The following is a 72,089-nucleotide window of genomic DNA, read 5'->3' as shown; positions in this document are numbered from 1 at the left end:
CTGATGATTAATAGCTGTATTAGTTAGTGTTCTGTAGAGAAACCAAACCCACAGAATTATAGTGTGTGTGGGTGTGTGTATTTAAAGGAATTGGCTCCTGTGATTATGGGGACCAACAAGTCTGAAATCTGTAAACATCTGGCCTATTGGAAACTCAGGCAGGAGTTGGGATTGAGTCATGAGGCAGAATTTCTTCTCTGAAATCTCAGTTTTTGCTCTTAAAGCCTTCAACTGATTGGATTAGATCGATCACATTATTAAAGGGTCGTCTCCCTTTCTTAAAATCAACTGACTGTAGGTGTTAAGCACGTCTATAAAATACCTTCACAGCAACACCTAGATTGGCACTTGATTAAATCACTGGGTACTACAACCTAGCCAAACTGCCATAGAGAAAGAACCACCACAGAAGCTAATGGAATTAATTTCTCCTTATTACCATTTTTTCTCTATTACCTTTCCAAAACCTTTGAATGAAAAGACAAAATGGCATGGTCATAAGGGGAGGTTGCTACTTTTGAAAAGCTGCTACACTTAAACGGTTGTTAAAATGAAATTACTTCCCTTAAAGAATGAATTTTTACTCGCTTTTTGTTTAACAAACTGGTTTGGGCAGAAGTGAAAAATAGAGAGGAGTAAATGCTCTGAAAATGGAATGACTAATGTAAGAGACACCATTGCAGAAAGAAAGAAGAGTATGTATGTTTCTAACAAGTTCAAAAAACAGAAGCTTTAAAAGAGCAATTATTCAAATGAAGGACCTGAACTGGTTAGTGATGTGAATTACAGGACATATACCCTGTTTTTTTCCTAATGTATATTTTTTTCTTATTGGGGCAGTAGAGATTTGGGAATATTTAGTTAAACCAAACAAATTCTTGAGAAATATATGAGTTTGTTTCACTTTCTAAATAAGAACTTCTAATTCCTACATTGCACAGATGGAATTCCTTACACCTGCTCTGCGTTATTATGATGGTTTAATTCAACTAGCACTCTGCATATGTGCATGCTGCAGCATTCACCAGTGCAATGTCTCTGAGACAGATATTGTGAGCTTTCGTCAGCATCTCCCAGACAGTAGATTGATTTATTGTTAGAACACTGGTAAGAGAATATTTCTGATACTATCATAACCAACAACAAAAAAACAGACAGCAAACTACCAATTCTCCTTTCACCTGCATTGCAACCCCATTCTGCCCAACTTTCTTTCCTCTTACTCTTCTTCCTTTCATAACTCCTATGCTGCAACCACATAGTTGGCTATTAACAGGCATGACAGTTAACATCTATAGACCCTTTTTATAAAAAGAACTGTGGGCCTAGGTTAGATGACTCCTTCTGAAAAGCCTTCTAGAACCAAGAGTTTATCATCTAAGGAATCTGCTGAATTCTCAGCAGTCTATATAACTTCAAAAGTGCCTTATTGCTCTAATTTTCCTAAGCAATGTCAGCATGATTGTGTCCATCAGACATTTTAAATATTTCCTTCCTGAATGGTAGCCTTCAAAATAAGTTATATTTGTATCAATGGAGAGGGAGGATTGATGAAATTGCATATATAATAATATTCACATTGCGTTTGATATTCTTCCATATTGGTCTCCTCAGATCACAAATTAAGAGAGGTCAAAAAATCATTAAATAGTTGAAAGGCCAAAAACAATGACCAATAAACAAACAAATAATCAATAAACATCCTCATTAGTAATGAAAAAGAATCAAGTTAAAGAGCAATAATCAGATACTATATTCTTTCCATCTCTCTATACATATTGTTCAATACTTCAAGGGTATGTTGAGACCTTCACACTCATAAATAGCTAGTCAGAGTGTAAATTTAAAAATCCTTTACAGAATGTAATTTTGTAATCTCAATTACCAAATTACAATCCTTAAAATATTCCTATCTTTTGAAGAATTCATTTTCATAACAATTCATTTTTAGTAGTCTAGTCTAAGGGAGCAATCATAGATGTTAACAAATATTTATATACAAAGATTTTCATTGCAGCATTATGTGTAATTTGTCAAATATTGAAATTGTCCTAAATGTCAATAATAAGTTAACATTAACAAATACAATAATATAAAGGGAACCCTCCTACACTGTTGTTGGGAATATAAATTGGTACAGCTACTATAGAGAACAGTATGGAGGTTCCTTAAAAAACTAAAAATAGAGCCAGCATATGACCCAGCAATCCCACTCCTGGGCATATACCTGAAGAAAACCATAATTCTAAAAGATACATGCACCCCAATGTTCATTGCAGCCTATTTACAATAGCTAGGACATGGAAGCAACCTAAATGTCCATCAACAGAGGAATGGATAAAGAAGATGTGGTACATATATACACTGGAATATTACTCAGTCATAAAAAAGAACAAAACAATGCCATTTGCAGCAACATGGATGGACTTAGAGATTGTCATATTGAGTGAAGTTAGTCAGACACAGAAAGACAAATATCATATGATATCGTTTATATGTGGAATCTAAAAAATGGTACAAGTGAACTTATTTACAAAAGAGAAGTAGAGTCATAGAAGTAGAAAACAAACTTATGGTTACCAGGGGATGGGGGGGGGAGAGGAGGGATAAATTGGGAGATTGGGATTGACATATACACACTACTATATATAAAATAGATAGCTAGTAAGAATCTGCTGTATAGATCAGGGAACTCTATTCAATACTCTGTAATGGCCTATATGGTAAAAGAATCTAAAAGAAAGAGTGTATATATGTATATGTATAACTGATTCACTTTGCTGTACACCTGAAACTAACACAACATTGTAAATCAACTATACTCCAATAAAAATTTTTTACAAATTACTATAAAAAAACCAGTGATATATGATGAAACATTATATAAACATCAAAAATACCTTTTTTAAAGTTTTTAAAAATATTGAGAAATGATCATACTATTATATAAAAAGATGATATAAATATATATTGACAGAAATTATTAACCAAATTATATTTGACAAACTAAACAAATATTTCCTAATGTTTCTCATGTCTCTTCTGTCTTAGTCTTTCCTTTGTTATATGGGCAAATGTCATTTGGAAAAGAAAAGGCTATGAGACAGGGGACTAGAATGAAAGAAGTTAAAAATAGCCTTTCTGATCGCCAGAGAAGGGGCCCATGGTTAAAATAGTTGCTATTATTCCCAACATGCCAGATCTTAGGCTTTAACCAAGCACCGGACTTTCTAATCCTGCACAGAGAAGAAAGAAACCAATGTAAAAGCATTATGTTAAGTGGTTTTGCATCAATTATATATAGATATATAAGATATATAATATATAAGATAAGATATATAGTATATATAATAAATACACATATGTATATTACAACTATACATGTATATCTAAGGTTGTAAAAAATAACTAAGGGGTTTTAGTTTCTTTGATCATTATTTTCCTTTATCCTTAACATTTTTGTTTGCTAATAATGATATTTACTTTTACTCTTAATAAACTATGTACATGTGTGTGTGTATATATATATATATACACATACATATATATGTATATAAAATCTATACTACCCTTCTCTCCAGGGATAGAAAGTATACCTGTCTAAGAGATAGCAGGCTTGTGCCGTAGAGGTGGTCTTTGTTAAGGATGTGTGAAACCCTGAAATTACTGGGCAAATAAAATAGGTTATAATTTAAAATTTATGTATATTTAAACTTAGATCTCAAATACTAAATTTAATAAAAATTTACATAGCTGTCACAATCTAGTTAATAAAAGGAAGAAACATACCTGTTCATTTTGATCAATATTTTACAAAACAATATTAAAAATCCTTCAATCCCTAAGGTAACATAGGCAAGTCTTGATAATGGTTAGGTTGTTTATATTTTGTTCCCATTAAGCTTTAGAAGGTGAATGTCATTGCCGTCTTCCATGCTTTGCCTGTGTTCTTAGCCTCTCAGTCACAAGCTGTCCCACCAGGATGCCCAAATTATGTATTCCCACCATCCAATCCTAAAGTCCAAGTCAATATATACCTGTTATATGTCCACTTGGGGCTCTGTTCTATATACATCTGACAAGTTATGGTTATGATGGACCATAATTATGTTTCTTCAACCATGCCCGAGATGCATCACATAGAGCCCTATATCCCAGTTTACCCAGTTCACACCTGTTACCCAGGATAATTTTGAATGGAATCCATTTGCTTCTAAAGGCTGTCCATATTTGGATGATAAATTATATGGTCACCTTAATCATAACAGAAAAGGACTATTTGAATAAAGAGATAGCCAGTGCTTATTATCAAAGACCTGTCAGTAGAGATAATTATCAGGGAGTAAGAAAGGTGTGGTCAGTAACATAATGTAAGCAGCTATATTAATTAGCCTTCATGTAGAACTAGTCCTGATATGACTTAGTGTCAGAAATTGAATTGCTCTGTGCATCATGATGATTTACTCATCCTATTTTTGTCACTGATTAAAGTAACTTTTTGAACCTTGATTTCCTCATCTGTAACCAAGACTAATATCTCCCATACTAACTACCCAGAATGGATTGTGTAATTTAGTAAATTATTTATCTTAAGTTCATTGGAAGAGAAAATATGCAACATTATTTTACAAAGATTCGCCTCTTAGGGTCACATCTACTCTGGTTACTTCTATTTTTAATTAATGCATCTCATTCTTTGTACTTTCATGAAGCATTATGATTTATCCTGTATCTTCCTAAGAAGGCTGATTTCCTTCTAACCAAAGGGGTTAAGTTTGATTTTTTTTTTAAAACTTCCCATGAAATTATTCATTTCATTTTCAAATATAATCTTTTAGATTTTAATACTAAATATTAATTGAAGAAGGTGTAGATGTTCTTTCTACAAGCTATGCATTCAGTAAATGGGATAATATAGCATCACAAATGAACATTTAAAACCAACAGATGTCCTTATGCCAGCATCTAGCTCCTCCAAATGCAACGGATGAGGCCAGGGAGTAGATGGAAACAGACATGATTCTTACTTATCTCAAAGGTGTAATTTAGAAAATGTAGAAAAACCATTATTCTAAAGAAAAATACACATGAAGAAATTCTAAAAGGATTATATAATAGTAATATTCTTTTTAGTTTTTTTAAAAGAATTATTCAACATGCTCCAGCTCCTCTCCACATCTCAGATTATTTCTTTGCTTATTTACTTGGATAAAGTTACATTTGGGATTTTTAAAAGAACCAATATTTGAAAACAGTAGTGTAATTAGGATATTGCCCAAGTGGCCATGGAGACAGGAGGGAAAGCTGTCCCGATTGCTCCTTGCGTTCCCTCCAACATCCTCTGCTGCTTTTCTCGTTTGGTCATAGAGTTCTGCCAGCCTAATTGCCTTTCCTCCAGTTCAATTACTGCTCATTCTTCAATGCTGGATTACAGCCTCAAATTTTCCATAAATAATTTTCATAATGACTTCAACTTGAACAATATTTTCTTTTCACAATCTCCTTTAAGTAAGTCTTAGAATTTAGGCTAAAATACTTTTTGAAGAAGTTCATTTATATTTTTCTTCTTACTTTTTCCATATTTTCTTTCTCCATCTTCTCTTCCCATCTCTTCAAGTGCTTCCATGACTTTTATGGCAAGACTTTCTAGGTTATGTTTCCAAAAATCTAAGCACTTGAGGGGGAAGGGAGATGGGAGCCTTCAAACTCTTCGGGCTAAGAGAATACATTAGCGGTATTAGTGGTGTCAGTATTGAAGAGGAGACTAGCAGACAACTCCTTGGCAGGAGCCAAGGACCTCAGGAAGGATAGACACAAGTGCTTGAAGAGGTTTAATTCACACCCAGCACTACTGCACCAAAGATTTATGTTTCTCAATAATGGCAGAAGTGTAACGATGAAGGCCTGAAGTGACCATGTAGATTGGAACAAAAATTATCTAAACAGTAACCAGTGTGATCACATCTTCAGGGACTAAGGACCCCTGAAAAAAGAGTGGGGATGTGGATTTTCAAGAATGTCTTATATTACATTTCCCACAAGTCTTATGAGATGGGGTCTTTGAGTTTAAAAGGACGCTACTTATAGAAATTAACAACTATAGTCTTTCTTGTACAGCTGAATTTCTGAATGGAAATGTATAGATGTTATGAAATTGTTTTATAGAGCCTCGTGGGAAGAAACTATGCCCTATCATGATTCTTCATATTAAAGTAGAGCTGGTGGGAAGCAGTTTCTTACAAATTTCTTGATGCTTTAAGTCTCATCCTCGTACACCAGCTTTAGAGTTCAGACACCTCGGTGGTAATTCCAGGTCTGTCATTTCCTCATTGTGAGAACTCAAAGAAGCTGTCTAATCTTTCTGGACCTGTTGTATTTGATCTCTTGTTCTCTACAACATAGATAAGGCAGAAATCTCAGATCCCTTCCCCCGAATTGTGTTTTCCAACTTCACTTTTGGTAGGTGGTTGGGTGGAGAAGGAAGTCTTTTAGAAGAAACACTCATTGAAGTTATGCTGTGGCATGTGATTGTTGTTTTTGAGAGAACTTGCTTTGCATTGTAGATGCTCCATTCCCAATGTCATAGGTACTGTTTTTCTATGTAGCAGGCAAGTGTCTCCTGGAGCATGACACCTTCAAATGTACAAGGTGGAGATGGGTCCTTGTGGTGAGAGTAGAGAGGAAGGGAAACATGGAACAGGGACCGCCAAAAGATTTGTAGGCTTCCATCCAGAGCGGTCTCTGTAAGGTTTGCTTTATATGAATATCCCTACCTACACCAATTACCACTCAATTTCTTTACTTTCCTCTACTCCAAACTTCTTTTAAAAAGTCTGAATTTCAGCTTCCAATTTCCAGTCTCTCTTTTACTCTGTTACTAAGTGATCCAGCTTTATATTGGATAACTGTTGATTTTTCCTGCACAATGTCTTTATTTTCTTCTTTAATTAAGCTTCAATATTTTTTTGGATAGCTATACCTTTTGTTAATTGTGTGAATATATATAGTTTAGTGTGGTCACTAAACCCAAGGTCCCGACTATTACTAAGCAAGCATTCATTTCACCATACCAGCAACACAGGTCTGGTATAGATTCACCAACGTATTTATCCTTGTTTGTTTCTATTATCTGAAGATTTCTTTTTCCTTCTTTCTCTTTATTTCTTTTTCTTTCTTTCTTCCTTTCTTCCTTTCTTTCTTTCTTTTTTTCTTTCTTTCTTTCTTTCTTTCTTTCTTTCTTTCTTTCTTTCTTTCTTTTTCTTTCTTTCTTTCTTTCTTTCTTTATCTTTCTTGTCTCTCTCTTAGTTATATATGTTTACAAAACTCTTTATTTTATGCAGCATTTCCATTTGTTGCAGAAAGTTTTCTGGGTTATATGAGTGCCATTTTTTCAGAACTGCAAGTATTAAAAATTAGTGTATTTATGGTGATTTTGATATACAGACCTTTATATATGTATGTAAAGCTAAATCTGAAAGTCTTTTCTTTAAAAAAATCCTTTTATTTTTTCTTTGAAATTTCCATCATGAGATTAAAAAATCACCTATAAATTCTACTTGTAAGACAACATTTTTAAAAATAATAGACACTTTAATCCATGTGTACTTATTTGATATATGCTCCAAAGTGAAGCTCTTTTTCCAATGTATTTTTCAATAGTGAGCCAAATGTCACAGGACCATTTATTAAATAACTCTTTCTTTTCCTACTGATTCATAAAGGCACCTACATCAAAAACAAAATTCTCACATTGATACTTGTATAAATTATTTTGAAATTATTAGTAGAATTTGACAAATTATTGTAAGTATAAAAGATTAAAAACTGTCTTGTCAGAAAAGAATTTCGTTTTAATGTTTTTAAGTTAACAATCTTACCTTCTCTGTTTTATGTTTCAAAGTGTTACAAGTGACCTTTTACAGGTGATGGGTATTGATTTGAATATGCTGATGAAATTGCTTGGTTTGCAAGATATTTGATAAAAAAATGAAACCTTAAACTACCAACTGTGTTTGAACAGATGATGTTTTTCTGCTTAATGCACCAATATTCATTAAACAGAAGTATGTGTCCAAAGTTCAGGTATGAATAAAAATGAAATGGATTTTCTCGGTGCTTACATGTTAATCTCCATTAGGTCATCGTTTCTCAATATCTTTATGATTTGTACTTTGTTCTTCAATATAAAAAGAGCAATTAAAATATTACAAAGCTTCCCTGAACTCTGAAGAACTTTTGTTCTCATTACTAATCATTTTTAAACTGGAATTCTGTAGTTAGCTTTACAAACTTGCGTAATTGGCTAATTCTAGGAACTTGTTCTATTCCTATTTTCATCCTTCTTATTTCCCTGAATTATCTCTCCAGATTATGGATATCAAATACAAGTAAAGGATGTACTAAGAAGAATAATTTAAAAAGACAAAATTCTTTGTAATATTTTACATGGTGCTTACTATATCATAATTACCTGAATCATATGATGTGGTATATTTGTCTTTTATATCTATCACATGTGAAGCACGACCAGAGTTTCCTGCTATATATGTCTCATGTGTCTGTTCCTACCTACCGTTACACAAGATTCTCAGTGGATCTTTTAAACACATGGCATATCATTAACCCTCTCTTGTCCCTTCATCTCCCTTCCCCCAACTCCCTCTGGCTTTTCCCCTTCACGTTTCCCCTCACCCTCTCCAAACTATTTGACTCCTTGGAAAATATGTAGAGTTAAAGTAAGGCAAGTAAGAAACATGTTAATTTCACTATGTATCAACTAGTCAATACATTTGTTTATTAAAGGGAAATGTATTTTGCAAAATAATTGTCATGTGTTTTTTATATTTTGTAAATTTTATCAGTATTTTAATCACTCATCATTCATGACGTCTGATTCATTGACTCAATTTTTCATTAGAAATAGAATTATCATATTCACTTTAATATATAATGTATTTTTAAATGATCTTATTTCATACAGTGAAGTAATTAGGTGATTCTGACCATATTCAGTTTCATAGATGACTCCATTAAAACTCACTTTTTAATTTTCCTTCTTCCATAGATCCTAAGAATATCAATGTCATTGGTTTTATGACATTTATTGGTTTTATTTATTTTCTGGGTTCAACTTTATTGTCATAAACATTTCCAAGTCAGTTATTGTTTTACTAAGATTCATTATTTATCATTATTTAAAATTCAAAATTTAGCTAATCTAGCTTTAAAAAATTCTGTCAAAACACTTTGTTTACACTCTACATGTTCTCTGAGAACCGTGGGAAGAACAGCTTTATCCTCAGAGATAGTTCCTTTCTTTAATGTACAACAGAGTGGTTTTCATTTGCAGAATCAATCTGGTTCAAGGCAGGTGTCTCAGTGAAAGAAATTCTAATTTTATTTACCCTTTATTGAACCTTTCATTTTTTCTTAATTAAACTTCTAGGCTCCTGTCAGGAGTAATGTAATTACCTTCATTTTTATTCAGAGACCTAAGATCTAGGCAGCTAATTATTCATAAAAAATATATATGTATACACATACATACACATACACAGGACACAAACATATATGGTTAATTGCTAAATTGTTTTAATCTGTTCTCTCCATTTTCCCCTGCAGAAACAAATGCACTTTACTTGCTTAATAAGACACCCAATAAAAAATTGAAATTACCTCCACAGACTTGTTCGGTTACTACACTGAAAGAGTTCTTGTACTGGATGAAAATATATGTGGAGAGATTAAGATTTTTAAAGTAAGTACAAGTCAGAATATTTAGATATTCCTGTGATAGTAACACTACAAGAAACATAAAGGAAGTATTTTCAACTAAAGAAATATAAATAACAAATTTACATTAATAATTTATATATCTAACAATGTTGGGAAAATATAGAACAGAGATCAGCATAAAATCACTTGGATATTGTTAAAATTACACTAAATTAAATAACATATGCTGGGGTAACATGATATATTTCAAAACACTTAGCATAAATGGGTCACAGAGTAGATGTTCAATAAGCAATAATTGAATCTGAATTCAAATTAGAAAACGTCTTATTGTTTACAATAAAAGAATGTTCTTTCCTAATAATTGGGCACTAACCAGAACTGTGTGCCTGTGAGCCAAGAGCAGCCCTCAGCACTATTCTTAAATAGTGACCCTCAGGCACTGGGGTTTTTCAATAAATTTAGTTACACTGCTACTTAGTTCTCCCACATTCATCAAGCCATTCATTTTTCCCCCATTTTAATCATTGACTGAAAATAGATATAGCCACATCTGATTCAGAATAATATAGATTTATGAAAGTTTGGGTTATTAGATCTGTTTCTCAAATGATCACACAAATTTAAAAACATTTTATCTGCTCATGACATTGCTGCCTGATAAGTAGGAAATATAAAAGTAGCATAAACATGGTAGTAAAAAAAAGAAAAAAACAAAGCATAGGATAAGGAGAAGAGGAGTAAATGATATAGATAACATTTCAGGAGAGGTAGTCTTAAAGCAGAACATAGTATTAATTTGTCTTCTAAAAGCCTTCTAATTCATTATGATCTATAATGCCTAGCTTACCGTCACTTTAAGAACATGTTTTTCTTCCAGTTTTATTGAGGTATAATTGACATATAGTACTGTATAAGGTTAAGGTGTGCAGTGTAATGATTTGATTATTTATATGCATCATGAAATGATTACCACATTAACTTGAGTGAAATATTTTTTAGCAAACGTTGTGAATCACACATAAATACTGAATTTTTTAGTTGACATATTCCAGCCCCACTCAAACAGAACACAAAATACTGAGGCAATCTCAAATAATCAAACTTAGCCTTTGATCTCTATCAGAGGAAATGAAACACCTTTCTTTCTCCTACTTTGCACCCCTGTTTACCTTGTCCCCCTTCTACAACCCCTACATTAGATTATCTTGTGTCCTGAACTAAGCCACAGCCAGATGATTATAATTAAATAATCTCACTGCAGTAACTAAGGAAAGCATTCGCTTCTTTCATCTTCAGAGATACCTAAATGAAAAAAGGAGTCAGACTCACTCGGCACAGTATCAATTAATTTGCTGTGTTCTGTATACATTTCTTGTTACACCACATGATATCCTTGTGTCACCCAATAAGACTACTAAGGAGCTAATCTTTTTTTTTTTACACCATGAGTGTAAGGAATAACAATATAATTTCTAATTTAGGTTCAAATAACAAACACCTCTTGTGAAAGATTTACTCACTCCAAAACGTACCTCTATGCATCATGTATTAACGCTGTCTAATGAAACTTGGAGCAAAGATGTTTTCCAACTAAATTAATTCAAGCACAGCAGTCCATTGTTTAGACAAGACTTACTCTATTAAGTGAGTGAGGCAAATAATAAATCTACCCATGAACTATAGTACAACAGAGATATGGCCCTTGTGGAAGAGCATCATTCCTAAGTCAATGTCTCACCTTGACATTTATTTCCCATAAGTACCAAGTTTACCCTTTAGACAGCATTAAGAAAGCATTCATCTTCAGCAAGGCTGCAAGTCATTGACATTATCTCTTCCTTGGGCAATAAAGAACCTTGATTTCTGGATACGAAAGAATTTAAGCAAGAATAAACTGCATAATGCACACATACGTTGCTGCTTTCACAATCAACAAAGAGCTAAATATGACATGCATGACTGCTGCATGTTTTGAATAATGTCTGCTTCCAATGTAACAGAGTTTCTTTTCAAGCCATATGTCTGTATAATCTTTTCTTTAAAAACTGCTTGGAGTAAAATCTATCATCTTCTCCAATGTTGAGTTGTGGGAATACTACATTTTACTGTCACTTACACTAACTGAATAAATTAATTTAGATTCATTTTCATATGCTGATGGGAATCCCCCATCTTAATTCCTTCTCCTCTCTCTCTCTCTCAATCTCTCTCTGTTTATATATAGAGAGAACATATGTAACATATATATAAATAAATATATATATATATATATAAATTCTAATTACTTCAAAGTGATTTGAATTACAAATTGGTAAAGAAAGAATATTAACATTAATTGAACATATTGAATAGGGTTAAATTATTTAGTAGTGCCAGTCCATTACCCCACAAGAAATAATATCTATATTATTCATGTAATACACCTGGGAACTAATATAGGTTTGTACAGAGACTCATATGCTGAGAAGGTGAGAATACTACATGTTGTAGAGAATTAGCTCTTTTTCCATGTTTTCTCCCTGAAGTCATGTGACAAGCAAAAAGTCTAAATATAAAGATACGTAGAAAGAGTCAGGGAACTATAGTTAATAAATCTCAAAATCAATACACCTTTTCCTTATACAATAAAAGGCAGTATTACGTAGCTTGTTCAGGCTTTAAATGGATGGCTTGGATTCCTATACCATCTCCGTTACTTACTGTATGACTTTTGGTAAGTCTTTAACCTCTCTATTCCTCAGTTTCCCAGTCTGTAAAACAGTGCCTAGGTTGCTGGATTAATGTGAGGATCAAAGAAAATAATAACCATAAAGCACATAGGCTTAATAAGCATAAATGTTTATTTTAAAATTCACATATTAATAATTGTTAACATTTATAGAGAACTTATTAGTATTATCTCGATTTTATAGAAAAAGTAAACTGAGACACTGTAAGGTGAAGTTACTTTCCTGTCACTTCATAGCTATTAAGGTGTCAAGCTTGAGTTCAAGCCCAAATATTTTGGCTCCAAAATCTATCTACATGCTGAACTATTACTTTATTTCTCAACTCATGCAAAAATGTAGAAAAATTAAGAAAAAAGATTTCACTTCTATTACCTGGAGACAAATAGATTTGAGTATTATTTCCTAATAACATAACAGCATTTTTTCTGGGTTTATATATTTTTGTCAAAATGTGATTATTCTGTCAAAACTCAGTTTATTTTTAAAAAATAATTGTTTAGTTAATTGAAGAGAAGCTACAATGAATGAACCAAACTAACAAATGTTCCTCACCAAGACGTCTGCTATATTTTCTTTTATTACCTTAACTTGAAGTGGATTTTTCTTCTTATTTATCTGATAGTTTTCAATTTATGCTATAATTTTCTTTAGTATCTAAGCAATTATAAATGAACTCTACTGCAGCATTATTTACAACAGCCAAGATATGGAAGCAACTTAAGTGTCCATCAATAGATAAATGAATAAGATACAGTGTAAGTATACAGTGGAATATTACTCGGCCATAAAAAAGAATGAAATTGTGCCATTTGTGACAACATGGATGGACCAAGAGTGTATTATTCTAAGTGAAATAAGTCAGGCAGAGAGAGATAAATACTGTATGATTTCATTGAGATGTGAAATCTAAAAAACAAAACAAATGAACAAACATTACCAAACAGAAACAGAGTCATAAAACAGAGAAAAAACAGGTGGTTGCCAGAGGGGAGGTGAGTGGAGGGAGAGAAATAGGTGAGGGAGATTAAGAAGTACAAAGTTTCAGTTACAAAATAAATGTCACAGTTGTGAAATATATAGTATAGAGAATATAGTCAATAATTATGTAGTATCTTTGTATGGTGACAGATGACAACTAGACTTATCAACGTGATCATTTTGAAATGTATAGAAATATCAAATCACTATTTTCTATACCAGAAATTAACATAGTGTTGTAGGTCAATTATACTTCAAAAACAAATAAAACTCATAGAAAAAGAGACCAAATTTGTGGCTACTAGAGGTGGGGGTTAGGGGAAAGAGAAATTGGATGAAGGTAGTCAAAAGGTACAAACTTCCAGTTATAAGAAAAATAAATACTAGGGATGTAATGTACAACATGATAAAGATAATTCACTCTGCTGTATGTTATATATGAAAGTTGTTAAGAGTGTAAGTCCGAAGAGTTCTCATCATAAGGAAAAAATTTTTTTTGCTATTTCTTTAATATTGCATCTATATGGGATGATGGATGTTAAGTAAACTTGTTGTGGTAATCATTTCATTATATATATAAGTCAAATCATTATGTTGTGCACCTTAAACTTATACAGTGCTGTATATCAATTATATCTCAGTAGAAAAAGTTTTAAATAAATCAAATCTAGAAACATAATGCATACGCCAGCTTAAAATGTTAAGAGGAATTTTTTAAGGCTCCAAAATAACAAAAAACAACAAAAACAAAAAACCTCTAGACAAAAGAGAATTTTAAAACTTAAAATCATTAAGAAATGCACAAAGGAAAACATCAACATACTTAGTTCATGCACAAAAAATTATATATGTCAATATCCAATATAAATTTAAAAGACAAACAAGAAATTTTAAAAAATTTAATCATTAAATGATGGAAACAATGAAAATGAAACAATGACAATTAAAATTAATGTTTTAATATATTTAAAAAACACATACAAATTGATAATAAAAATCAATATTAAGTAAAAAGGCAAAACATAACATCTGTTATTAACAAAACAATAAATACATATAGCTAATATAAATATGAAAATATAGCATATTAGCAATAAAAATGCAAATTAAATTAATAAAATGCTATTGTCTTAAGTGACTAATAGAGCTAAGTGTTTAAAATTTAGTTTATTAATACCATTGAGAAAGCAACAAAAATGTAAGTTTTACTCTACTGAGGCTATTATGAAATTGCAGAACAGCATCAGTCACATTTTAAGGGTGTCTTCCCAGGTAGCAATCCATCCCTCATTGTCTACAAATGCCTGAGCGCTTCCAGTGCAACCCAATCCATTCACAAATGTGGACACAGGGAACCATGTTGTGCTTCTGGAACACAACAAAAGCCATGGCCAATCAGAATGTTTCTCTCATAAATGTAGACTGAGAAATGGCAAAATAATCTCTCTGGTTAAAAGCTTAAGGTGTGATCTGGAGATCTGTGAAGTGGCCATAGATGGACTCAACCTAGGTTGTGTTGTAGAGAGTTAAAAAGTGAGAGACACAGAGTAAGGGAGATAGGAGAGTCAGAGAGATGTGGCAGATGGCTTTCATTTCCTATTCAGTCCCTCCCTATGGCCTGACCTCTGTGAGATCCAAGAATCCTCTGTATCACCTAATAATAAACAATTATTTTTTGCTCAACTTGTTCCTGGTATTTGAAACCAAATCATAATAGAACAAATTGTTTGAAAAAGAAACTTGGAAGACAAGCCACAGACTGGGAAAAAATATTTGCCAATGACATATCTGATAATGGATTGTTATCCAAAATATACAAAGAACCCTTAAAATTCAACAATAAGAACAAACAGCAACCCAATTTAAAAATGGACAAACGATCTGAACATTTTACTGAAGAAGATATACAGATGGCAAATAAATATGAAGAGATGCTCAACATCACATGCCATCAGGGAATAGTAAATTAAGAAAACAATGAAATACTACTGCATACCTACTAGAATGATCACAATCCAAAATACTGACAACACTAAATGCTGAGGAGGACGTGGAAGCAACATGCACTCTCATTCACTGCTGGTGAGAATACAAAATAGTACAGCCACTTTGGAAAACAGTTTGTCAGTTTCTTACAAAACTAAACATATTCTTACTATACAATCCAGCAATCTTGCTCCTTGGTATTTATCCTAAAGAGCTGAAAACTTATGTCCACACAAAATCTTGCACACAGGTGTATACACCAGCCTTATTCAAAATCGCCAAAACTTGGAAGTAACAAGATGTCCTTCAGTAGGTGAATGGATGAACTGTGGTACATCCAAACAATGCAATATTATTCAGAGCTAAAAAGAAAGGAGCTACCAAACCCAAAAAAGATCTGGGGGAAACTTACATGCATATTACCAAGTGAAAGAAGCCAATGTGAAAAAGCTACATACTGTATGATTCCAACCACATGGCATTCTGGAAAAGGCAAAACTATGGAGACAGTCTAAAGATCAATGGTGCCAGGGGTTAGGAGGAAGGGGAGAATGAATAGGCAGAGCAAGGGGAATTTTTAGAGCAGTGAAACTATCCTGTATGATACTACAATAGTTGATACAGGTCATTAAACATTTGTTCAAGCAAGTTGAATACACAGGAGTGAACTCTAATGTAAACCGTGGACTTTGGATGATAATGATGTATCATTGCAGTTTCATTAATTGTAACAAATGTATCACTCTGGTGCAGATGTGAGGTGGACCGTGCATGTGTCGGAGCAGAGTACATATAGGAACTCTTAGTACTTTCTGCTCAGTTTTGCTGTGAACCTAAAACTGCTCTAAAAAAAAAGTCCTTCGTTTTTAAAGCAATTTAAGAATGTTTTCAAGAACTTTAAAAATATCATAAGGCAAACTCATAATCCCACTTCTAAGAACCCATCATAAGGAGGGATATTCAAAACAATCCTATAGATAAATTGTAAAAATGCATTGTGTAAAAAAAACATTTTGGACAAAGAGTTAATTGCATTGTTATTTATAAAAGTGAAAAGCAAAAAGCAATACAAACACCCAACAATAAACGGCTAAATTGTAATAGAGTAATATAGTTCAATACTATGCAAAAGCAAAACTGTGTACAAAAGCTGATTTAAAAATCTGATAAATTAATAATTTACAGTGCTAAGTAAAGATTATAATGGGAACATCTACTTCCTGGCTTTACACAATTTTAACTATAACAGTCTGGTTTCCACTTCACAGCAAAATTAGTTAACATTTTTTAAACCATTATTAAGGAAATTATGTCTAAAATTGCAATTTTAGAATTTTAGATGGCAAATACTGGTGAAGTTCTTTGTTGCTGTTCCAGGCAAATTTTACAGTGCTCCTCTTTATCATTTGGTTGATATACTTTACTGACATATTCCAATGACTCAAACTATAGCAAAATTATTAGGGGCAATTTTCAAGTGCTATTCTCTCTAAATATCATTTAGTTTATTTTTAAAATTATTTGATGCCCTATAAACTTTTAATTTAATTTTCTTAGCAAATCTCTTTATAAAAAAATTCTTTATAAACACATCAAAAAATTCTTTTTTGTATATGTGAAGTCTGAAAATTACAAGAATTCTGCAAAAGTAAAATAAATACTTTTGATTACCTGTAACCTTCTTCTCTCATTAGAGAAGACTAATGGAGCTTCAAAGAGAATTCAGAATGGAAAATATGTCATTTTTACAATAAATATTTTCAGGCAATATCTAATGATTTGGGCAACCTTATAGCATGTTTTTTTCTACAAAATATTAACTGGTTAATGACAAGCGTTCAAATTTCAAGTTTCGGAAAGTGTATTCTCATCAATATCAACATTAAATTTAGCACAAAGCAACCAATTCCAAGGTAAATATTCTATAATATATAATTTCAAAAATATCTAATGGAGTATAAGTCCTTGCTTATGTCAGTAATATCTATGCCTGTCAGGTTACTTCTGGTCCCTATATTATCCCTAGTATACATGATAAAGACAGTATTGCATTCATTCATTTATATGTAGAGATCATGATCATTGTGAAATCATTATACTGATAATCATCTTTGAATCAATTGTTTAAAGTATATTATTTTTTCATAGTCTTATAATGTCAATATATTTTGTGTGGAAAGTTTGCACCCAGTGCAGGTTCTGGAGCGGAATGGCAAAGATCAGAGGCTCTGGCACAATCAAGGTTAGTGGGAATGGTACAGATCTCACAAAGATGTGACATTTGCTGACATAACTGTAGAAAGTGACTAGAATAGTGTTGACATCTAGTAAGAGCTCACTAAGTGTATGTTCTTGTTGAATAAATTGAAACCAAGGGAGAGATACTATCACTAATGTTCATCTTCTCTACAAATTACTACAATTTTATTTAATATTTTATCATTTTCTATTTGTGATATAGTAAAAATTCAATTGTTTTTATAGTTTTTCAGAATTATATTGAGTGTGAATCACTAGTTGGCAATATATTCATTCTCACATTTAGTCTTTTATGCTTCTTTCAATTTAAACTTAAAAATTCTGCTTCTTAAAATTATGTAGCGTGTACTTCTCTTGTTTTGTTATTTTTCAGATTTAATGAGGTTATGAAAAAAAAGAAAAAATCTCATATGTATAAATTTATCATTTTGTTAGTAGCAAAAATACACCTAGTGTTTTTCAAATCATTGTAGTGTTATTTCTTTGAGGGACACTTTTTTTTTTTTTTTAAGTTCTTGATTCCTTTCTAAAAGGTCTGAATTACTGAAGTTGTCAAATAAAGTTTCACATTTCTCCTTTGCCTTCAGTCTGTACCCAAGAACCAGCTTCCCCTCTTGGGCATGGATTATGTTTGGGTAAGAAGGAAGACTGTCCAGATTGACGAAGCAATACCCCTGGGAAAAGACGATTAACATGTATAAAGGGATTTCCCTGCAGTATAAATACCAGCACGCGCCCTCCCGGTGCTCAGAGCCTCCCTGATGTATATATGCAGGTAGTGAGATTTGAAACGGCCCTTTGAGATGGTGATATAATAAAACTCTGACTTGAGGAGCAGCACTTCTCCTCATTTTTCTGCTCTTTTGTGGGGATGAGTTGCCAACCTTTTACTTCGGCTGATACCTTTATACCTCTGAATTCTGAGTCTTCTGCAACTCTGCCTCTGATAATGCATCACAGCGCTGCCGAGTGCCTACCTGTCTCCAACCACGCCACCAACGTGATGTCCACAGGTACTGACTCCAATAACCATCTACGTGTGGCTGGGCCTAAAATGTCAGGGTGGACGCTTTGAATCTTGTTAGTTTAGAATCTCATTGCTTCTTTTATTTTCATTGGTGTTAAGTTAAATATTCAGGATATCGAAGAGGTCAAAATGCCTAAGAAAATTTTCAAGAAATATTAGTAAGTGTAGTAATTTCTATTATTGTTGGTTTTATTATAGAAGAGATCTGTTTTCTATATAAGTAAACAGTGAGTCTGAAAACCATTTTTATGTAGACATGTATGGATAAAGAGCAAAGCTAGAGAAATAGTGTAAAATAATTTAAAAGGTGTTATTTCTTTATCTAAGAGATTTATTTGGTTTTTAGATTACATTTACTACCATGTCTAAAAACAGTCATACACCTCACAGGAAACACAACTGAATGATTCCCAATACCAACAACAATGGGTTTCAAAGAATAAAATAATTAGGTGTTTAAATACACTTACATTTTTAGCATAATTAAAAACTCAGAAATCAAATCTAGAGGCAATATAATATTTAGAGCCCATAGACTGAGTTGAATTTTCTCAAAATTGAGTTCTGAAGAGACTTCAAAGTTTTTATATTTTCTTATATAACTTTCTTAAATGAAAATTAAACTTGAGAATTCAAATATATCTGTCTCAAACACAACCAAGCAAATAAGTATATTTTGTTAATGTGTCCATTTTTTATGCAGTAACAAAGTGTTTTGAAGTTGATTTATAAACAGTCTTGAGTAAATGTCTTCTGTTTAACAGCACTTTCCACTTGTTTTAAAAGCAATCTAAATATGAACTAAATTTTATACATTTAAAAATCAAAATTTGAGTTGATACATTTATATGCTGATTTAAAGTATTTTAGCCTTATCTTTTGTTATAATTAAGCAGCTTTCAAACTTATAGGTAAGTTTGGCATTAATCTTCAGCTGAATTTTAAAGTATCTAGAGATCATATATTTAGACTTTGGGAAAATTATTAATGTAGTGATTTCTTTATCTACTAAAGATTCTCAGAATTTAATTTAAAATGTACTAATGAAAATATCCTCAAACATATTTTTTGGAAAATGTAATAAAGTATTTTTATCAAAGAGGTGTGGTATAAATAAATTTAAACAATTATCACATAGCTAATTGTATATTTTACATTATAGGCATTTATATAGGTTGGTGATGAGAAGGATAATGCATTGTTTGCTTAATCTACTGTGTGTGGATAGTATTTGGCTAGAATAAAAGTAAAATTTGGAATTGAGGTTAAAATTAAGTGAGTTTAGGTCAAAACCCTATTTATTTATTTAAAAATAAGCAAATAATGTATAAATAAATAATTTATATATAATTTATAAATATTATTTATAGCTAATTCATAAATAATTATAAATAATAATGTATAAATAAATAATTTAAAAATAAATAAATAATGTACTTAGTAAGTTAGCCTACCCTTTTACACTACTTCCCCAAATCAGACAAACAAAAGGTATTTAAACCTTGGAAGTAAAAAAATTCATAATCAGAAAAGTGACCTAACGTGTTTTAAATAACAATAACATTGATTTTTATAATTTTTCCATCAAATTGTAATCATATACATCTAATTGTCTAAGTAAGGAATTAAAAATAGTGATTATAATGAGAAGAGCACTTAGATATTGAATACGTTTCATGTTCATTTGTTTAATTTTGGAATGCACAGTAATCATTTTAAAGTAAAATGACTTCAGTTCTCTGTGTCAGTTGTAAAATGAAAATTTATGCAGATATTTTAAAGTATTAAAAATTGAGTTATAGTTAGAGAAAATATGTTTTACCTTCCGAAGAAATTTTGTCTTTAATTGGTAGACCATATATTTTCAAAGGATTCTAAATCTATTCTTTATAATATCTCATATTATTCAAGAAGATACAATTTTATTTATGAAAATCCACCACTACATTCAGGATATCATGAAAAAAAAGAGAAAATAAAATACATAAGAAAACGTTGGCTAGTGATTTTATTGTCAGTAGTCCACTGTGATTCATGTTTAAAGCTTGATAAAAGTTTAGTAATTCTAATTTATAATACTTTCAACATACACATTAATTCAATGAAACCTATAACTATTTATAAATGAGGTTAAGTTTATATGCTAGGTTCAACCTTTATAAACCTCAAGTTACTCAACAATCAATGAACTTATTTTTTGACCAGCTTCATCATTAGAATTGTTGAATTAATTGTGTGCCTGAAGAAAACGTACAACCTCATGATTTCAACACCAGCCTAAATACATTGTACATTGTCGCAGGCTTTTCATAAGCCTCTGAACTTAGTGGGGTTTTTATTATTATATCCAATAAAAGGCTAGTGACTCTGCCATTTCCTCTTTGATGGAAACAATTTGTTAGGTGAATAAGCAGAAGTAAAGACTGATCAGGAGTTGATTTCTGTATTCATTGCTCCAGAAAAAGACCACTGTATTATACTATGTTATACAAGAATTTTAAGAAACTATCCTCTCGTCAGTTCTTTGCAATGTCTATATTGGGTGGAACCTGCGAGAATTCGGCTACTTCCAATTAGCCAAGTTTCAAACTGGTCAATCACCCCAACACAGAGCACAGGATATAATTAATGAAGGTTCTAGTCCACTTTGATGATTCATGATCTCATTATTTGAGACAAATTTCAACCCCTAGTTTTAACCTACTCATCAGAGAACCGCCCCCAAATGAGAACAAATTATTGGCATATAACTTTAAGAATAGCTTAAACGTGTACTTTTGAAATGAAACGAATGTGTCTTGAATACTCGTACATTTTCTTACCAGTCCCGTCTATTTTGTCTTTGATCCAAACTCCTAAATGTTTGTGCACATATTTCTTGGTGACAACATTGGGAACCACAGCAACAGGACTTCATTATTCTGTTCCTTCCTGTCATTATGGAAACCAGTCATCGACCTATGGAGTGATGGCAGGTAAGAAAAATTGTCTTTACATATAAGATTGAGTTTGGGGACACTTGGATGGATTTCCTGGGTCTGAGGGAATCTTGACCAGAGTATATCATGAATTTCAGATCTCTTAACCTTGGAAATGCTGGTAAAACCACCGCTTATTGAAATGTTCTCTGATCTGTAATGTCTTCAGAGACCATAATAGTTATACCTGATTGCCCCTATTCTACACACCTCTGAACTGCTATGCTTCTTAACTCTTGTGTTTGCTTTGTATGATTTTTATTTTAATTCTCTACTGCCAAACTGCTCATTGTCACTTGTTTATGCCATTAGTGGGCTTGCCTACGTAATAATAAGGTAGCCGCGAGCCTTATGTGTCTATTTAAATTTAGATGTAAATTAAATAAAATATGTAAATAAAATAAGGTCAAATTTAAAATTCAGTTCCTCAGTGGCACTAGGCATATTTCAAGTGCTCAGTAACCTTACGTGGCTACCAAAGCAGATGGACCAACTTACAGAGCATCTTCCTCATCACAATATTTCTTCTGGCCATTTGGTCCATAAAGATAAATAAGACATTGAAGGCTAAGAGTGATTTGCAGCTGCTTTAGCAATAGTTGAGTCTTCGGCAGCCCTGTCTGAGATGCTTCTGAGTCTTAGATGAGATTGAAATAGTTGAAGTTACATATCTTTTTTCCCTTTGGATAAGTAAAGCATCACTAGATCAAGATAAACTACTTGTTTATTGACACTTGCATGAAGATATTGATAGCACATTTCTTAAGGAAAAGAAAATATGACCTAAGAGATCCACTCATTACAAAATTTATGACTTAATTTTAGGATATGGCCATAGAAACAATTTTGCTGGGCACAGAAGTTTTTTTGGGTATCCCTTAATCTTTTATATTTATTTCTGCAACAGGGAGAGAAATACTGTGGGTAACAATAAACTACCAAGGATCTATGGGAGAATGTGAGTGTGTGTGTGTGTGTGCACACTTGTGTGATATTGAGAAACTCTGGATAGAGAAATCACATATTAGGGAAATCTTGTGTTTTGTTATCCAGAGTAGGTAATAAAAAATCAAATATGGATTTATGCTTATACATTTGAAATAAAATTGAACAAAGAATTTAGTTCACCAACCTTTAATTTCTCAGAATTTCTCTTTTTGACTCAATAAAACATTAAAACTTTAAAATAAAATATTCCAGAACAAATTAGCTTCTTTTACCTTCTATTAGGCAGCATTCTGAATAAACTAGTATCCTCACCTTTATATAAAATGAAAACTGATGTTCTTAATGGTTACCTGTAAATCCTAATGTCTCTCTTTAATAAGTAAGAAATAAAGAAAGCCATATTTTTTCTTCCTCTTTGAAAACAGATCATTTATGATTCATATACGTAGTAGTTAATCAGTATTCACGGTTAATGAGAACAGCCCTCGATGATGAACTACTTTCATTATAAAATAGAATAATATGCATTTAGCCACTAGAGGTGCAGGCAGAATGCTTTCTGTGGCCTCCACCACATTTTGATTATGGAGACTGGAAATAACAAGCTCATGGCCACGTGCTGCCCTTTCTTGGAGGAAAAAGGCCTTGCTCTTCCTTCACAGTAAGTCCCAGGAACCCCAGTACAACTATAGGCGCCCTCTATACCCAGCAAGTGGCAGGAATGGATTGAGGTTGGCACAAAGATAAAACCAGCCACAGACCAAATACTTTTAGACTGTTTTTGCTACCACCTCCCTCTCACCAGATCTAGGCCAGTGTCTGCGGAGTTCACAGCTGACCTGAGAAATCTAACACCCTTCCAATTTCCAGGATTGGAGAGAACAGGCCCAGGTTCACACTGGGAGTCCACAGGCAGCTCAGATTGTGCTGGTACAAGTTTCCCTGGAAGGCTCAGCAAACTCTCTTCCTCATTAAAAGCTGAAAAGGAGAGACCCCTGGAAAAGCCCTTTAAAATGATTCAAAGCCTGGGTTAGTGACAATCACGAGAAAAATTGCCCTAAGATTTGGAGGTATTGCTGTAGTCTTAAACCAAAATTAAATATATTTTGTCACTGAAAGAAAAATTCACCATAGCAAGCATAGAGATTATATTTGAATATTTTTTGAGAGGGATATCATTAAAATGTGGTGTGCTTTATAATTTGTTACAATGTCACTATTTTGACATATATTTGGTAATTAGCCTTTGCATCATGGCCGATTAAATCGCAGAGAATCTGAACCTTTCTGCCGTCATCCCCATAGAAGCTACACCAATTGAGTTGTAAAACACAAGATTTCAGAAGTATTCAGGAATTCAGAAAAGGTATAAAAAACACAAGAGAAACCTGGCAATGTCATTTGAATTTTCTGAGAAGTCTCAAGGCGTTCATCAAATCAGCTGCTTCCACACGATCCACAGAAGCGTCTAATCATCAACAACAAAGACAGATTCATTGTCACATACTCCATATAAAAGTGAAGCTGCAGAAAGAACAATATTTCAAAGGGTGTGAAATTGGCTTTATTTGAATATGGTTATTTTGTCACTGTACTCTGCTGCTTACATTTAGTTTGAGCATTTCATTAAATTAATAACCCATCAGAAGACAAGAGCTATAGCTAAATATTTTGTTAAGGTTGGTAGGGAGGACTCTAATGATCAGATGTATCCCCTGTGCTTCATAGCCCAGGTGTGGGCATACCAAAGAGAATGACTGATTGGATGAAATGAATTAGCCACACCAGGAGCTAATGACAAACCTTGCTCAAGTCAGCATCTCCAAGTGTCAGTCTCTTCATATCCAAGTTGCAGTGGGTACCACAGGTCTATCAGAGTTGAGTTGTGGCAACTTTGTACCAACTCAACCTGGCTTTCTCCTTGATCTTCTCTTCAGATACATTCTCAGTTAAATTTCTTCTTCTGTCTCCTTTCTCCTGAGAACTTAGATAATTCAACAGCCTACAGTATAGATAATAGGAAACAGGGAATTATAAATGCTATTCAAAAATCTCTTCTGGAAAAACACAAAAGAAAACAAAATAACAACAAAAACTCTTCAAAACTCTGATTCCTGGGTATCTGACATTGTGTCTGTTCTCCAGTTTCTAAAGCTGGGTCAAAGTTAGAAAACAAGCTTAATGAGCTGCGTACTTTGTCCACTGTCCTGTGGAAACTGGGCAAATCAGCTACATGGTAATGATTGCTAAATCCAGCAAGGTTATGACATAATGGCCACCCAAGATGTGCTGTAAGAGTCTTTGCTTAAAAATTAATTTTATCAGGAAAGCAAAATAGCTGATATTGGGGAATTAATCAAGAAGATGGATGTTCTTTTCTTATGAGAAGTGGATAATAAGAGAAAAGATTAGTATGGCTGCAAGTGCCCTTTCCACCTGGGCTAAGGCAAAGGGTAACAGAAATCTGTGTGACAGTGACATAGAGAAATAGTCTACTTTGGAGCCCATCTCTTCATTCTTGTCTTTTTTTTTTTTTTTTTCTGTTTCATTTCTGTCTTTTTTTGTTTTATTTAGTCTTACATTTCCCTAACTTATTCTGGTTGTGTTGACACTAAGGGAAGGAGTAATTCTGACCATCTTTTGCCTCTGGATCATGAAAGGACTTTCAGTAGCACTGACACTATGTATTTTCCCTAAATTTTGTAGCCTCTGTCTCAACTACACAACTCGGTGATTGTAAAGCAGCCACAGGCAATATTTAAATAAACAGGCATGCCTATGCTCCAAATCAACGTAATTTATAAAACCAGGCAGAGGACCCTGTTGTACCTGAATAGGATGTACAAATGCACAAAAGAGAAAAAAAATCACAATTCAAATTTATGATTTGTTTCACGTTGTCATGCATGAGGACAAAAAAAAAAAAGACATGGAACTATTCAAATGCACTTTGCTGTGCATGTCTACAGCAAGGTGGGAGTATTTCACCGTGTCCCTCTGCTTCCCCTGTTTGTTCTTTTAAAGCTTTATAACCTCAGAGATGTTGTCAGTTAGCATCTGGCTGAGCCCCATGATGCAGAAGAGCCCCCTGCCCTGTATCACAGAACCTTGAGCCAGGTCCCAAGGCAAGACCATGGCCTCCCCGTCACCTACTTTAAAAGACTCACCTCTGTTCCTCTCCCTCCTCCGCCACCCAGAAGTACATGCAGAGCAGTTCAGAAAGGCTGTGGTGGATTAATCTGCAGTGTGAAAATACATCTTGGGCTGTAAAGAATGTACAAACACTTCCAAGCTATTTAGGTGTGCGCTTGTTCTAGGCTTATAGACAATTTTGCTTTAGCAATGTTTTGGAAATGGTTCATGAAACTTCTGCTGGACACGACTCACTGCATCTTATTCTCCTCCTCCCCAACCTGACTTTTCAATAATCCAGGCTTTAGAAAAAAATTTTAAATATCTTGTCATGTATACCATACCAATCACTCCCCATTTTTCCCCAAATATAGGTTCATATGATAGAAACCACAGGTTGTTTGGCTGTGCTTGTGACTGTCATGAATTTCTGTTTAAGGTTAGTTCCAGGAAAACCATGTCCTTGCAGATAATTGTGGATACTTTCAATTAACAAAAAATAAAAGCATGTCACACATTGTGCTTTCCTTTTTCCTCTGGATGCCAGACTTTTGAACATGGTATTTCCTGTGTACTTTTTATGGACTCATGTTCAAATTTATTTGCTAAATGTGCATTTCTCCAGAGTATTTATAATGTATAAACTAGCTTTAAAATTTTCCAGAAATAGAGATGGCACACTTCCAATATTTTATTAAATAAATATAATACTTTTGTCTGAAAGCGTTTGTTTAATGTAGCCAAATATGTTTAAGATGCAGAAATCTTTAAAGTCATTTGATTTCCCTGAGTACAGACTACCTGAAAAATGAACTGATTATTTTGATTTGGTTTACTGCAATGTTCATTGGACTTCACTTCTAGTTTCAACTGTGTAGTGAATTCATCATAGCACCCAAGGAGAGTTATTTAACTTGTTTTTATTCAAATTTTAAATTGCGGGTAAAAAATACATATCTTTTCTACTTCATTTGTTTATATAAGGATAAGAAGATGACAAATGTAAAATGAACACAGCACGGAGATTTGTAGCAGTACGACTATTATCAGCAAGAAAAATTGAAAAGAGTGATCAAGATTGCTAACAAATTCAGACCTTTCTGCATCTCATGTAAACGATATGCAACAAATTACTTATGTGAAATAAAAATAATTTGACACAGATTACATGAGTTATCCAAAGTGCCTTAAAATACATTAAATATGCAAAATAAAACAGCAGCCTGATTTGTCTCTCTGTTTTTACTGTTTCTCAGAGTATTTCATCATTAAGTGTATTAAGTGGCATTTGCTCTTTCTGAATGATGAAAGAAGTGAAGAGTTTTTCATATGTGTAAGATTCAACTCTGAAAGCAAAGCAAAAGAAGTCTTGAGATAAATATTAAGTAAATGTTAAAATAAAAGTGATCAGTTTTCTTTTTTATATATTAGTCTTTTACTTCAACTAGCAGAAATCTAAAACTAATAGAAAGCTAAAAATGAACCCCAAAGGTAATAAACATTAACAAATTGAGTTATGTAATAAATTAAAAATTGATATTTAAAAAAAATAAAACTGGATAATTTTGATTTTTAGAAGTAACATTAATTGCTCTAGACAGGAATAGTTTCTTTTGTATATTTTTTACATCTGTGAAACGGCTAAATTTATTTTTTGCTGTTTTGTTTAATTTCTCACTTGTATGTGTATTTTGCTTCAGAAAAGTAATATAGTCTACTGGATAAGGGTACACTATATAATTACATATTCTCATGTAAATAATATAAGCCAACAATTTGCTGACTTACACTATTCTTTGCTCATTACGTGTTGCTATATTAACGTAAGCTTTATATATTCTGGCAAAATACACTATTACTCATGTCTGACTTGTGAATGTATTTATAGAGAACTTATAGGTAGCATAAACTCGATGTATTTTTTCAGTGAGTTTCTAAGAATGATTACTGCAGGTATTCTGTAGTCATTTATTTTTAGTTTAAATACTTATTTGTACTCACAAGAAAGATTATTAATTATTGCATATTTTATTTACATCAAAATGTCTTGGTTATACAGGTGTCATTTAATATAAATTAAAGTTAAACCTCTATGAATAAAAATGTAAAGTACTGATGAAGAAAACAGAAATAAAATGTGTGGGAATTTGGCTTATACCATCCTCTCACCCACGCTCCACGACTGAGGCAGACTCTTCTTTCCAAATGAAGAATGAAATCTAGAAGCAATTAAAAAATTAAATCTTTTAGTTTTCTGTGATTTATTTAACTCACTAAATGGATTCAATGCTTCATCATTTATGGGTGATTACCTATCATATCTAGAACTGCACCCTTCCTTGCCACTTATTTTTGCTTCCTAAATAATTGTCAGGAAGTGATTCCATTATATTTTATACTTTTCAAGAACTCTTGTTGCTAACTTTTTAATAGAACTTCAAAAATTACTTTTTGTTAATGTCTGTCTCTTGTTAACGTCGAATCTATTTAAACATATTAATGTATTTTGTGTTCTCGTAATTTTCTTTTTACCTGACCTTACTAAATTAAGCATTTACTGAAAAAACAGTGGGGTTTCTTAATAATGTAAAATCAATTTTTCAATCCTACGAAAACTTCCCAGCATAGCCCTTAACCACGTGGCTTGATTATAACAAACATCATAGATTATTTGTTCAATGAATTAAGAAAACAGAGATGAATATGTACATTCTGGTTAAAGTTGAACCTCAGATTCCCAGGAATAGATGTCTTTTAAGAGAAAAAAATGATGGAAAACTCACACTTCTGTGAAATTTGCTTATTTCTATTTTAATTATTTGTAAGACCCTGCTTCTTTCCTTTGGCTTTGCATTATCTTTGTTTTTGCTGCTTCCAGGAAGGTGGAAAATAAATCATTGCATTTATACTAAGCTACTCTTCTATTTCAGAAGACTGAATGTCAGGTAACCTTTCAGAATTGAGACTGGCTGTCACAGAATAATCTTATGGGCCAAACTCTTGCATGTATAGAAATGGGGGATAATTACAAACGGTCCTTTCCTTTTCTTGCTGTTACAGGGAGCTTAGCCCCTTGTCTTTATAAGTTTCCCGACCACACCTTGAGTCATGGCTTTCCTCCCATGCACCAGCCTCTCCTGGCAGAGGACCTCACAGCCGCTGATTTCAAGCAGGAGCTCAGGCGGAAAAGCAAGTTGGCTGAAGAGCCAATAGACATGGATTCTCCAGAAATCCGAGAACTTGAAAAGTTTGCCAATGAATTTAAAGTGAGAAGAATTAAACTAGGTATGTGCTTGTTATGAGCAGTGGGGCACACAACCTGCTCTGCAAATTCTTACTCTGTTACTGTTCAGTCTCTGACACTCTGCTCAAAAGTCCAAGACAGTTCTCATTCTACATCTCTACTGTGGATGTAAGTTACTCGAATGATGACAAACCTACAAAAACCTTCATTTCCCTGTAAATTCTTAGTAGCCAAAATACATAGATTTCTAAATTAATGGTACTCTTTTTCAGAGATAAGTTTTGAAGTGCCTTTTTTACCTATATTTTATTTGAAGAGATACCTTTGTATGATTCAAAGGCTAAAAAAGTATAAGTGAAATCTATCCCTTCTGCTTGTTTTTCCTGTTTATCAGTGTTATGTGGCCTTCCAGAGATATTTTATGCATATACATATAAGCAGATACATATATTTCTTCATACAGATTTTTTTTCACTTAACTATTTGTTTTGGAGAGCTTTCAATATTAGTTTTTTAGAGAGCTTTCTGTAATGCATCTGCCAATTTCCATTTTATGAATATACTACCAGTCTCCTGCTGATGGAATTTATATGGCCTTCAATCTTATGCTACTGAAAACAATACCACAATAATTAACTTCATAAATGTCATTTTGCACCTATATAAATACATGTGAAGGGAAAGTGTTAAAAGCAAAATTTCTTTTCTTTTTTTTTTTTTTTTTTAAAGATTTATTTATTGATTGATTGATTACTATGTTGGGTCTTCGTTTCTGTGCTAGGGCTTCCTGTAGTTGCGGCAAGCGGGGGCTACTCTTCATCGCGGTGCGCGGGCCTCTCACTATTGTGGCCTCTTTTGTTGCGGAGCACAGGCTCCAGACGCGCAGGCTCAGTAGTTGTGGCTCACGGGCCTAGTTGCTCCGTGGCATGTGGGATCTTCCCAGGCCAGGGCGCGAACCCGTGTCCCCTGCATTAGCAGGCAGATTCTCAACCACTGCGCCACCAGGAAAGCCCAAAGCAAAATTTCTTGATCAAAGAGTATGTGTGTTTGTAATCTCGATAGATGTCAAATTGGTCTCTGTGGAAGTTGTACCAAATTTTACTACCACCATGGGTGTCTCTTTTGCCACCCTTCAGAATATGAGCTCCATGAAGGCAGGAGTTTTTTGTACTTTGTTTTTTGTTTATTTATTTCTTTTTTGTTTTCTCCTTAGGGGCATATCCTCAGCACTTAGAACAGTGACTGGCACATAGAATAAAAAAATAGTTGTTGAAGGAAAAAGATGCTATTAAATCTTTTGGATCTTTGCAAATCAGATAGGTCAAAGTGGTGCCTCATGGTAGTTTCATTTTGAATTTCTCTTATTATGAGTGAAGAGTGAAATGTTCTTTCATGTGTTTGACAGTCATTTGTAATTCCTTTTCTGTGAACTGTCTGTTCATAGCCTTTGCTCACTTTCTATTGAAAAGTGTTTTTAATGTAAATAACCATAATAATTAACCTTGATTTTAATGCATGAAATGTATTTTTTAATGGATTGAAATGATGGTGCAAACTTTTGCATTTGTGAAATGAGCCACTGGTAATTTTTAATGATATTTATTGATGGGCATCATATGTAATCATTTTATGCATACAGGTATATAGCCTTAGGCCCTGAATTAATATGTAGTAACTATTTGTCATAAACACAGCAATAGGCATCTTTATAACATTCATTTTCAATTTGCTATTTATATTGCTGTGAATGTTTCAAGTTCTATATTGATGGCTTATATCAACTTGTATTCTAAAAATGTTTGAGACAATCTATGAGAACTTTTTTGCCTGGAGATAGAAGCATTACTGAATGATATCATAAATATGCTTGGAGGTATACATAAAATATTGTGTGATCAAAGTCTCATAATAAACATGTTTTTAGGGAAAGTAAACACAATTCTTAGTTTTAGGGAAAGTAAACACAACTCTTAGTTTTATCTTCAACATGTTGAATTTTTCACTCTTAAAGTTGAGATAGAAATATTTATGATATATCACCATGTATTTTATGCATTATATTTAATATACTATAGATTCTGAGTATATATCATCAGATGTTTAATAATAATGATTAAAAGAGAATTTTTAAAAGTCTTCTAAAGTGTTTATGACACATCTAACCAATCTGGCTAAATATTATGAATGGCAGATGTTCCTACCTGAACTCTTTTGACTTCTAAAAAAGTAATTTATTAACTAAAAGGAATTTTTTTTTGAAATACTGAACAATTCTACACTGAACCTTACTGTTATTCTAAGTTGCCAACAAATATATGGTTAAAAGTGGTAATTAATAGTTGACAAAGATACACAAATTTGTACAATAATGGACCAAAATGAATGTTTCTTGAAAAACTGAAGTTAATGGCCTCTGTTGTTTTTTCACAGGATACACCCAAACAAATGTTGGGGAAGCCCTGGCAGCTGTGCATGGCTCTGAATTCAGTCAAACAACTATCTGCCGATTTGAAAACTTGCAGCTCAGCTTCAAAAATGCATGCAAACTGAAAGCAATATTATCCAAATGGCTGGAGGAAGCCGAGCAAGTAGGAGGTACAAAAGTTGTTTCTGGAGACTCAGTGATGTTCTAACCTGAAAACAATGCCTTCCCTTGGTTGGATTAATGCTAAAGTGAGAGGCTTGAAGTTTGGTTTGGGTTTGCTTTTTCTCTTTGACAAGAAAAATAAATATCTTGTTTCATCACACTAAAAAAAGCAAGGCCAGTGCGAGTATAGAAATAAGTTTACTGAGAATGTAAATTGTGAGAGAATAAACTGTATAAGGAAAGCCTCTAGACAATATGGCATAGGTGTGAAGTGGTAAAATGATTCTTTTTAACACAGCCAGATTGTTTTGCCTCTGGGCTATATACTGTAGTAATTATACATGAATCATTTTTATAACCTAATATAAGTGTAGCCAGAGCAGTTGCACACACAAGCAATTGCTAGATGAGCAATTTATTGTGATAAAATTATATTAATTATATTAATGTCAAGGCTGGATAAAGAGCAAGGTTTGAGAGCATTCAGAGCAAGTGTTCCAACTAAAAGTAGGGATAGGATTTAAACACAATTGTTTTCGCAAAGTTAATATTTATTTCTGTGTTAACATTTTAATCTAGGGCTTGTAATCTAAAATGATGTAGATCGCAAAACTTTAAAACAAAAATGTATGGTAATTTTATTTTGCATTGTTTTATAAAGAAAATTTAAATCCAAATCTGATAGTTAAAATAAAAAGACTTACTTTGTTTTTGGAATTATTCATCTTTTCCCCATCACAGCTTTATACAATGAGAAAGTGGGTGCAAATGAAAGAAAAAGGAAACGGAGAACAACTATCAGGTATACTTTTGAGATATTAAGAGTTACTGGAGAAGAAAAAGATATTTTACAAATGGAATGAGCATTTAAGCATAATATAGGTTCAATATAACATAAAAATGAATAGAGTCAATTGAGAAAATAAGATAGGTGAAAAAGCATAACATTTAATAAATTACTGGTGAGATAGAGCTGGAAATTTAAAATTTGATGAAAAATATGTATTGTTTGATTCAAGAACAATTTTACTCTGCAAGTTTTGGATAAAACAGAAACTGGACAATCACTTCTAAACAGAGTGACCATTTCTATTGTCCTTTTAGACATAAGTCTTGCTCTGGCAGTATGGTATCTTTGTTATTACAAATAACAAAACTAGTCATCAGTATTTTAGCTGCATAAAGTTCAAGGTAACTCCTTGCATTTCAAGCCAGAAAGATTGTTCATTGATCTTTTTGTAATTTCCATGAGGCTCACAGAGGAATTGCTAAAATACAGTTTTTGTTTTAGTGGGTTCATTTCATTTATTGTAAATAAATGATTTCTGGGAGACATTTAGAAATGCCCACAGAATTATTTCCTTCTCAGTAAGTCAGTGCCCTCTTGTGGCACAAAGTGGGATAAACAGAATGTCTGGGTCCCCCTACTTATTTCTTCCTGTGACTCTATAGGTAGCCTACGGAAGACTAGCAAGCATCCAAATGATCAACAAACTGCACATTTATCTTTGTTGAAGAGCTTTGAAGGTGTTTCCGGAGTCTTTAAATTTCCTTTTTATGTTAATATTTAGGAAATTCAACCTAACAGTTTTGATCTGCCGAAAACATCCCTAAAAATATACTATCTCCCTTTCTCTCCTGTCAACTCCCCACCTCCCAGTATTGCTGCTAAAGACGCTCTGGAGAGACACTTTGGAGAACAGAATAAACCTTCCTCTCAAGAGATCTTGCGGATGGCTGAAGAACTGAACTTGGAGAAAGAAGTAGTGAGGGTTTGGTTTTGCAACCGAAGGCAGAGAGAAAAACGGGTGAAAACAAGTCTGAATCAGAGTTTATTTACTATTTCTAAGGAGCATCTTGAATGCAGATAAGATTTCCTGTTGTGTAATAGCCAGTTTTTCTATTTTTCATTCCTTTCTCTTCTTCAGCCAAACTAAAAATTCGTTTTTTGGTTAGCTTCAAAAAAATCATATCAGTAACTTTTGCAGAAGCTTTTCTTTTCTACTTTAAAAATAAATATGACAATTTAAATTATATTGATGAATTATTCTCAGAAGCCACATTGTACTTTTTAAGCCAGAGACTAATAGGAATAAAACAGTGATTCTCTCTCTCAATATATCTCTCCCTCTCTTTACACACACAAACACACACACACACACACACACACATACACAGGGGAGTGGTCTTTTAGTTTAAAGGTTCCTTTTCCAAAGGCTGTGTATCTGCTTTTTAATATTTTAGTCAGTAATGTCACGTAAAGAATATCACCAGAGAAGATCCAATTAGAAAATTCCTTAACTGATGTCCTGCTTACCATCAGCTCTAATAGTTTGTTTGAACTAAACTTTTTTTTTTTATAAAGTTATTTTATTATTTATTTATTTATTTTTGGCTGCATTGGGTCTTTGTTGCTGTGTGCGGGCTTTCTCTAGTTAGGTGAGCGGGCTTCTCGTTGCAGTGGTTTCACTTGTTGCAGAGCACGGGCTCTAGGTGCACAGGCTTCAGTAGTTGTGGCACGTGGGCTAGGTAGTTGTGGCTTGCGGGCTCTAGAGCGTAGGCTCAGTAGTTGTGGCGCACGGGCTTAGTTGCTCCGCGGCATGTGGGATCTTCCCGGACCAGGGCTCGAACCCATGTCCCCTGCGTTGGCAGGCGGATTCTTAACGACTGCGCCACCAGGGAAGTCCTGAACTAAAAGTTTTGCACTTAAGAACCACAGGGGCCTTTGAATTTTATTATTGCATTTAGGAATAAATCTTAGAAGTGACACCTTTGAAGTTAACATTTAGGGCATAGAGCCCAAAGAAGTGTTTCAAAAGAAATTTGTAGAAATATTAATTTATGTTCTTTTTATTCTTCCCAGACATTAGCTTTTTTGATGTTTAGCTTTAGAAAATATGCTTTATTGATTCTTGAGCCCCACACTGCTATTTCTGTAAGCTGTAAAAATGCAAGGAAGATGTCTGGCTTGTTTGCTGTTATTTTTCCAGGGTCTGGGAAAGCCTATGCTCACAATGGGCATGCAGTCTTTGTTAAATGAACAAAGGGCTGTGCTCTTAACAATGGCTACGAACTTGAAGGGAGTCTAATTTAATAACATAACTTATTTTTGAAATCTCACAACCTAGAAAATCATCTGGGGTCCTATCAGAAAAGATGATCATTTTTTATGTAATTGGTTAGAATATGATTTATTATTAATAAAAAAGTTTGCTATATTGAGCTTTTCAATTCAGAGAGTTGTACCGTAAGGGACATATTTAATTTATAAGAATGTGCACTGTACAGCACAGGGAATATAGCCACTATTTTATAATAACTTTAAATGGAGTATAATCTGTAAAAATATTGAATCGCTATGTTGTACACCTGAAATTAACATAATATTGTAAATCAACTATACTTCAATTTAAAAAAAGAATGCACTTCTTTAAAACTTGTAGGCAGAAGTAGACTGTAATGTGATAGCACTATCAAATAATGACTTTGTTTTGCATTTTGAATGTCAATCTGCTGGCAATGTTTAACTTATTTTATGTAACAAAAATGGGAATTAGACTAAATTTTTATTATTTAGAATGCTTACTAAACTACACTGTCCTGTCTCTTGCTTTTTGTAATATTAATAAAGACCAAGCATTATACAGGTCATAATCTATGTAGATTATGTATGTCTGTGCACACATAATCAGCATTAATTGGATGGCTAGAAACTTTGATATATCATGAACAACAAAAAAAATTAGTTTTCATGGGATTGACATATATACACTGATATGTATAAAATAGATAACTAATGAGAACCTGCTGTATAGCACAGGGAACTCTACTTTGTGTCGCTGCATGGTAGAAACTAACACAACATTGTAAAACAACTATACCACAATAATAATAATTTAAAAAAACTAGTTTTCAGTGGCCTGATCATCCATGCTTAAGGACACATCTAGCACCCAGGAGGTGTTAAATAATATATATATTTAACTATATATTTAATATTTACTATATATATATAAGGCTTTTCTTATTTGAGAGTAAATTCCAAATTTTTCAGCTATGTGGATTTATAAGTACTTTCTCTTGATAATTCACCTGCTTAAAGCATACATTAGTTGGGGAAGTGATTCTTTAGTTTGCAAAAGGCAGGGCAAAATGTACATACATATATACACACCTAAAAATACATATATGCATGCCTTTGAAACTTGCAAATAGGAGCAAATGTAATGCAATATAAATCTAGAATAGTTTTTGCACTTAAAATCCAGACTTTTTGCACTTAAAATATGAAACTGCTGGGAATGTTTAATCTGACATTATATAGCAAAAACAAGCATGTGTACATGCTTAGTCATCATTACAGATGTATGTTTAGATCATATGATCAGACATTCATTTTAAAGGTCATTCTTTGCAACTTTAGATACAATTAGCATTGGAAACCAATTTTTCTCCCTAAAAATATTTTGAATCAATACTTAATATTGAAATAGCAATTCCTTAGTTATTTAGCTATTCATTGGTTGTAAATGCACTGGTATTTGCTATAAACTCATTTGTATAAATGAGTTTTGAGACTATATTTTCTAACTATATTGAGATAGAATTTTAACAGATACTGGCCTTTTTAAAAAAAATAGAAAATAATGTTAGTTAGAATCCTAAACTGCAATTAAACAAATGACAAATGTGATTTGCTGTGCAGTATCTATGTGTTCATACATTTGGGAATAAACGTCAAAAGCTGACTTTAGCCACACAGCCTTTCCATCTCATTTTTTGTGAGCTCTTCTGTGGTAAATCTTCAGGAATTCAGTAGAGTTCCACTAAAATGGAAAGTTCTGTTTGTCACTTACCTATTGGTATACTCAATTTTACCCTGTAGAGGTGGTTGAGAAACTCATTCATGTAATTTACCTTTCCATATCTAATGGTGGAAGTATTTATTTAAAGGAAAACTTTTCAGTGGTTGGGGACAGAGGGGGGTGTGTGTGTGTGTGTGTATGTGTGTGTGTGTGCGCGCGCACACGTGTAGCACGTCTTCAGGTTCTTAGGAGGATGGCGTGTGGGGGAGGAGGAAGTGTGTGTGCTGTTCCAGTAGCAGGGTACCTCACATCAGACTTCAGGATACTCAGGCTTCAATCCAATTGACTCTTGAAGGAACTAAGTTACAGGAATGGTCTTAAATACCTTTACGGGACTCAGCTTCTACAGAAAGGAAACTGGAAAGGTGATCTATTTTTTTGTAGCTGCAAAACCCTATTCATGTAGAGTAATGGCATCAAAGGAGAAGGTCATCACAGGTCTCTTTTCAGATCTGCACATACACTGTTTTAACATGGCAGTGTCTGAAATGGGGGTGCATGTTTAAATTGGGCCCAGTGGGATCAGGCCAGAAGCGTCGCTACTGGGCTAGTAAGGAATGCACATGTGGCCAAGGGGCAAGGGCAGGCTTCTCCTAAAGGCATTCATTACAAAGAATAAAATACACATCACTGTGCAGGTCAAATAACATAAAGCTCACAGGCTACTAGATTCCCCACTCTGGTCTACAAGGTCACTATCTTTTTAAAATTATTTTTAAAATTTATTTTATTGAAGTATAGTTGATTTTCAATGTTGTGTTAATTTCCTGAGCCCATTTCCACTATCCCTGCCATGACCAGGTGCTCCTCTCAGAGCACAGAGTACAGTCTGTGCAACACAGTCATCCGACAGATGGTCATTTTATGTTTTCTAAGATGAGTATTGACATTTCTGTACCACATTCTACTTCTCTGAGACTCAGCAATCTCCTCCATCCATGACTTTCACACCCAGTAATAGGATATGACATTGGGCTGCATCCCTTTCAGTAACAGAGAAATTGCTATACTCCTCTGCTCTCTTTCTGCTGGCAAACTTTTGTTTGACTACAGCTGTTAAAGAAATCCTTTTGCCAGAAGTAGGAAATGAGGGAAATCAACTTTAAAAAAAAAAAATCAGTATTTTCATTAAACTCAGTGTGTAAGAATCCTTGTTTCCTAATCTTAAGGGTCTAAAAGGAAGTTTTATTTTTAGCAAAGGATAGCGTAACATTACAAATTTATAGTGACTGTTCGTGAAAACTGCCACTAGAGCACTTTATAAATGTAGCCAAATCAGAATGACTCTACTTTTTCCTTTGGATCCCAAAGTCTTCTGTGGCATCCATTTTTGACTGAAATTAAAAAAATAAGCTCTAAGACCTATCTGTTTAAAAATGGTTATCCCCTGGAAGTTCTAGGAAAGAAATTATCAGATAAGTTTCATGTAAAACCACCAAGTCTTAGACTTACTCCATTCACAAACATCAGTCCTGTATCAGCTGCTAATTCTTAAAAAGATAATTATTGTTAAAATGTAAGTAGCAGAGTTATCTAATTTTTCCTTCCAAGAAAGTAATAAAAATCAGTCTTTTGAAAAATTACCAGATATGCATAAAACTTTTAACTTCAGCAGAAACCAAAAATAGAGTTAAAGAGATAAGGGAAAAAAAAGCATAACAGCAATAAACCTTTATTGGGATTTTTTTTTAACAAAATAATTTTAAAAACAAAACCCCCCACATGTCAACAAGAAAGTAAACAAGAAAGTTAGTTAGCATTATTATGTACATCCAAGAATCAAAACAAGTTCTGGGTTAACATTCCATAATCAAGTAAAATGTTTTGACCCATCAATGTTCAGGGTAACTACATTTAATATTATCAATAACGGAATCTTATCTTTGAACATTATAAAATGGTTTATGGATTATAGACTGTAAAGTGTAGGTTTTTGTTTTTCCCACCAATCCATATGCCACATGTCTACTAGTCCTAAAATGTATTGATGCTGTCCATATTAGTCCAAAATATCCATTATCCCAAATCAACCAGGTTACAGCTATCTGATCTCCTCCAGAAGAGTTTTTATGCTGGGATGTGCTAGAACCCATATATGACAACATCATTTTTCAAAGCTAACCTAATTCTAAATTCTAACTAATCTGCCACTTCTTCACTTATTCTCACTTTCTATCCATACATTAAATACCATAGCAACTTTACCTTAAAAAATGCAGCTAATACATTAATACACATTCAGGCAGTAATTTCGGACAAAGTTGTAGTTTATTTACCATGAAAAAATGCTAATTTTTAAAATTTAGGTTGAGTACTGTCATAGTAGTGTTATTTGAGAATGATGCCTTCAATTTAGAGGGTTCAGTGTACACATTAATACAGTTCAAAACTAAAGAGATTAAATTATAACTCATATGGAGAAAATCTCAGTTCTTGGCAGAAAGATCAAAATATATTGTTTTATTACTATAAAATGTTATTAATTCAGTGTCTCTTTTTGCTAATTATATTTAATTCACTTTTATAAGCTTTACAAAAAAGAGCCTGGATAATTTTTGTAAAAGGCTTCAATTTGAGTTTAAAATGTAATTCTTTTCTGTCAGTTAAAATGATTTAAAGATGTGCACAATATGTTTGTGCTATTTAAGGCAGGTGCCAAGCACATTTTGAAAGGTAAGAAACTTACCAACTAGAATGTTCTCCCAAAGGAAAAAAAAAAGAAAAGCTCATAACAGTTTTTGTTTAAGACAGATGTTTAAATAGCACTCTTCTTTCAGGTAATTTAAAAATAATTTGGCAGCTGAACCACCTATGGTCATAACACATATCGCTAACAAAGGACAAGTTAACAGATACAGAATTAATGATATACTTTTAATATTTTTACAGGTCTCTTTAAGCTGGTGCCTAGTGGCTTTAACAAGATTTGTATTCAGTGAAAAAGATTTAGAACATAAACGACACTAAGTAATGAATATAATTTCTCTATGCCATGCAGAAAAGAAGTCAACATTTTACACATCATCACTCCTAAACAGTTTTAATTAAAATCCAAACTGTTCCCACTTTTGCATCATTGTCATTCTTTGGCAAAAGATTCAAAACAGCCACGGGTTAGGAAACAACTGTTTACTCATGGTCTTCATTTTTGCAAAATAAATGTGTTTTGTAAAAGGAATCTGCAGTGTGCCTCGTTTATACTAAATAATTATAATAGGCAAAATATAATGGCTTTTTTGATTAATCTACTCCTAAAGCTTTGAGTTGCCGTTCAATCTCTTCATCGGAGATAGTAGCCTTTGAAGTAGAGGCAGATGGTAAGCTTCGGGCTGCTGATGGAGCTTTGGCCATCTATATTAAAGAGAGAAAAAGAGAAAAAATGTGTATTATCAAACTTTTGGGATAGGACATAAAAGATGTGCTGCAAACAGGTGTAATTTACTTTTCAAACAAATATTAAAAACATACAACCTAACATAAAGGAAAACTTAAAACAATTAAGTGACACAAATGGTAGAGAAAATATTTCCAACTGAGAGAATAAGACATTCATACCTTTCCAGAGATTTCAATTCCAATTTCATCAAGAACTTGATTCACAATATCTTGGCTTTCTTCTTCATCATCAGAGCCTTCAAAGATGTCATCAAGTGTGTCATTGACTTGAGAGGAGGGGAGGAAACAAAGCAGTTACTTTCAAACAGATTTCAGGTTAGGTTTATATTTTTAGAAAAAGGCCCAACTATGTAATTTACACAGTACAAATAAAATTTATGAATGGATGGAGAAAAGTAAAGATCTTAGGTAGTTTACATTTAAGTAGAACAGAAAAAAATTAATAAACAGTTTGTGATAAATGGAAAGGTAAATGATTATAAAGCTTCAAAGGGAAGACAGTATATCCACCTGGGGGGAAGTAATATGTGAGATGGTCCTTGAAGGACACATAGGATTTAACCAAACAGAGATAGCGTAGTGTGAGCAAAGACATGGTGGAAGGCAATAGGGAATATATATAAGTAAGAGTAAGTTCCTCTGTTTGGTTATTTAAGATGTATAAAGGGAAAATGGTTGAGAGAGAAAGAATTAAAGCAACTGGCCTGTGATCATTACTAACATGATCACCGGGGAATGCCCCCAGAGAAAGAAAGACAAGTAAACTAGTCTGACCTCTCTGTAAGCACGCTGCTAATTGGGCTCCTGCTAAACAGACTAATATTTGCTAGCAAGAGAGTCCTTGTTTATGGAATGCTCCTAGCAGGCTGTTTTTGCTTTGGTATTGCTATAGCTACTATCTATGGGTTTATATCCATGACTCCCCAGAAAATAACACATAAGGTAGGTGACCATCTGAGGTATAAATTTAATATATTTCCTAAAGTGCTCTCTTCAACATGAGATGATAAGCAAACCTATTGGACACATCATCTCTTATGCTGGGTCAAAGAGCTTATGTCTGATATGGAAAGAAAAGATCTGGAGAGTCATTTGGGATGTCCCACCACTCTCCTTGTTTTGCATGTGTATCTTAATAGTTTGTATCCTTGACATTGCTACTAAAGCTTGACATTGGTTAAGATCTCTGATTTGTCTGAGCATGGTTTGATAATTTAATTTTTTGTGTTAGTCTAATAGTATAAAGTCAGTTGGAAAAAGCTAAAGAGCTTAAGGCCAAAAAAGTGGACTATCATCTCCGAAGAAGTAAAGTGAATGTTAAGACTTTAATTACAATCTCAATTCTTCCACTTAGTACCTGTGCAACTTTGGAGGAAGTCACTTTACCTCTCTGGGCCTCAGTATTTGCATTGACAAAATAAAGGGGCTTGACCTGAAAATTGTTTCTGATTTATAATGTAGGATTTTATTTTGTAGTCAGAAAGAAGCCACTGCGGGAATATGATCGGCACACTCAGAGGTAAGCTTCTAGAAAAATAATTTAGCAGTGATACTCAGATTGTAATGAAGTAACAAGGGAGGTGGGGAGTCCAGGTCAGAGTTTATAAGGGCCTGAATGAAAAACTGCTTGCAGAAGAAATGAAAGAAAAGGATGGAGGAGAAACACCAGAATGGTGTAATCAGGATGTAATAAAAATTTCCCAAAGATCTTGTTTCCAAAATCTAAGTGTGAACAAGCGTTGGCACAACACTGTACAATATGAATTCTAATTGGAGAAAGACATGTCCATTTAAACCTTGAATTTATCTTTGGGTGAAAATACTAATGTTAAAATACCTTACTGAAAAAACAAGTAACCACCAATAACTACTATTCTTTCAGACTCACTTTCAAATTACTAAAACACAAACAAGAACTGTGACAGATACAAGTTTTAAGTACAAGCTTATTGACTCTCTTCATGATAGCTTAATGGAATAGTTAATCCCTCTGTTAAGATCTGCTCACACCTGTGCCATCACTGGAATCCACATAAACATATTAGATACCGTGATCATTATATAAATGACAATTCTCTCAGTCATTAAAAATTCACCAATGATGTCTTTGAAAAATTATATTTTTGAAAGTAAAGGTTCAAAGTAAAAACTAAAGTAAACAATTTTTGGAACTATCAAAGATACATGTACAGTATCATTAAACCTTAGAAGGAAAATAGATACTCTGAAATAGAATACTAGAACAAAGGTAAATTTAGTAATCCTAGTAATTTAATTAGATACTATTTTATGCAATAAATGCCGTTAAATTAAAATGCTAGCAGATAAGCAGAACTAAGCTGGCATATCCTGACACAGTTGTAAAACAATTAGAAAATATCTTTGCAAAATAATGATGCCAGCTTTGACATATCATACAAATAATGATTCAGTGTTGACCAGGGTGTTGTGAAGGGTCACTCATTCGTTATCGGTGAAATAAAGATGGGTATAGTCCTTCTGGAAAAAGTCTGGCAGTATGAATCAGAAGCTTTATAAAAGTTAATACTCTAAGAACATTGAAGAAATTCAGACAAAGAAACATATTTATCAAAGGATTATCAAATACATTGAACATTTTAAAACAATCTTATTGGCCAATGTAAGAATGGTTCAATAAATTAGGGTATATTGATGTTACATAATAATAAAGCCATTAAAAAAAAAAAGGCTTCAGAGAAAATTCAAGGTAATGAGTACATGTTTATGTTATACTACTGTTTTTTAAAGGCAAGGTAAGATTCAAAATTGTCCATGTTATATTATCTCACTTTAGAAGACATGGAAAAATATAGGAAAGACATATACAATGTTAACACTAACTATATCTGGGTGGTGTGATGATAAATTTTTTTTATAGCTTTGTTTATTTTATTCCTCATATTTCCACCACAGCCTGTAGTTTATACTCAAAAAGAAGAAAATTAAATATTAAATTTAGACTCTGGAAAGGGAAAAAGAAAAAAGAATGAAAGAACTCCATTATCTCTACCTCCAATATAAATAGATTTTCTATAGCATGAAATATATACATTAAATTTATATATAGATAGATATACATTAGATATTCTATAGTATAAAAAAATATAAATATATCTTTTATATATATTCATAGATCTTCTCTAGTATGAAAGAATCAACACAACTCTTAAACTATCTAACTTATACCAGGAAGAGGTATTTTATTCACAAGTTGGTTTGGGTCCTCTAATCAACAAAGTAAAACTGCTGAGGCCAATATGGCATAGAAATATGGCATCACATATTTTATATTTTTCCTTTAGTTAAATGTTAATAGAATTTTGAGCCTTCTATAAAAATACAATGAAATTACAATATAGTCATCTATCTAGAAGGGAGCTGTATCATTTCTTTTCTCGTTTGTGCCTTCGTGGATGAGAATATGAGGTTGCTAGTAAATAAACTTGTTAATTCAAAGAGAAAAACCTGTAAATTTCATTACAAGTTATTACACTTACTCATTTCTTCAGTCATTTCCATTTTCATGTTTTCCTTCTGGAAATTCTGCATTGTTTGTAATGTCTTTTGTGGATCCATCTTCTTGTTAACTGCCTGCATTGTCTAAATATATGAAAAGATTCACGTTAGCTACATAATTATGAAAATTTTACTATGGAATAAGTCCAAAGGGAGCACATCAAAAAAAGGCAGGTTTCTTAAAGATATTCTACCATAATCAAACATAATAGTGTTAGTATTCTAGAAAAAAATGAAATGCTCATTTGGAAACCACCTGCTTAACATCTATATAATAAAGACAACTGCGAAAAACCTCATCTGAACAGTAGGCAAAAAATTATATAATAAAAAACACTGACAACATAAAATCCACTGCTACTCAAATGGGAAAACTACATTTACCTATAATGTGGCAAGCAGGTAATATCTAAATTAAAAAGAATTTTTTAATTTTTTCAAAAATTTTCAAAAGTTTTAATGTCTAAATTAAAGGATATACTGGCATACATATTTAACCTATTAATTCATTTTAAACCATGATTTCAAGAAATGTTCAAAACATTGAGTTTTGCAAAAATACATGAAAAGAATTCTCTTACATCTTATATTCACAACTACTTTTATTAAATTAATGCCACCTAGTAAGACCAAAATATTTTATATATTATTATTATATATGTGTCTGTGTATATATTATATGTGTGTATTATATGAAATATGTCAGTTTCAAAGATAGAAAGCAAACACAGTGTTTTATGCATGCTGCAGTCAAAGTAATCTTTGCAAGTATGACACTGTACCCCCCCCACCCCCCACCAGCCCACACATACCTAACTCTCCAGTGGCTTTGCATTGCTTTTAGTATTAAAAGCCAAATTCCATAATTGACCTGTGATACCAAGCACCATTTGAACTCTGCTTAACAAGCCAGTCTCATTCTACACCACTGCCCTCTAGACACACTGATCTTATATTTCCTTAAATGTGCCATGTTTCCTCCCGCCACAGGACCTTTGCATATACTGTCCCTCACCTGGAATGCTCTTCTTTATTTGCTTTCACTATCAATACTTCAGATTTCAGTTTACATACAACTTTCTTAGGGAAGTAGTCCCTGACACCCTAGGTTAGAATAGATACCCCTATTAAATCCTTCTCACTATAGATAAAATTTTATTTATTGGTGTAAATTATATTACTTTACTCGCAAATTACATTACTGTTACAAAAATATACTAAAAACAACAATGATGCTGACAGTGATAATAGAGCAGCTAATGCCTATATATATTAGCTTTCTGTGTGCCAGGCACTGTTCTAAGCACTTTACATATAATAATATTTAAAGTTAATTGACATTTAAACCTAACAAGTCTTTATGTGCTAGGTATTACCATTTCCCCTCCATTACAAATGGAGAATGAAGGTATAGGAAGGTGAAATAGCTTGCTAAGGTCACATAGCTACCAAGTGAGATCTGAACCCAAGTAATCTGACTCCAAAGCTTATGTTTTTAATCACTGCACTAAACTACATCTCAAATGGGCTGCTTTTTAAATAGACTTTAACCTATTACAGGTTAAGCCCTTGCCTGGTTTTGCTTTCCATTTCATCTCCATCACTTATTGTAATTCCTACTTAGGGGACTTAAACAAATATTTCCTGAATTAATAAATTTCTGAGAAATTTAAGTGAAAACTAATTCATACATTGCTATATGGCAGGACCACATTAGGTACCTTTTCCTCCCCTATCACTTGCAGAAAATTGCAAAATGAGCAGTCTTCCTCCTCAACATTATTGAAACGTTATCCAGTCCAGGTGTGTGATCTTCAGATATGACCTTTTCCTCAAATTAGACAGATGTTTAGTTCTGTCAACTTGGTAAAACCAAAAAAGGGAAAAAAAGTCTTTGCCTTTAACTGTGTTTTTCACTGTAAAATGACTAAGATTCCTAGAGAGTAAAAACTAACAGAACGAAGCTATATCGAAACATTCTGTTTTTTTAAGGAACACATGTGCCACTGTACATAAGATGGACACATTCTATTTTCATGTGTCCTGCAGTCTAAAAGGCAATTATACTTGATCCTCATTATTTCTGGATTCCTTAGTTTTGAATTTGCCTACTCACTAAAATATATTTGTAACAAGTCAACACTTGCAGTACTTTTGTGCTCATTTATGGACATGCGCAGACCTGCAAAACATCTGAGTCACCCAACACACGTTTCCAGCTTAGTTCAAGCAAGGTGACACTCTGCCATCTTGACTCAGCACTAATACTGTAAATTCGTGTCTTCTTTGCTGTTTATTTTGTGCCTTTGGTTGGTTGGGGGTTAAAATGTACTAAAGTGTGGTCTAGCGTTTCTAAATGCAAGAAGTCCGTGACGTGCCTTGGATCAAATGTGGAAAAATTGGAAAAAATACAAATGTGGAGAAAATACATTTGTTAGATAAGCTTTTTTCAGGCATGAGTTACAGTGCTGCTGACCATGAGTTCAATGTTAATGATCAACTATGATAAGTAAGGTGTCTTTCAACAGAAACATATAAAACAAGGTTACGTATAGACTGGTTGACAAAAATTGTGATCAAAGGCTCACAGGAACCTAAGTCTGCATTTCCCCTAGGAGCAATGGTTTGATATTCCCTAATTCAGTATTCCTGACTTTATAGAACGTAACTACTGCAAATAATGAGAATCAACTGTTATGTACTATTTTCCTAATATAAACCTGTACTTTCTCTCCTCTGTGGCTTTTCTTCCTTTTGCTCTTCACATTCATATCCTTTCTTCCCTTTATTTAAAGCCTAGTGATATTTAAGACCTAGGTCTTCTGCAAAGTCTTTCAGATCAAGTATAATTGCCTTTTAGACTGCAGAACACAGGGAAATAGAATGTGTCCATCTTATGTACAGTAAGTACTATTCAAGGATCTGTGCAGTTTACTGAAACCTAGCATAGACTGATGTATAGTGAGTTTCCTTTTCAGACACATCTTAACCTCTTCCCATCCCCGACTGAACTTATATAAGATCTGTGAGAGCAGAGCCTTTGTCCTGAACTTCTGATTTCTCACAATTCTTAATATACATCAAAGAGCTCATTATTTATTAAATGTCTGAAAGGCTCACAGTCCTTTGAGTTCTATAGTAAGAACACTAATTTTTTTTAATGTAAAGACTGTAAGTTAAACTTAAGTTCCTGATAAAAATTAACTGATAAATTCTTCTCACAATACTCATGTGTCCTTCTGACACATTCATGAAAATGAATCAAGAGAAAATTATTATTCAAATTATTATACCAAAACTTATGGCATAATGAAATAAGGCCAAAAATCTTAAAATGATGTTTTAAGTCAATTTTAAAAATTTAGAAGCTACATATAATCTTGGAACAGTGGAACTGCCCTGGAACAAAAAATTTTATATTAAAACAAATCAATAAAAAAATCTAGAAATATTTATCTGGATTATGTAGTATTATAACTCATTTTATTAAAAATTACAAAGATTCTGTACCACATATATATCAGAAGGTGCTTTAAATTTAATTTGAATCTAATCTGAATACTGACATTTAAATATCTCAGATAAAATCACAAAGCTATGGATATAAAGGTTCCCACTTACTTTTGCTGTAGTAGACATTGCTCCTGCCATCTTCATCTGGGAATTCATCACTTTTGTTTGTGTGGACATAGACGTGACTTTTGAACTTACAGCAAAAGTTCTTGTTTTCTGTTTCCTTAGATGTACAAGCTGTTTGGCTAAAACTCTGCAAGCTTCTTTATTACCAATCTTGGCCATTTTCTTAATTTCTAATTCCTAAGAGAGGAAATAAAAAGAGGGGAACAAAATCATTAAGGGGGAGTCCTCAATGATTTAAGAAGAATAGACTGAACATATATAATATACCATTTCACCCTGATTATGAAAAGAGAAAGAGGCTAGTATAAAGCCACAGAAATAGTAATTTGAGAGGGAAATTTATTCTACATGTTTACATGGAAAAGAGAGAACTAGTACCTTCATCCAGAAATACAAAACAAGTGTACAAAACAGTACTCACATAAAGCCCAGAAGAGAATTTAAAAACTCAAACCAAAAGCAGGTAGGAAAAAAAGGAAAAAATAAATAATCAAACAAAGAGTTGGTAGGAGATAGCAAAAAAGAAGACCACAGTGGTATATTTAAAGCTAGTAATATAGACAATCATGTTAGGTGAAAAGGTCCATCTCCATCTCAAATAAAAGGCAGACTGTTAGATTAGATAAGAACATAAAGGCAATTATATGCTATCTCAAGAAACCAACTTTAATTACCAAAACAAAGCTAAATAAAGCTAAGTAAAAGGATAGAAAAATATATTCTATATAAATACTTATTAAAATCTGGAAATTTGGAGTGGTTACATTAACCAGATCAAAAAAACTTAAGAAAAAGGAGTATTACCAGGATAAAAAGGGGCATTTCATAATAATAAAGGAATTAATACATAAAGGTGTCAAAACAATCCTAAATGTGTACGCACCTAAAACAGTACTTCCAAATTTATGAAGCAGAAACTGACAGAACTGAAAGGCGTAACAGACAAATACATAACTAGGATGAGGGGTATCAACAACTCCTTTCTGAAGTATATTGCTGTACTTGTTAGGACAAATGAACAGAAAATCTGTAATGATACAGAAGATTTACAAAAACACTATCACCAACTTGACCTAAGCAACATTTACTAAAAGCTCCATCGCCAACAGCAGAATACTCACTCTTTGCAAGTGTACACTAAAAAAAAAAAAAAAATCACCAAAATATATCATATTCTGTAACAGAAAACAAGGCTCAATAAATATAAAAGGATTGAAATCATACGAGGTATGATCTCTAACTACAGTAAAATTAAACTAGAAAGCAGTAAGAAAAATATGAAAGGAAAAACAGAAGCAGATATCAAACAATGTGGTTTGAAATAAGTCATGGGTTAAAGAAAAAAAATCAGAGGGGAAATGAGATAATATTTTAAATTAATAAAATGAAAATGCCCCATATCAAAACGTGTGAGCTGCAGTTAAAAATAATTCTTAGAAATGTATAGCGTTAGAGCTTACATTAAAAAAATGAATATCTCGTAGGCTTCAAAATAGAGAAAGTAGAAAGAAGAGCAAATAAAACATAAAGTAGGGCTTCCCTGGTGGCGCAGTGGTTGAGAATCTGCCTGCCAATACAGGGGACACGGGTTCGAGCCCTGGTCTGGGAAGATCCCACATGCCGCGGAGCAACTAGGCCTGTGAGCCACAATTACTGAGCCTGCGCGTCTGGAGCCTGTGCTCCGCAACAAGAGAGGCCGCGATAGTGAGAGGCCCGCGCACCGCGATGAAGAGTGGCCCCCGCTTGCCACAATTAGAGAAAGCCCTCGCACAGAGACGAAGACCCAACACAGCCAAAAATAAATAAATAAATAAAAATTAAAAACAAAAAAAAGTAAACAAAAGGAAGGAAATAATATAAACAAGAAAAGAAATCTGTGACCTAGGAAAGAAAAAAACACAGAAAATTAATGAGATCAAAGTTTGGTTTTTTACAAGAAATTGATCAAATTGATAAACCATCAGCCAGTCAGAAGAGGGGAAAAAACCGAGACAGACAGAGAGAACACACAAACGATAAATATTGGGAATGTAAAGGGAGGCATCACTTTATATCCTAAAGATGTTAAAGAATAATAAAAAATATTATAAACATGATGTCATTACCTTTTAAAATTTAGTAGAAATGGGCAAATTACTTGACAGATGCACACTACCAAATCTCATTCAGGAAGGTAGATAGCGTGATCCATTCTATATCTATTTTCTAAAAATTGAAAATTTTAGAATTTAAAAATCTATCCACAAAGATAGATTTTTGTGTAGCTTAAAGTCTATCCACAAAGAAAACTTCACTCCCAATGGCTTTACTGATGAAACCTATCAAACATTTAAGAAAGAAATACACAAACCCTTCCAGTAAATGAAACAGTAAGGGACACTTGCCAATTTATGCTTTAAGGTCAGCAGTACTCTGATGTCAAAACCATATAAAGACACTATACAAAGAGATAACTACAAATTAACAGCTTTTATGAACAGAGATGCTAATATTCTTATGAAAATTTCAGCAAATTGAAATAAAAGTATTTTTAAAAAATTCATCATTACCAATGAAGTTTATCCCAGTAGCAAAAGCTTGATTCAGCTTTGGAATTCAACTTTGGAATTCATCAATGATGTAATTCACTATACTAACAGACTAAAGAAGAAGAACTACATAATCATCATTTCAATAGATGCCAAAAAAAAAAAAAAATCACTTGACAAAATTAATTCCCCATAAAAACTCTCAACAAACTAGATGCAAAAGGAACTTCCTCAACCTGAGAAAGGGCCTCTACAAAAAGCCTACAGTTAATATCATACTTAATGATGAAAGACTGAATGTCTTCCCCTAAAATCAATAAAAAGAGGTTATAAACCACTTTTAACATTGGAAGTTCTGGCCAGTGTAATAAGGTATAAAAAAAAAAGCATCAAGATTAAAAAGGAAGATGAAAAATTTTATTTACACAGATGACATGACTGTCTATGTAGAAATAGACAATAGAATAGAATAGAATAGAACAGAATCCACAAACAGGCTACTAGAATAAGTGAGTTTAGGAAGGTTACAGGATAAAAGATCAATATACAAAAAAATGAATGTATTTCTAAATACCAGCAAAACAAAATCAGAAATCTGATAAAAGAAGCACAGGATCAGTATAATTACAAGTGCAAATACTGCTGAGAAAAATTTTAATCTAAATAAATAGAGAGATATAGCATGCTCATGGGTTGAAAGATTAATATTGTTAAGATGGCAAATTGGTTCAATGTAATCCCAATCAAAATGTGATCATTTTTGTAGAAATTGACAAGTTTACTTTAAAGTTCATAGGGAAATACAAAGCACCTAAAATAGCCAAAACAATTTTAAAAAGAAGCACAAAACTTAAGGGTTAATGCTATATAACTTTAAGACTTAATTATTAAGTGTTAGTAAAAACAGTGTGGTATTGGCTTAAAAATAGTCATATAGTAAAGCAATTATACTCTAATAAAGATGTTTAAAAAAAAAAAAGAATAGTCATATAGGTCAATGGAATAGCATAGAGTCAAGAATGAGGCCCACGTGTACTTTAACAAATGATTTTCCGCAAAGATGACAAGATATTTGAATAGGGAAACAAATGATGAAGGAACAACTGAATATCCAAATGCAAAATGCGAACCTCTACCCTTACCTGACAACATAGTAAAATTTAATTCAGTAAGATTCACAGTCCTAAATATAAGAACTGAAATTATAATACTTCTAGAAGAAAATCTCAGAGAAAATATTAGTGACTTAGGGTTAGGCAAAGATTTCTTAGGACACTAAAAGTACTAAATAACAGAAGAAAAAAATAATAAATTTCACTTGATCAAAATAAAAATCTTCTGTTCCTCAAAAGACACTCTCAGGGAAATAAAGAACCAAGCCAAGAACTGGAAAAAATAACTGCAAAACATATATTTAATAAAGCACTTGCACTCAGAATATATAAAGAACTCTCACAACTAAATAATTAGAAAACAACTTGATGAAAAAAATAGATAAAATATTTCAATAGACACTTTGGCAAAGAGAATACGTAAATGGTGAACAGGCACATGAAAAGATGCTGAACATCATTAGTGATTAGGGAAATGCAATTTAAAATGACAATCTACTACACACCACTAGAATGGATAAAATATAAAGACTGTAAACTCCAACTATTGGCTGGGATGTGAAACAATTTTACTCTCATATATAACTGGTGGGAACAGAAAATATTATAGTTATATATATATTCTCATATATAACTGGTGGGAACAACAACTTTGAAAAATTGTTTAGCATTCTTATACAGTCAAACATACATTTAACCTGTGATCTACCAAGCAATCCCACCCCTAGGAAACATATGTTCAAAGACTTCAACTGAATGTTTATAACAACCTTTATCAAAATAGCCGAAACCTGGGAATAACCCAAATGTCCACTGGCTGGTGAATGGGATAGACAAAATGTGAAATGTCCACACAATGAAATAACATTCATCAATAAAAAGGAGTTAGTATTCATACATGTAACAACACTGATTAATCTCAAAATAATTATGAATGAAAGAAGCCATATAAAAATGAATTCACTTTATGATTCCATCTATATAGAATTCTAGGAAATGTAAACTAATCTACAATGACAGATCAGTGTTGCCTAACTATGGAGGGAAACAGGGAGGGATGGGTAGAAGGGATTACAAAGGGAAAAAGGAAACTTTTGGGGATGATGGATATGTTCATTACCTTGACTGTAGTAATGGTTGTATGAGTTAATACATATGTCAAAATGTATCAAATTGTATGCTTTAAAAATGTACAGTCAACTGCATGTCAATTATACCTCAATCATGCTGGTTTTTAAAAATATTTTAAGCAACATACATTTAAAAGTATAACATAAAAATACAGAAAGATAGCCAATCTATTAAAAAAGTACATTTATTATCACAGACCCAATAACAGTTAAAATATCAAGTAAGACACCTATGAGTTAATTATTTTCTTGTAACACTGTCTTGTTTTCTAGGACTATTTTATCTTTGCTGTTAACTGACAAGAAGGTGGCTCTGTTTTGAGTAATATTTCTTCCTAGGCATTCATGTCTTTCACAAACTGAAGAATATAATCAGCAGAATACACAATACACAGAATCCTGATAAAAGTCAGCAGAATGACACAGTAAACAAAGGTAAGCAGAAATTGCAGGAAGACGTTAAATGTCATTTCTTAGTAAAGTAAATCACTTACCACCTGTCGTGTCTTTTTCCTAGTTAGCTAATTATTCCAACACTGATTTCTAAATTTGTTTGAAAAGTTAAAATGAAATTTAATGTTCTACTTACCAGCTGCTTTTCTTGTTTCTCTAAAGCTGCTCGATCTCTGATTATAGCCCTCTGTGTACCTCGTAACTCTCGATTCTGTTCCTTTATTACATCTAAGAGAACCACAAAAGACACCTAAATGTATGAGTTGTAAAATCTTCTTCAATACCATTTAAAATATTGGACTCAGAAACCTCAATAAAAAAAATAAATAAACCTTAATTTACAAGGTGTTAAATTTTTTTTGTTTCAATTCAATATACTAAAAATTAATCAAATGTTAAAACAAATTATAAATATTGATTATATAAAAAACTACAGAAGTGCAAATATGCAAATATGCTATAGTTTGGCCAAAAGTATATATAAATCACAGTAAAATACTCCCTTAGAGAACTGATTATTATACAATGTTTAATATGGCATATACATATATGTCATATGCATACACACGTGCACGTGCGCACACACACACACCCTTTTCATCTCTCCTTATTCCAGTATTACATGAAATTCCAAGAAGGAAGACAAGCAATGTGTTTATTACATCTTTTTTCCTACACTAAGTCATCATAACAGAGTGAAGCAGCCGACCTTCCAATGAAGCAGACCTGGATTTGAATCGCACCTCTGCCACTTGGTAATTATATGATGATACCTTGCAAAATTAGTTAACACTCTAAACCTCAGGTTTCTTACAAAATTAGGATTGTTGTTAAGGAGTAAATAACATACACAATGCCCTGATATACTGTAAGTGTCCAGTCATTGTTAATGTCTTTCTCATTTATCTCAATTCATCTGGATCCACCGGTCTCACCTTTTTTTTAAAAAAAGATTTTTTTGATGTGGACCATTTTTAAAGTCTTTATTGAATTTGTTACAATATTGCTTCTGTTTTATGTTTTGGTTTTTTGGCTCTGAGGCATATGGGATCTTAGCTCCCCGACCAGGGGTCGAACCCACACCCCCTGCATTGGAAGGCGAAGTCTTAACCACTGGACTGCCAGGGAAGTCCCAGTCTTACCTTTTGAAGACTTAAAATATTAGTCTGAGACTGACAGACTATCATTTGGGTTAACTGTTACTAAACAGTGATTTCTTCAAAGGATCACAGATATGGATAGTAATGTTTGCCAAAACTCTTCCCTCATTGTCAGGAATCTTGCTAAGTGCTTTACATACAGTATACAGTATAATGTTCACAATAATGCCATGGAGTTGATTTTTCTATTATTTTATATATATGAGAAACCTAAGTGTTAGCAAGTTTAAATAATGTGCCCAAGGAATCCAAGTGTTGTCTCCTGAATCAGTGATCTTAATCATTTCACTAGAGTACCTTTTTAGTAAAGAGGTAGATTTAAAGCCACCACCACCACAACAGAAAGAACAATCTCTTCATCAAATGGCACTGGGAAAACTAGATATCCACATGACACACACACAAAAAAAGAAATTGGACCCCTACCTAACACCATATATAAAAATTAACTCATAAAAGATTAATGACCCAAATATAAGAGCTAAAATCATAAAACTCAGAAGAAAACACAGGAGTAAATCTACATGATTTGGGATTTGGCAATTGATTCTTAGATATGACACTAAAAGCACAAGCAACAAAAGAAAAAAATAGATAAACTGGACTTCGTGAAAATTAAAAACTGTGATTAAAGGACATTATCAAATGAAAAGACAGTGTAGAAAATGGGAGCAAATATATGTAAATTATATGAGTCTAGTATCCAGAATATATAAAAAACTCTGACAACTCAAAAACAAAAGACAAACAACTCAATAAATGAGTGAAGGCCTTGAATAGACATTTCTCCAAAGCAGATACACAAATGGCCAATAAATACTTGGAAAAGATGCAAAATATCATTAGTCATTAGGAAAACCAGATACCACTTCACATCTGCCAAAATGGCTATAATCAAAAACAGGAAAATAAGTGTTGATTTGCCAGTAGGAATGTAAATTATTTCAGCCACTGTGGATAACAGTTTGGTGGTTCCTCAAAAAGTTAAACATAAAATTACCAAATCACCTCACAATTCCCCTCCTAGGTATTCACCCAAAAAAACTGAAACAAGTACCTAAACAAATACTCTACACAAATGCAGCGCTATTTGCAATAGTCAAAAGGTGGAAACAACTCAAATATCCGTGAACTGATGAATTCATAAACAAACTGTGGTATATACATATAATACAATGGAATATTGTTCAGTTATTTTAAAAAATGAAGTACTGATACATACTGCAACATGGATAAACCTCAAAAGCGTGCTAAGTGAAAGAAGCCAGTTACAAATGGCCTTTTATGATTATACTCATATGAAATATCCAGAATAGGTAAATCCACAAAGACAGAAAGCAGATTGATAGTTGCCAGGAGTTGGAGAGAGGGGGGAATGGATGAGTCACTACTTAATGGATATAAGGTTTTATTTTAAAGTGATGAAAATGTTTTAGAACTAGAGATGGTGGTTATACACCATTGTGAATGTACTAAATGCTACAGACCTGTTCACTCTAAAATGATTAATGTCATGTGACTTTCATCTCAATTAAAACAGCAGCAAAGCCAGCAACCGTTACCTTTTTAGTGATGGAGCACCACAACTTATATTCTACACATTTCTGTTTTAATGAAACTTTACTCAGAATACAAATAACTACACTGAGTAATAGACACTATAGTAAGTGTTTCACAACAACCCCCAAAGGTAGGTACTATTATCTCACTTGTTTCAGAGGGGGGGAATTGATATTTGGTGAGGTAATCTGCCCAAGGGAGAAAAAGTGGTAGGATTCACATACAGCCATTCTGATGCCAAGGCCTCTGATTTTAAATATGCTATTACACTGTGAAGCTTTTAGGAAAACAAAAAGTAAAGTTATCAGAGATATAATCCTTATAAATATAGATCCATTATCAATAAAAATACTGTTAAAACAGAATGAAAAACATTTCAAGTCATTATATAGAATATAACTAATCAACTACAATGACTTTCTGAATAAAAGTTAAAATAAGATGCCAGAGCTCCTATATCCTACATACAAGACATCTATTTCTCCTCCTTTACTTACTCTGTTTCTCAATGAAGTTATATTGGTGGACATCTCATGCTCAGGATTTACTAAGAACACATTCTATATGTTCCTTAAACATAAGCATATGAAACCATACAGTATCTATATAGGAGGTGAAACGAGAGGGAGCTCTCTCCCTCCACCAACTTCCTTCTGGATGGGAAACGTGTTTCATTTTAAAAAGAGGGAAGGAGATATTCTATAGACAAATATATTTGGGAAATGTTCAAGTTGGAAAAAAAAAATAAACCGATCTGTTTGCTTCAAGGCTTCTAAGAACATTTAACATAAGAATATACATTATCAATCTTTAAGGGGAGAATATGTGAGATTGTTTCCCAAATTTATTAAGCCAAGGATCCCTTTTAAGAAATCTCTATTAACATTTCTCAGATATAACTGTTTCATGGAGCATTGGTCGGGATCCTATTCTAAAATAACATGACTTATTAGTTTGCTAGGGCTATCATAACAAACACCACAGACTGAGTGCTTAAACAACAGAAATTTATTTTCTCCTAGTTCTGGAGGCTGTAAATCCAAGATTAAGGTGCTGGCAGGGTTGGTTTTTCCTGAGCCCTCTCTCCTTGGCATGCAGATGTCCACCTTCTTGCTGTGTCCTCACATGGCCTCTTATCCATGTGTGCCCATCCCTGGTATCTCTTCCTCTTCTTATAGGGACACCAGTCGTATTGGATTAGGGCTCCACCCTCATGATCTCATTTAACCTTAATAATCTCCCTAAAGACGGTCTCTCCAAATACAGTCACATTAGGAGTTGGGGCTTCAACATACCAATTTTAAGGGGACATAATTAGGTCCACAACACATGATATTTTTCCTCTGACATCTACAGATTCATACTAAACAAAATAACAAAGAAAGCTCTTATTTCCCCTTTCAAAACAATCATCAGCCTTTTCATCCTCAACATTTAAACCCTCCAAATTTTTATCTTTTGGTTTTAGTTCCCTATTTTGCCCAAGGCAATGGATTGGTATGAAAACATTCACCACTTATCCTACTATTTCAATAGAAAATATGCCCTAAATTTAAAACTATGAAATTACAAATGAACTTTTAGAGTACAGCCCCTTTGTATACTAAAAACTCCCTGAACTCAAGTAGGATAAGATGAAATATTAAAATAATGATGACAGTCTCCTAAAGTTACAAAAGTACTGGGCTGAAAGAGAAGTCACCGTGTTGATAAGTTGAAATGTGACCAGGTAATTGACACAGTGCAAAGCACTGTGAAACACTGCTGAAAGCCTTGACTGCTAAGATCTAGAATGTTATCCACATACATTTTTTTCATTACTTGGGTGGCATAATGAAAAATACATTATTTGGTCTTTGGCTTGAGTTCCTGGCACAAAGGTCCTAAAACCCTTGGAATTTCCTGAGTGATAGAAACATCTTTTGACTCAGAGAGGGGTACACCTAGATAGCTTCAGGATGGGGCTGGTTACCAGAAAGTCCAAATATTTGATTAGAAGGTGGGGAATTTCAGCCCCATCCCTCAGGGGAGGGGAGTGGGGCCAGAGGTTGGGAAATAATAACTCTTGAACAAAGACATTGGAAGAGCTTCTGGGTTCGTGAACATATTGATGTTCTGGGAAGGTAACATGTCCAGAGGGCAGAGAAGCTCTGAGCTGCACCCCTCACCCCACCCCCCCTGCATAATAACTTGCTTCCATTTGGCTGTTCCTGAGTTGCATCGTTATAATAAAATGGTAATACTAAGTAAAGCACTTTCCTGAGTTATAAGTTGTTCTAGTGAATTACCAAACCTGAAGAGGGAGTTGCGGTGACACTAGAATTTATAGCTGGTTGGTCAGAAGTACTGGTGGTAATCTAGGACTGCGACTGGCCTCTTAAGTGAGGACAGCCTTGTGGACAGAGCCCTTAACCTGTGGTGCGGGGTCTGTGCTAACTCCAGACAGTTAGTGTTAGGATTGAACTGAACTGTTGGAGACACCCAGTTGGTGTCAGAGAATCAGAGTAAAGAACAGATATAGTCATCTTTGTTGAAAAACAAGTATGACATGAAATTTTAACAAAACAATTTAATTAAAATAGTTTGACTTCACTTTTCTTAATTTAATGTAACTATGTGTACCGTAACTGTCACTGTATATAAGAGAAGGAAAATAAAGAAAATTAACTACTGCATATTCCACAGCCTATTGTTAATAGACCTATTAATATTTAAACAGTTCTAGGCTATAAACCAAGAGCATCTAATGTTATACTAAAAGAGTCATAACACTTTAAAACATACTAAGGTAAGTAGGAAAAGACAGTAAAACATTTTTTCATATGAGATGATAGGTATATCTTATAAAACAAATTACTCTTTAATTTTCTTTAAAAACAATCCCTGCACTAAACCCCCAGTTAATGATTTGGTCTTCTAGATAATTCAGAAGGAATAACATGAGAAAGATTCTGAGACTATTTTAATGTTTTTAAGGCCAAGTTTATTTCCAATCATATTTATTTCTTAGTAGGTCTGATTTATTCCTAAGATTACAAGTTCTTTAAGAGCAAGAAGCACATTTTATTTTATTTACCTATCTGTATTCCCATTTTACTTCGTGTCAACAACTATACCAATATATTAGTTAACAGTAATCTAAGGCAGCACAAAAATATATATCAAAATGTAAAAGGATTTGCCTTATAGTCATAATTTAACACATTTCTTTAAAAATGTATAATAAAATCTATTGGTTATCAAGAAAGATGGCTGATAATTTAACAAATTATCATAGTAAAATCTGAACTACGATAGATACCTTTCTACAATGGAAAAATGTAACACTGAAATAATCAGATGTTTCTCTTATAATTTTTTGCTGTCCCCTTTTTTCATTCTGAGTTATGACCATGACAGAAATATGTGCAAGTACTGCTGACCTAGGAGAGACGGAGCGCTTGGCTCTGCCTATCCTGTGCTTCCCTGTCCATCCCGTTTCCTCCTCTAGTCAAGAGCACTCCCTGAACTCTCATACGCCAGCACTTCTTCTACCTCGTAGGGTGTTGTGAAGCGTTTCGTAACAGGTGGCTACAGGGAACTTGCAAACTGTGAAAATACATGGAAGTGTCCGTGGCGTGCTCTCTCTGTTACCATTTGGTGAGGTCCAAAGGGTTTGGGAACTCCCCCACCCACCACCCTCTCCTCACCCACACCCAGCACAACACTGAGAAAAAGCCACTCAGGCCAGCTCTACTCTGGGCACTAAAGCCTGTCTCAAGCCTTTCAGGCTCTTTTTACTGAACAAAAGAACACATGTATACATTAGCGTGATAAGATCACTGACGTAAATTTTGGGCTTAAGAAGATACAGACAGAAAAGCTCATTCTGTACTCTTTGGTTCTGAGCCAATAAGGCCTATCTGCTTACAGAAAAAAGAAAGAAAGAAAAAAGCCAAAAAATAAAAAATAAAATCTAAAAGGGCCTCCCATGTGGTCTAGCTCACTAGAATTCTCTACTGGGGTTTGAGGCCAAGCCCCAACTTGAATTATGGCTGTCCTTCTAGACCCTGCTCATTTACATGCTATTTGCACATCTGAGGATTAAAGCAAAAAGTGGTTACCAACTGCAAATATGGACATTCATTAATTTGTGAGTAATATCCTCTCAAATGCCTATCTTTTGAGAAAAGGGAGGGGGCCTGTCTCAAGCTTTCAGGATAGTTCAGGATTACTGCTCTATGAGCGCTAAGGCACAACTCACCGACTGTACCACTCAGCTGGATTCAAGCTGGTCTCTTAGACAGCATCCGCGCTACCATGTACTGGGTTTGCCGCTTTACTATAAGGTCATGATGGACTTTTTAATCTAATAGATTTTTTCTGCTTTTAAATGTATTTTTTCAGAGAAAAATCATTTTGATTTATGCAACTTTATTGCCTACCAATTATTCTGAATCTAATGATCACATGGATTGAGAAAGGAGCACAAAATGCTCCCACATCCTTCCTTACCATCTCCATTAACTGGGTTTTGGAGATCAAGATCCAAGAGGAAAGTGAGCTTCCTCTTCAGATTTCAGGTGCAAGCTCTGCAAGCTAGTATCGATGGAAATAGTGGGTACTGTGGCACTGGTATAGTGGGATAATGGATATTAGGTAAACCCTGATCATGGCTATGAACAGAAGAGCCGGGAGTGAGAGTTCAGCTACAGCAGTCATGGTGGAGCTCACCAATGAACAATAAAGGGGGATGGGGGGTCCTGGCCATATGGGGCTATACCACCTTCTTAGGTTGATGAGGAGAAAAAAACTGCAAAAATGCTCCAAACTCAAAGGTTAAGGGATAAGAAACAAATACTAAAGGCCAGTAACCAGAAAATACCGGCTCTAAAAGCCAAATTTACTCAGAGGCATAAGAACAATGACAATGAGAGAGTGGGTGAGGAGAAGTCAGAATTTGATATGCAAAGCAAACTTGCTTCTCAGGCTTTGGACACGATATATGAGAAATCAGGGAGAAAAGGTATCAGCTTAATTAACCAGTTTTAAACACATGAAAAAGAAAAAAGAAAAACAAAAATAAACTATAGGAAACAGAAAGGACAGTAGAGAATCATGCCAACAGCTTTACTCTATACATAGATCCACTTAAGAACCAGGTTGAAGTTGAAAAACTCAGCAGGACTCACTTGGCAGGAAGAGGTAGAACACTAAGAAGAGAATAGGAGTCTAGCCCTAAGGTAGGATAAAAGGAAGCAAAAAGGAATGCTTTTCCCCCCACCAGTAAAGTCTCAAAAGTCACTCAAGCCCTGAGGAATTCATTAAAATGAATTTGTTCATTATTATTAAAATATCAGTGTTTTCAAGAGTTGAAGGAAGGTTTTGAGATGTCAGCTGTTGGCAGATCTTTGGGTCACATGTAGTTCTCAAAGACACAGCCTTTGGCATCATCATCAATAACAGCTTCAGAAAACTGTCAAAGGGCAGTTTTCAGCTTAGATAAGTAAGGGAATGAGGGAATGATCCTTTGAAAGAACAGTCTCACAGATATATGGATGGACTTGAAGGTAGAAAATGGTAGCATGAAAAGAAATACCAGTCTTTGGTATCATGCTTGGGATGGAGAAATACAGAGGAAAGACATTTTCCTACAGAAATATCTGTTCCTAGGCTTCTGAAAGGGGCTCCTGCCTCGCTGTTCTCTATGCCTAGGAGGCTCGCGTACCAGATCATCACATGACTATTTCTTCTCAACATTCTGTTTTTCCCTCAAATGCCACATAAGTAGGGAAATCTTTTTTCATCACCCAGGTAACCACTCTCCCACAAACACAAACAACAACAAAAAAAACAGCAATAATGGATTTGGGAGGCGGGGCAATAGAAGAAATTTTGAATTTCATTCCATATTGAATAATGTTATTGTATACTATTAAATTTTTTGAGAGTCATAATGGCATTGTGGTTATACAGGTGAACAACCTATTCTTGGGAAATATTTGGTGGACTATTTAGAGATAGTTTCATTATGTCTATAATTTACCCTAAATAGTTCAACAAGAACCCACATATGTGTATATAAACACATATAAAGACATACACACATAGAGGAGGGAGAGAGAGAGCAAATGTGGCATAATGTTAATAATTGGTGCATTTAGGCAATGAGAAAATGGGTGTTCACTGAATACTGTCACTTCAACTTTTCTGTAGATTTGAAATTGTTCAAAATAAAAAGAGAACAGTCTACATTCCTAAAAATAAACAAATAAATAAAGTATGGAGAATTTTTGCTCAGAAAAATGCTCAGAAAAGAGAATGGTGTCCCTGAATCCCTTATTCAATTATTTTTCTTTGGTGTGCCAAGAATTTAGGGACCAAACAGAAAGTAATTTGAGTTTTTAAATATTCAGAATAATAATCACTCTGGGAACACACAACACGCTAGGAAAGATCTGGGTACTTACTGTAGGTAGCACCATAAGAATTTTGTATTTTACTTGGAAGAAAGCAGAATGTTTCTGAAGGGGATCTAATTTATATAGATGGTAAATTTTATTCCTTCTTGAGCTATAAAAAATGTGGCATCACAACTGACTCTTGACAGATTTATCCAACTTAGTCAAAACTTCACAGGTTCTGAACTCTGGAAAACTAGCATACATGGATACCACCCCAATGAGGCAAAACCCAAGAAGCTTTGTTCCTCTACTGTCAGTAACATTCCTCAAATTATCTCTAAACTTGTACTAAGGTTTGAGGTGAGTGGCGATAATATGGATGTAGACTATAGTAAGCTCTGGATACTGGGAACACAACTTTTGGTTAGTAAATGTTACTATTTTGGAATTTAGTCTCTAAATTCTAAACTGCTGCAGTTATTTTCATTTATGCTGAAGACTCTCTGCAACCTTGCAAATGTGGAATGACGGAAAAACTTAGAAAAAGCATAATCCAACTTTGGAAGTGCGTGAGGATCTACTTTGGTTCTGGCGAATGCAAATCGGGAAGCAGATGGGGGGAACACAAGGAGTGAGGCATTTAACATAATTTGAGGTGGCATCAAAGAAGAATTTCTAGAAAAAGAAACAACCTGACACAGTTCAAGTAAGCTAGAGGAAGAAAAAAAAAGAATTCTATGCATAAAGTCATTATAATTTAAAATATGTCAGAGTGGGTAAGAGTATGGTATATACAGATGAATATGAGAAGTGTTCTTGGAGAGTAAAATGACATGGCTAGAAAGGAAGACAAGGACCAGATCAAGCAGGCCCATACCTTATTAAAGAGCATTCACTTGATCCTTTTAGTGCTAGAGACTCAAATGGATATATACTGAGGAGTAGCATAGTAAGATTTGGATTTCATATATATCAATCACACAGGCAACTTTGTATTGAGTTGGCCAAAAAGTGCCTTTGGTTTTTAAGTAAAAATAAAAGACACACTTTTCATTTTCACCGAGAACTTTATTGAACAACGTATTCACCATTTTGTTCCACTACCTTCTGCCATTTTTCAGGCAACTGCATAATTCCATCTTCCCAAAACTTTTTATTTTTTTGAGAAAGGAACTGTTCCAGGTGCCTTTTACAGTCTTCCAGGGAATTGAAATTTTTTCCATTAAGAGAATTTTGTAAAGACCGAAATAAATGGAAATCCGAAGGCGAAATGTCTGGTGAATACGGCGGATGAATCAGAACTTCCCAGCCACTGTAACAGTTTTTGCCTGGTCATCAAAGTAACATGCGGTCTAGCATTATCTTGATAGAAGATTATGCGTTTTCTGTTGACCAATTCTGGACGCTTTTCGTCTAGTGCTGCTTTCAGTTAAGTCTAATTGGGAGCAGTACTTGTGGGAATTAATCGTTTGGTTTTCTGGAAGGAGCTCATAACAGAGGACTCCCTTCCAATCCCACCATATACACATCACCTTCTTTGGATGAAGACCGGCCTTTGGTTTGGTTGGTGGTGGTTCATTTCGCTTGCTCCACGATCTCTTCCATTCCACATTATTGTACAGTATCCACTTTTCATCGCCTGTCACAATTTGTTTTTAAAACAGAATGTTTTCATTACGTTTAAGTAGACAATCACATGCAGAAATACCGTCAAGAAGCTTTTATTCGCTAAAGTTATGTGGAACCCAAACATCAAAGTGATTCACATAACCAAGCTAGGGCAATGGATTTTCAACGCTTGATTTGGATATTTGAGTATGTCGGCTATCTCCCATGTGGTATAACATTGATTGTTCTCAATTAATGTCTCGATTTGATCCCTATCAACTTCCACTGGTCTACCGGACCGCGGAGCATCGTCCAGCAAGAAATCTCCAGCAGGAAACTTCGCAAACCACTTTTGACACGTTCGATCAGTCACAGCACCTTCTCTATATGCTGCACAAATCATTTTTTGCATTTCAGTTGCGTTTTTACCTTTCTTGAAATAATAAAACATAATATGCCGAAAATGTTGTTTTTTCTTCCATCTTCAATATTAAAATGGCTACACAAAAATTCACCAATCTTGATAAGTCTTTTTTTTTAAATGCACGCTGATATGACAGCCATTACATACAATCTAACAAAATTGTTTCAAATGAAGTTAAAGACAACTAAGTGCTACTAGAGCCATCTTACAGAAACAAACAAACAAACCTTTTGGCTAACCCAATAGATGAATGATTTAAAGGCTATGAAGTTACAGGAAAGAAACACAGAAAAGTGATGTAGTAAAGTGTAAAATAAATGGGATCTGAATAAGAGCAAGGAAGATCATATGTGCCAAACATTTAAGAGGCAAAAGGAAAAGGACTTGGTAATTAATTGAAGGTAGAGGGCAAAATCAAGAACTGCCAAACACTAGAAGAGGAGAACCCAGTAAAGGAACTGACTTGAAGGAGATGGTGATGAATTCTGTTTGGGATCTGTTTTAATTTGAGGTATCTGGGACATCAAGGTGGAGATACTTAGCAAACTATTGTATATATTGGTCTGAAACTCAGAAAAATATATCTAGAGATACACAATTGGGATCCATCAGCACTTGGGTTATATCTAAAATAATAAGAGTTTAGATAAGATCATGTAGGGAGAGAATGTACGATTAGAATAGTGGTAGTTCAAGATGGAACCAAGAAAAATACCAACATTTAAAGGGCAGGTTCAAATAAGAAAGGAAGAAAGGAGGAAAGAAGGAAGGAAGAAAGAAAGGAAAAAAGAAAGAAAAACATAAAAGGAAAAAGAAAAAGAGTAGTCAAAAAAATTTGAGGAAAATTAAGAGAGTGTTATGTCATGCGAGCTGAAAGAGAATTTCAAGGAAGAAATTATTGTCAAAATCAAATTCAAAACATAAGCCCAAGAGACGATCACTAAAAAATGACCACTGGATTTGGTGATCTAGAAGTCACTGATGATCTTAGCAAGATCTCATTCATTACATGAGATGTAAAACAAACTGCTGTACAATGGGGAGCATCAGAGGAGTAAAGAAGTGAAGATAGGAGACATCACCACTCCTTCGAGACGTTTCAATGAAGAGCAAAAAGAGACTGGAAAATACTTCCTAAGAAAATGTTGGGTTAAGGGAGAGTCAGGAAAAGGAGGGTTGTTTCCAGTTCTACCACCATTAGAAATTAAAGTTCTAATACTAATTCTAATGAGAGAAAATAATACTAATACTAATACTAATGAGAGAAAATAGTCTGGCTCACAGACAAAAGGTAGGTGTACATGGTACCTACCAAAAGCTGAGAATTCCATGTACTTAGCAAGAACAGCAAAATTAAACTGTGCCACAGGCTCTCCAATAAGAAGAAATAACAATGATAATACCCAAAGAAATGAGGTCCTGGCTTTGCTGCAGGCCCATACCCAAGACCGGCCCATAGCCAAGTTAATTTAGTAGCTGTGTGATCTTGGGCAAGTTACTTAGTCCTTTGCCTCTCAGTTTCCTCATCTATAAAGTGGGGATAATAATAGTACTTATAGGTTTTGTAAGAATTAAATAAGATACTGATACAAAATGCTAACAGTGCTGGCTTAGAGTAATACCTCAAATTTGTCTTTGTTGAGGATAACAGACAAAAAGTATATAGTGCCTAAATAACTTCACTTTTTAAGAGGCATATTTAGTTGTGCATTCATGACAAGTCCTCATGGCATCCTGATTTATAGGTTCATAATTAGCTTCAATAAATAGGTCACCATTAGTCCACTTAGGAAAAAAACAAAAAATAAAAAAACACTGTAGATAAACACATTGCCATATATATGCCTTATATATATGTATATATCTTATAAATCAGTAAAAGTACTCAACTGTAATTTCAAATTCAAAAGAATCTCTTCTTTAGCATTGAGGTACAATTCTCATTAATTTTTGTAACAAAGTATACACTGCAGAGACTTGTTCATCTTTATGTCAAAAATGAATTAAACATAACTCTGAATAGTAATAAGTGTGTAATGTTGTCTCCCTTTTTAATTTACAATGTGCAGTATTTTTTAATGATATAATATGCAACTCTTCTAGCCAATCCAAAGAGACAAAAAGATTCAATTATTCTCCAGCTCTATAAGCAGTTACATATTTTCCTTTCATATCAGAATTTCATTGCTGCTGAAACAGATAAAAAGACAGCATACAGTAAAAGATCTTGTGATCAATAATCAACGAGTCTAAGGATCTGGGAGAAATGCATAAGAATACATTTAACTTCATAATATATAGCCTCATTATTGCTAAGAAGAATGCTGTCACCTTTTAAACAAAACACCTTATTTTTGATAAAACAAAGAATAAAAACATCAGTAAATCTCTAGATCAAAATAATGAAAGTACAGATCGACAGTTAAGATGTCATTAAGTGATCTGAATTGACATGATAATTTAAGAAAACATCAAGTATGCAGTTTGGTAGTTATAGTGAATGTACATAGTGGCCAAATTTATATTCAGAAATTTCATACACAGATCTTTAAGACAGTAGTATAGTTCCTTCCAAAAGTCCTTAGGATCTTTTTCTCGCAAATAAGTCTATTTAGCTAAAACATTATTTCTTGGATGAATTAACCCAACTTCAAATAAATATACAGTTAAACACCCTCACTGCACATCCTCATTGTCTTTTTTTTTTTTTTTCTGCTCTATACTTCAAGTACAATAGTCACTAGATTGCCAAAAGCACCAGGAAGCACAGCACTGAAAATATAGAACTGATATTCATGTCTTAGTAAAAATTTGACAGATATCAAGCAATTAAAGCTAGGATGTTTGGCTTTTAATGTTAATTTTTAAAATTTAATTTGTAACATCACAGTAAGAAAGATGCAACCCTTTTCCTCTGTTTAGTAAATTCTCACTCTATAAAACTGAAACCAAAAAAATGAACCATTTTTTCCCCTGGAGTACTATACAATGACTGAAAATTATATTACTGGTACTGAAACACTGAAAAACTAAAGTGCCATGTTAAAGATTAAATAGGATTCTCAGGTAAAACACACATAAAACTCATTTCACATAATTGTATTACTTCCTATCCCAACTTGGTAGTTATTTCAGGTATTGTAAGTGGTATTTCTCAGTTAATAAAAGGTCAATTTCACCCACTCAGAATAAGCAAAAATATTATTATGCTCTGTGATAAATTAGGGGTAAAATGCCATTATGTGTTGAAGTAAAGGGTAGGGTGGCAGGGTAAAGATATGTTTTTGTCATCCTCCACAAAATAACTGTGCTGGCATTGGAAAAGTCACTACAGAGGAATGAAGGAGTTACCCCAGGTCTGGACTGACCACCCTGTTGGTACCAATCACTGTCTAGCTACCACTGCTCCTTTTGTGGCAGAGTTAGACCCTTACAAAGAAGTGATTCTTCGACTGAACCAGCAACAACCTAGATTCAACATGTAATGAGAAACACGATTTTTAAATAACTTGAATGAATTTGATTCCTAGTAGAGTCAATGAAAGTATCAAGACTAATTAAACAGTTACATAAACACATATTACAGTCATTCCTTATAAATACCCATTTGTATATTCCTGTACATTCACTTTTTTCCCCTTAACATGACATTGAGCTAAATGTCTGAAGCAATGCAAGTCTCTTAAAATGTAAACTTCTAGGCAGATAATGCATACCATACCTCTTTAGATAGCAAAAGACAATCATAAGGGAGAAAAATCTACTATGAAAACTAAATCCAGGCACTTCCCCTGGATTTCTTTAATTTTTCTACCGGTGTCAGTCAAGAAGCATTTTTTTCACGTCTCTATTGATGGGGTGTTCCTAGGGCAAGACCGGCCCGTACCTAAGTTCATTTTGTAACAGTAGCCTATTACACCCTCCCCCACCTCAACACAGGTTTCCGGTTTGGATGCCCAGAAGTAAGTAGTACGGCTCCAAACTGAAGGAGCAGTAAACCAAGCAGGGGAAACCAATAAGAAATTCATCAAATCACGAAGTCTAATGACACTCAAGGGCCAGCCGCATCCTGCCTCCGTGGATGCTCAGGATCCCGCTAAAGGAGAAAGCTGGGGGCGGGGCTGTTAAGGACTATGTTATCAGAGAGAGGAAGCCAGACTGCCCAGGTGAGGTTGAGGTGGGATGAGTCAGAAGAGATAGGGAAACAGAAAAGTGACGCACGAGGTAGGTCAAGTGGTCACCTGTGGGGCCACTTGATCCAGCCCCGCCCCCAGGGACAGCAACAAGAATCGCGGCCGGAAGCCCCCAAAATACGCCGGGGAAAGACAGAGCTGGGCCCCTTCGGCCCGGCCTGGAACTCACCATCCACGGTTTTCTTCTTGAAGAGGGACGCCATGGTCAGGGACCGCGCCCGGGCAGCCCGGCTCGGCCCGGTCCGGCCCGCGACTGGGAAAGGACCGGAAGAAAAGGACAGGCCTTTGGAGGGCTCGGGATGGCGGAGCGGATGGGCAAGAGAAGAGGGCGGGGTCTCCAGGCAGGACCCGCGGAGGGCGGGTATCCACGAACCCTGCCGCAGCGGAGTTGCCCTCCGCTCAGGTGACCGCGAACTAAGACACTTTTTGGAGAAGTCACTTCCAGGCAGCGCCTGCGTGATCTGCGCGCGCGCCTGCGTACTGCGGCGCCTGAAGCTGCAGCGCTGCCCTCACTTCAGCTGCTGCCCGCTCTCCCGCTTGCAGCGTCCCGGTGTGGCGAATCATGCGAGGCTTGAGGTGGTAGCAGTGCGTAGGAGACTGCGGGCGGTGTCAGGTGGCTTCTAGGTGCGGGTTCCGTGCTGAATGCTGACAGAGATGAGCCTTACTTAGCGCTCTTTTTGCCCCGGAGAAGCTGGAAGTAGGGGGGTCCCCAGAATCCTAGGACAAGCGTGGGTCGTCCTGGAACCAGTTGATTTACGACTATCCCCTTGCTGTCTGTATCAAGGCAAACATAAGTGCAGGGGCTGGTGATAATACTGAGGTCCGAGCCCCGGTGGTATTTGTCTCGGGAGTTCACACTCGTTTGGGCCCTGACTCGCTCAGAGGTCTCTCCGACGCCGCCCACGCAGCCCCCTGCCGGACCCGAGGCGCTCACTGCGGCCCTGAGCCGGTTTCTAGGCTTGAGAGTGGCGGGGGAGGAAGGGAATGGGGAGCAGCTCCCTTAAGGCACCATATTTTATTTAATGTTCTTGGCTGGAAACATGAAAAAAGAAATCCATACACATTTGTTGTATACCGGTTTAAATGTCGGCAACTCTATTTCTTTAATATCTCAATTTCTTGTAATTGCTCAAGAAAAATTTATGGCTACACTGTGAACCTATTAGAATGCTACATACCTGTACATTGGTATTCACTGTGGAAAAAAGCTCCATATTATGTAAAAGGAAAAGCATAATGAATTATTTCAAGAATCCTTCTGTGTATAAGCGTAAATATGGGAAATACTGTCTTTGGATCAAGACCTTGAGTTCATTGTTCATTTTGTGAGTGTGTGTGTGTGTGTGTGTGTGTGTGTGTGTGTGTCTTTCTCTTTCTGTGTGTACACATCTCTGTTTAATATATTATTTTTCTATTTGGAATCTTAATTTTGCTTTGAACTTTTTTCTCCCAATCTATTAGTGCTTTAAGCAGCACTGCCTTCCACAGGATGAAAATCATAGTACTTTTTTTACAAAGATGTGATTTATGATAGGAAGACACCTCAATAATAGTATCGGTATTATCAGTCACCTCTGGCTTTAAGAATCATGTCTCAAGGATTTTTAAATATTTGGGGTAGTCAGACTTTCCTTCCCCATTTTTCCCCCTCTTGAGACATCAAAGCCCTCAGGGCCACTGATCATCCCACTGTTGCTGCTAAAATTCAGCTAAGAGTCTGCTCATGAAAACTTTCTCAGAATAACATAGTAGTTTGCAAGGTATAAGTATCTTACTCCTTCTCAAGTTATTTGAGATATTGTGGGAAGGTGAAGAAGTAAGGAAACAGGAAAAAAAAAAAAAACATAAGCAGGAAACAGCCTCTGCCCCCAAGTCCCGGCCTTTCTTGGGGTAAGCTCTATAGCAAAAAGGCGGTTTACCCTGGCTGCCTGTTGTAATGAATAGCACTGAGCTGTGCTTGAGTGCCTGAGAGGCAATAAGCTGTGATGTGTCTAGTGATCGTATTCCTCCCTGCTGCAGTCACCCTTGTTTTATTACTCCCACACAATCCCCCCCACTGACCCAATTGTAACAGTTGGGAAAATGCCAAAATACTTAGCAACCATATGGAAGACCCTCCAAAAGTGCACAGCAGGAGCTAAAGACAGGGCTTCCTCATTACAATAAAGACAAAATAGAAATAAGCAGTATTTAAGCTCAGCACTCAAATAGTTTTAATTCTCCCCTGGTTTGAAGCAGGCTGATATGCAGCTGATAAGCAAACTGGCATCCATTCTGATTAGTTGCTGGCCAAACTACTGGTTTATATTTTGTAGATCACTCCTTATTGAAGGGCATGTACACTTAAATATAACTGAGATTTAGGACACCAAGGTGCCATAAATTAGAATACAATGGTATTTTTCATTTGTTCAAAATCACCATCATCGCATACAAACTCACTGAATCAACAAGACATATATATAAGCATAGTGGATAGAGAAGATGTTTTAATGTTATTCTTTTTAAACCTCATTAAGAAATAATGAACTAATATCCTATGGTCATTATGACCCAATACTAGTCTTCCAAACTGCTCAGGCGGTGAAAAATATATTTGTTATATACCTAATGACACATACCATGTTTTGTGTGAAGAAACAAATACAGTCCCACCATCATTTTCTCTTACCCACCTTCCTACCAGGTTTTTCATCTTTTATCATTTACTTGTTACTCTCTGACACGAATTCCAATATGTGGGATTTTTTTCCCACACGAAGCCATTCTCCAACACCAGCTGGGTGTCCTACGACTCAACTCAATTCCGACACCATCTACTCAGAGATACAGCATCAGATCCACAGCATAAGGGCTCAGTCCCAAAAGATCATCCTCACTTCAGGTGCCAGTCGCAAGTCCAGGTTGTTACCTGTGCTTCTGACCAACCATCCATAAATCAGAGGTTCCTATGACCCCCCTCCTTGGGTTTAATTAATTTGTTAGATTATCTCACAGAACTCAGGAAACCAGTTTATTCACTAGACTACCAGTTTATTACAAGGATATTAAAGGAATCCACAGCCAGATGAAGAGATACATAGGGCCAGGTCCTGAATGCAGGTTCTTTTGGCTCCATGGAGTTTGGGACCCAGGCACAGCTGCATGTGGATGTGTTCTGGTTCACCAACCTGGAAGCTCCCTAAACCCAAACCTTTTGGGTTTTTATGGAGCCTTCCTTACATAGGCATGGTTGATTAAATCATTGATCCATGGTGACTGAACTCAATCTCTAGCCCCTTTCCCCTCTCCAGAGGTTGGAGGAAGGAGACTGGAAGTTCCAACCCTTTATTCACATGGTTGTTTCCCTTCAAGACCAGCCCCCATCCTTAGAGGCTTTCCAAAATCACCTTATTAACATAAACTCAGGTGTGTTTGAAAGGTGTTTGTTATGAATGTCAACATACATTTATTGCTCTTATCACTTATGAATTCCCAAGAGTTTTAGGAGCTTTGTGTGAGAAATGAGGAGGAAGACCAAATATATATTTCTTTTTTATAAATCATAATAGCACACTTGTCCATCACAGAGAAACAAGCTTTAGCTCGGTGTAAGAAAAAGAGCTTTAAAAAGCAGAGCTTCTCTAAAATAGGATGGGTGCTGTGTGAGATAGTGAGTTCCTTGTCACAGAAGTGTTCAAGCAGGAGCAGGTTATTGTAGAAAGAATTCCTTTGAAGAATCCAAGGTTTGATGAGAAGGTTTCTAAGGTTCCTTTAAATTTTGGAATTTTATTATGAATAAAATATAGCTCAGGCCAAATATCTTGGCATATGGTGTCCCATATGCTACAGGTAATACCATCAAATCTTATTGGCTTCACCTTTAAAGATATGGTAAATCCAAAAAAATATAGCATTTTATGCTGGAGAGAGTGTGAAGAAAAGGGAACCCTCTTGCACTGTTGGTGGAAATGTAAATTGATACAGCCACTATGGAGAACAGTATGGAGGTTCCTCAAAAACCTAAAAATAGAACTACCATACGACCCAGCAATCCCACTACTGGGCATATACCCTGAGAAAACCATAATTCAAAAAGAGTCATGTACCACAATGTTCATTGCAGCTCTATTTACAATAGCCAGGACATGGAAGCAACCTAAGTGTCCATCAACAGATGAATGGATAAGGAAGATGTGACACATATACACAATGGAATATTACTCAGCCATAAAAAGAAACGAAATTGAGTTATTTGTAGTAAGGTGGATGGACCTGAGACTGTCATACAGAGTGAAGTAAGTCAGAAAGAGAAAAACAAATACTGTATGCTAACAGAGATATATGGAATCTAAAAAAAAAAAAAAAAAAAAAAGGTTCTGAAGAACCTAGGGGCAGGACAGGAATAAAGACTCAGACATAGAGAATGGACTTGAGGACACGGGGAGGGGGAAGGGTAAGCTGGGACAAAGTGCGATGGTGGCATGGACATATATACACTACCAAATGTAAAATC

General features: G+C 34.3%; 2 protein-coding genes and 2 long non-coding RNA genes across 6 annotated transcripts; 1 reads left to right on the top strand and 3 right to left on the bottom strand.

The window, feature by feature from the left end:
• Window positions 1-14,593: 14,593 nt before the first annotated feature.
• Window positions 14,594-18,738, bottom strand: LOC309628916. The gene is made up of 2 exons (XR_014244780.1): window positions 18,668-18,738; window positions 14,594-17,140 (listed from the first exon to the last, which is right to left on the bottom strand). It is a non-coding gene; the product is annotated as an uncharacterized lncRNA (long non-coding RNA).
• POU1F1 (POU class 1 homeobox 1) lies at window positions 17,133-37,282 on the top strand. 3 transcript variants are annotated; one of them, XM_082392459.1, is made up of 7 exons: window positions 17,133-17,673; window positions 18,278-18,703; window positions 21,621-21,692; window positions 28,836-29,060; window positions 31,450-31,614; window positions 32,348-32,408; window positions 33,267-37,282. In XM_082392459.1, the coding sequence occupies exons 2-7, from the start codon at window positions 18,562-18,564 to the stop codon at window positions 33,475-33,477; spliced, it is 876 nt and encodes a 291-aa protein (XP_082248585.1). In that variant the 5' UTR covers window positions 17,133-17,673; window positions 18,278-18,561; the 3' UTR covers window positions 33,478-37,282. The 3 variants fall into 3 exon arrangements, with proteins under 3 accessions (XP_082248585.1, XP_082248584.1, XP_082248586.1); XM_082392458.1 differs by having other exon boundaries at window positions 17,133-18,703; XM_082392460.1 differs by having other exon boundaries at window positions 17,133-18,703; window positions 21,543-21,692.
• On the bottom strand, window positions 22,574-28,840 carry LOC309628920. Its single transcript, XR_014244784.1, has 2 exons — window positions 24,447-28,840; window positions 22,574-24,167 (listed from the first exon to the last, which is right to left on the bottom strand). It is a non-coding gene; the product is annotated as an uncharacterized lncRNA (long non-coding RNA).
• Window positions 37,283-38,130: 848 nt separating the features above from the next.
• On the bottom strand, window positions 38,131-68,052 carry CHMP2B (charged multivesicular body protein 2B). The gene is made up of 6 exons (XM_082392464.1): window positions 67,764-68,052; window positions 52,403-52,494; window positions 47,026-47,220; window positions 43,386-43,488; window positions 40,027-40,133; window positions 38,131-39,822 (listed from the first exon to the last, which is right to left on the bottom strand). Exons 1-6 carry the CDS (start codon window positions 67,795-67,797, stop codon window positions 39,712-39,714), a joined length of 642 nt encoding a protein of 213 aa, XP_082248590.1. The 5' UTR covers window positions 67,798-68,052; the 3' UTR covers window positions 38,131-39,711.
• Between the last annotated feature and the right edge of the window lie 4,037 nt (window positions 68,053-72,089).

This window comes from Balaenoptera borealis, assembly GCF_965194805.1.
Source record: "Balaenoptera borealis genome assembly, chromosome: 5".
NCBI classification, from domain to species: domain Eukaryota; kingdom Metazoa; phylum Chordata; class Mammalia; order Artiodactyla; family Balaenopteridae; genus Balaenoptera; species Balaenoptera borealis.
The sequence above is the reverse complement of the archived record's forward strand: the minus strand, read 5'-3'. Positions and strand labels throughout refer to the sequence as shown.

Bases quoted from the DNA above. Each gene is read 5' to 3' on its own strand.
- POU1F1 (XM_082392460.1), top strand. From the start codon at position 18,562: ATGAGTTGCCAACCTTTTACTTCGGCTGATACCTTTATACCTCTGAAT. The intron at 18,704-21,542 runs GTACTGACTCCA...TTTTCTTACCAG, and splicing joins CACCAACGTGATGTCCACAG to TCCCGTCTATTTTGTCTTTG. The intron at 32,409-33,266 runs GTATACTTTTGA...CCCACCTCCCAG, and splicing joins AAACGGAGAACAACTATCAG to TATTGCTGCTAAAGACGCTC.
- CHMP2B (XM_082392464.1), bottom strand. From the start codon at position 67,797: ATGGCGTCCCTCTTCAAGAAGAAAACCGTGGATG. The intron at 52,495-67,763 runs GTGAGTTCCAGG...TGGTTCTCTTAG, and splicing joins CAAGAAGAAAACCGTGGATG to ATGTAATAAAGGAACAGAAT. The intron at 40,134-43,385 runs GTAAGTGTAATA...CCTCCTCTCAAG, and splicing joins GGAAATGACTGAAGAAATGA to TCAATGACACACTTGATGAC.